Source organism: Lytechinus variegatus, chromosome 8 (genome assembly GCF_018143015.1).
Source record: "Lytechinus variegatus isolate NC3 chromosome 8, Lvar_3.0, whole genome shotgun sequence".
NCBI lineage: Eukaryota > Metazoa > Echinodermata > Echinoidea > Temnopleuroida > Toxopneustidae > Lytechinus > Lytechinus variegatus.
Window position 1 is genome coordinate 13763476 of NC_054747.1, and position 64011 is coordinate 13827486.

Below are 64011 nucleotides of genomic sequence, written 5' to 3' on the forward strand. Positions count from 1 at the left end.
TTCAACAGATATCCCCAATTCGGCCAAAGTTCATTGACCCTAAATGACCTTTGACCTTGGTCATGTGACGTGAAACTCATGCAGGATGTTCAGTGATACTTGATTAACCTTATGTCCAAGTTTCATGAACTAGGTCCATATATTTTCTAAGTTATGATGACATTTCAAAAACTTAACCTCAGGTTAAGATTTCGATGTTGATTCCTCCAACATGGTCTAAGTTCATTGACCCTAAATGACCTTTGACCTTGGTCATGTGACATGAAATTCTAATAGGATGTTCAGTAATACTTGATTAACCTTATGGCCAAGTTTTATTAACTAGGTCTATATATTTTCTAAGTTATGACGTCATTTCAAAAACTTAACCTCAGGTTAAGATTTGATGTTGACGCCGCCGCCGCCGTCGGAAAAGCGGCGCCTATAGTCTCACTTTGCTTCGTAGGTGAGACAAAAACTACATATGGTCAGTTCCCCCATGTCTGCGCGGTCTCCCAAGTCTGCGCACCCGCGTATCTGCGCGATTCTAGTAAAAGAAGATACGCAACGGGCACGAACTTTACACATGCAATACATAGGCAGGTATTCATTAAAAAATCCGACTCAAAATGGTGGAAAAATAATGAATTCAGGGCATTTCATGTGACGGCCTCAAAATGCAGCCTTTGTCATCAAAATCCCCAAATCGTGTGCAAAGTGAATGAGTGCGCAGACATGGGGTACCATTTTTTTTCAATCTGAAAATGACTGCCCGAGGTTTTTTCAAGAAAATCTTATATTTTCTTTCATTTTTTAATGAGAAATTTGGTACACTTACTCTTAATAATGTAAGGAACACTATTAACCAAAAGATTTTGTGAAGTAAGAAGAAATTCATGTTAAATCTTAACTCAAATTGTTAGGTGCGCAGACTTGGGGCCCACCATCATACTTTTCAGTTATATGAGAAATCTTCTCCAACAAAATTTGAATAAACATATTTTAAAAATCAAACAAGCATAATTTTAAAAAAGCCGAAATTTTATTGAAATTTGATGTACAAACGTTATGACATAGGTTTTTATAGGTGGAGAAAACGATGGCATCACTCACTATTTTTTCTTTTTGTATTTTATTCTATATTCGTTTAAATACTAAAGGGGTCTATGCTTATTTTTTCATTGTCAGAAACAAGGTTTAATTCACCCCTGCACATTGCTGCATCTACCGTGATTTGGCAATTTCATTATTGTCAAAAAAAGTGTGCAAAAACAAAATAGTTTATGATGCTAATAATAAAAGAAAATATAGAAAAATAATAGTCATGTTTTCCCTATAAGTACACAAATATTTCTGTCTCCTTTTTCCCCCTTTTCTAATTTATTTATTACCAAATATAGTCCCTAGGCCCTATTCCTTCTTTTACTTGTTTCTATACACCACCTTTTCCCCCTTTATTCTGTTCCCTTTTTAGCTCTCTCCTTTATTCTCTTCCTTCCTCCTAGTATTAAACCGATTTGATGATATTTATACGAAATGAAAGCCACATTTAGCAAGATATGATGAGACTTAATGGACCTCTTATCACCATTATCTTTCTCCACTGGAAAGTCCGCTAATTGAGCGCTATAATATATGAGACTTTTTCAGAATACCAAGTCTCGTAATTACTCAATTAAGTCTTCGCGCGGTCATAACGCGTACTATTGCAAGTGCGCGCAACGCAACCCTGCCAAATATGGAAGGGGCACTTAAGTGACTTTTCAGAATACCAAAATGCTAATTGAGCGCTAATTGACCGCTAATTGAGCTTTCAGAATACCGCCCCTGGTGTAGTAGTATGCAGCGCTTAGAGACAAATGTCATTGGTATTAAGCGCTATATAAATGCCGCATTAAATGCACTATTTCTATAACAAAATGTCCCATCAGCCAATCGGAATGAAGGATTTCAGCAGTTTTTGTCTCACCTGCGAAGCAGAGTGAGACTATAGGCGCCGCTTTTCCGACGGCGGCGGCGTCAACATCAAATCTTAACCTGAGGTTAAGTTTTTGAAATGACGTCATAACTTAGAAAGTATATGGACCTAGTTAATTAAACTTGGCCATAAGGTTAATCAAGTATTACTGAACATCCTATTAGAGTTTCATGTCACATGACCAAGGTCAAAGGTCATTTAGGGTCAATGAACTTAGACCATGTTGGAGGAATCAACATCGAAATCTTAACCAGAGGTTAAGTTTTTGAAATGTCATCATAACTTAGAAAATATATGGACCAACGAACGTAGAGGGCAGCAACACACAAGCGTGTTGCTCTAAGGAAGGTCAACTCGATACGCGCATGCATCTGAGCTGCGCGCATATTTTATTGTTCATGACAACGAAATCAAATGCCGAACAAATACAACAACAAATAAGTAGTGATCAAGAAACGAATATGAAAGAATATGACTACAACGATATCAAAGATAACATTAAAAAATAAGTTGAAGGATATATATAAATATGAAAACATACTTTGATATTTAAAACTTTACAAATGCAAGTTTCAGGAAACTAAAATCATTACCAAATCGGTGATTGTTGTTATCAGCGATTTCACCAGACGGCTGAATTAGGTGATTTGCGCCGAGACGATTTTGTGACCACTCGCAAAGCATTTCGGGATTGAATATGTCCCCTTATTTTCTCTGGGCTCTTCGCTGAACCCATCATCATTCTATGCATAAGCTACATTATGCTCCGTCGTCTGCTTAGATTTCAACCCCCTAGTCTAGCACTGGAACTTGTTCTGCTAGGCGTCGATCAGCATTTATCTGCAGTCCATATAGGCCGTGACTCATTTATTTATTTATTAGAGCAGCCGGGCAGCAATGCCAATGGGTATTAAAAAAATAATTCACGTATCTATCAGTAGTATGTTATCATTTCTTTTCACCATTTTCCCCAAAACTTATAAATTTAGAAATACATTCCAATCAGTAATAAGTGAAGTCTACATCTAACCTAGATCTTGATCATGTTGATCGATAAACCAAAAGCTTCAGTCTCTGTATTTTGGTTGCCCTGCTACTCCTGCTGAACTGCGCTGGCTCACTCACCGATGGAGATTATAGTAAAATGTCAGAAATTGTTGAATAAATCCCCAGAAACGACGGTTATTCCTGTCTAGTTGATCGATAGACCCAAGTCTAAAGATCTAACTTTATTTGTCTATAACTAGACAAATGCTCTGACCAGTCTCGATCTGTTTGTTGAAGATGTTGTTCCACACTGGATATCTAAGTAGATCTAGAATATATATAGATCTAGCACGACTTGTTGGTATGAGATAGTCTATGCAACAATAAAAAATACTAAAATAATAATAAACTCAAAACAGATGAATTCCACATTGTCTTTATAGTATAGGACGCCTAAATCTAGACCATTTGAGGGTTGGTCCATGCAAGCTAAGTTTGGTTCAATTAAGGCCAGTCTGCATGGGCTAGCCCGTAGCCGCTAGTTATGATTTTTTTTAGTCCGTTAAATGCCTACAGGTTAAAGTCTAGATCTAGAACATTTAATGGTTGAAAAGTTACCGTTAGGCGTTACCTTAGGCATGAAATCTTTAAAATTCAGTTAGAAAATGCATAAAAATAAAATCACGACGAGCTCAGTCACTTTGCTCTTTCACTTTCGAAATTTCTCCAAAAAAGTACGTGTTCTGCCAGCCAAGCCCAGGCCATGCAGGCCCAGGAAAATTTACCAATTCTTGCAATATGGCAAACAAATTATGTAAAAGTCTTTGATTGCACAGAATCAATGGTCAAATTAAGATATGGATGCTGTCAATCAAATCTACTTTCTGCCCAAAATCATAAATTAAGATGGTGTAAAATCTATCTAGCTCCCATTTCTTCTAGTCTAGGCCTAGATCTAAGTATAACTAAGGTCTAACGCAAAACGATGATGGCACTCTGCAAACGATGTAACATTGCAATCAATTTCCCAGAATTGGCTGATTTTTCTTAGAAATTATTGAAGAAAACCAGGGAAAATGTGAATAGGTGGCCGTTTATTCAAGCTTTAATTTGGCTTTGGAAGTTTGGTTGCTCAATGAGTATCGACCTTCGAGTTCGACGCGACGCCAGCGCCTGTCTGTGCTGCTCAGCTGCAGCGCAGCGCGCAGCCAATGCAATGCATCCGATGCATGAGGTTTTTTTTTCGCCGTCCATAGTCTCGGACTCGAAGTTGAAATTTAGACCCGGATTTCGGGGATTCGGCGCCTTGTATGAAGATTTATAGACTTAAAAGTAAAGTGCAATTTAAAATTTGAAATCTGACCTTGAACAATCATCGTTGATAAACATTAGCCCTGAAGCAATTGCACTTCAAATCAGACCAGGCAAATTAGACGTCATTGTGTATTGGTTGGAAGATCTAAGACGAGTCGACTGAAGCCCCAGCGCATCATCAACGTTACTAGTAGCTACGCGACCGGCCCAGACTCGGCGCACCCAGGCCAGAAAATTGACCTCGATTATTACGGTAGTTGTCTATGCATTTATTAGTGGTGCAGCGAAATTCAGCAGAGGAAAATAAGAGATAAGAGGTATCCTCGTCATAGACTTAATATTCCAAAATGAGAAAAAATGTCAAAATCATGATTATTTAAGCTAAATAATTTCTTTAAAAATAAAAGTAATATTTGTAATATTTCTACCTAGAATAACCGACCTAATAATTGTTCATTAAAAATATTAAAAATTAACAAATGAAAAAAAATCAACTCGACAAATTTCCGAAAAGTCCCCCTTATTTTTTAGAGTGGTCACAAAATTCGAGCGGAGTTGACCCACCTTCCTTAGAGCAACACGCTTGTGTGTTGCTGCCCTCTACGTTCGTTGATATGGACCTAGTTCATGAAACTTGGACATAAGGTTAATCAAGTATCACTGAACATCCTGCATGAGTTTCACGTCACATGACGAAGGTCAAATGTCAGGGTGACCAGATTCACAAAATGAAATACGGGACAATCGACAAAAAGATCAACAAAGAAGGCTACACAATGTTACGCCTGTGAAAAATTATAAAGAATTGGAATGAAGGAGGAGAAAAAAAACGAAAGAAAAGAGATGAATTGAGAAGAAAAAAAGAAAAAAATAAGTGGAAAATGAAGGAAAAAATAAAAAAAGAATAAAAGAAAGTTAGAATAAAAGGATGAAAGAAAGAATAAAAGAGAGAAAAATGTTTACGTCATTATTTGAGTTGAATACAGAAAGAAAGAAAGAAAGAAAGAAAGAAAGGAATGGAAAAAGAATACAATGTGTCAACGAAAACATAAAGGAGAGAAAGAAAAAAAAAGTAAGAAAAAGGAGGAGGAAAGAAAGAATGAAGGAAAGAAAAATGTTTCCTTCATTCTTTGAAAGAAAGAAGGAAAGCAGTAAGGGAGGAGGGAAGGAATTAAGGGAGGGAGAGAAAGAATAAGGGAAAGAATTAGAAGGAAAGTAAAATGAAGAATGAAAGAAAGGAGGAAAGAGAGGGAGGAAAAATTGAAGTGAGGATGGAATGAAAGCATAATGGAAGAAGAGAAAGAATTAAAAGAAAAAGGAGAGGAAGGGAGGGGGGAGAAAAAAGTTTTAAGAGAGAAAGAATATAAAAAAAGGGAAATTTGATAGAGAAGACGGGTAAGAAAAAGGAGGAAAGGAAAATGAACAGAGAGAGAAAGGATCAGGAAAGACAATAAAGATAGATGGAACAAAAACAGGCAAGCAGGAAGGATAGAAGGATGAAGAAACAAGGATAGAAAGAAAGAGGAAAAAAGTTCTAAATAAAAGTTCTGAAATAAATAAAATTTCAAAGTGATTTTTTTAACTTAAAAATTAGATGAAACATCGCGGCATCATACACAACAAGACTCAAAACGAAAGCTGAAACAAATAGATCTAGTTACGAAAACTCAATAACTTGTTCCTCCGAGATTACATCTCCAAATCAGTAATCTGAGAACCCATAATATAGTCATACAATTTTGCCGCCGATTTTGTGATTATTTTGGCATGTTTGGTTGAGAGAATCTGCTCAGATCCTACATGCCTAGCTAGTAGACTGCCACACAATGGCAGGAGGCCAGTTCGTTTGCGATGTATTGGGTTAATCACCGCAGAACTTGCAAAAGTTTATTTATCGATTTTATTGTTGTCTCTGCTTCGTCATCTGTTGGTTATTTTAATGAAAATTCGACACTTTTAAATGCATTTTGTTCAATATTCTGAAATACGGGACAAATAGGCGTCCCGGGAAGGGTTTGTCGGGACGCCGGGACAAAGAAGCAAAATACGGGACAATCCCGGGAAATACGGGACGTCTGGTCACCCTGCATTTAGGGTCAATTAACTTTGGCCGAATCGGGGGTATCTGTTGAATTACCATCATAACTTTGAAAGTTTATTGGTCTAGTTCATTAAACTTGGACATTAGAGTAATCAAGTATCACTGAACTTCCTGTGCGCGTTTCAGGTCACATGACCAAGGTCAAAGGTCAATGAACTTTGGCCGAATTGGGTGTATCTGTTGAATTACCATCATAACTTTGAAAGTTTATGGATCTGATTCATGAAACTTGTACATAAGAGTAATCAAGTATCACTGAACATCCTGTTCGAGTTTCAGGTCACATTATCAAGGTCAAAGGTCATGTAAGGTCAATGAACTTTGGCCATGTTGGGTTTTTTTGTTGAATAACCATCATATCTCTGTAAGTTTATTGGTCTAGTTCATAAAACGTGGACATAAGAGTAATCAAGTATCACTGAACATCCTGTGCGCGTTTCAGGTCACATGACCAAGGTCAAAGGTCAATGAACTTTGGCCGAATTGGGTGTATCTGTTGAATTACCATCATAACTTTGAAAGTTTATGGATCTGATTCATGAAACTTGTACTTAAGAGTAATCAAGTATCACTGAACATCCTGTTCGAGTTTCAGGTCACATGATCAAGGTCAAAGGTCATGTAAGATCAATGAACTTTGGCCATGTTGGGTTTTTTGTTGAATAACCATCATATCTCTGTAAGTTTATGGGTCTAGTTCATAAAAAGTGGACATAAGAGTAACCATGTATCACTGAACATCTTGTGCGAGTTAGAGTAGTATTCAAAGTCAGCACTGCTGCTATATTGAACCGCGTGATGCAGGTGAGACGGCCAGAGGCATTCCACTTGTTAACTGGTATAGGTAACTTGTAATGTTTTTATAACTAGTTTCATGAAACGAACCCCAGGTCCCTAACATCTTCACTGCTTAAGAAACGCATGTACTTCTCACTTTTCCAAATATATTTCTATATAGACTCAACAATTGTACCAATTTTCATCAGAACCCCTGGATGTTATCTATCTGGCAAATTGATCTGTATTCCTGACATGTGCGAGGTTATAATTTAGAATACATTATCAGTTCTATTTTAAGGTGAATTGTTGTATCAATCTCGGTCATGCAGTCAAATGTATTGCTGTACACACGGGTGGCCAAATTATTACCAAACACCCCCTAAAACGAATTTTTTTCTCTGTGTGCAAAGTAACCCCCTAAACAAGTTTTTTTGCGGACTTTATTAACACATTTTGGCCCCTAACAAGTTGTCGCCAGAATATGACCCCAAGGAAAATGCTTGAGTGAGGGGAGATGAATCGTGAGGCAGTCATAAGCCTCACTATTCACTAAGGTGACGTCACTCGCTGCTTACAAGTTGCGTAATCAGATAGAGTGATGAACGCGCTAGTGTTAACGTGTCGATTGCATGAAGAACGCGCTTGATGTATTTTCAAAATATTTTCTATTATAACGTAGATGGATCAGCGCTGCAGCAAGAATTTCGAGTTGGAGCCAGATGATGAATGCAATCTCTTATGGCGAATCCACATATACTATATAATATAACAGATATTGCCTGGTCTATCTTTTTAATAAATAACATTTCAACTCCCCTCCGAAGCCATATTTTTCCCTCGCGCTTCGGGCAAAATATAATCCCTTGGGAAAAATATAACTCCGTCGGGGAGAGGAAATGTTATATTCAAACTCTAGGTAGGCAATATCTGTATAATTTTAGAGAGCCCTTTACCACAGCTCTAGAAAAGGTTTAACCCTAAAAAGACTGGGGGGGCTGATTCAGCCCCCCCCCCCCCACTCAACATTTTTCGCGATAAATCTGCCGCGCGATATTTAGAAAACAATATAATACATAAGAAAATAAATGTGATTTAGAAATTTATTTTAAGTCAATTTGATCAGATGCCTATCTAGAGTATGTGAAAGAATAATTAGCATTTCAGGGGCATTATTTTATTAATTAGAGCAAACTTATGATTTTACGTATAAATTAGTATAATTAATGAGACATGAGATTTTTTGCAGAATTTGATGTTATAGTTTTGTAGATAATGCCATGGGTAAGGCGTGTGCCAATTTTCGTTGCGATCGCACGATCGACGGCCGAGATCATTAGGGGGGCTGAATCAGCCCCCCCCCCCAGTCTTCTTAGGCGTCGAAATAGCCCAGTCTATCTAGGGTTAAGGTATGCAATGCAACAACTGAATATCGCAACCATTTTTTTTTTATTCAAGACAACTTCAAAATAATACTACAGAATTTGTGGTTCAGCATATGTTTATTATTTCCCAACAAAAGTTCATATCTGTTATGAAAAGTAAAAAATCAAATCTCGAATGTATTGGTATAAGCATTACATTTACTGTGAAAGACTGTATTATATTATGAAGTGGAAGACATTCTGAGTATTGCTCTTCATATTTGTTCAAACACCAATGCAATACTGGTTGTAAATGATTTCATAGAGTATACGCAAAGTTCTTTGGAAAACTTGCCATTTGTGGTCTTGAGAAGATGTAATAAAACTGGAAAGAAATATAAGGAATATCAAACTGGAAATAATGAAACGTCTGCATTCCATATATCATTTTACATGAATCATAACACTATTTTTCAGGTTAAAAAAAGTGGAATACCGAATTAGTACTGAACAGGTTATCTTGCAGTAATAAATTCCCTTAACAATTTAGATCTAACATTTTGCATGGTAATTCTAATCTTCCGGTGGTGTCAAGAAAAGAATTGCAATCAATTACTGAATTATGATTCAAATTTACAACTGATTACAATTGCTGTCTAGAAATTTCTGCTGGTTGCAATAAGAGAACCATTTAGTACAAATTTGTGAGTAATTGCGAAGCCTATCATTTAGACAAAGTGAACTTGAGTTAAAGCATCAGTATAATAGGGGGTTCTTTGCTCTACAATGCACGACAGATTAATGTGTGTCCCCAGCTTTTCAAGAAAACAAATTCCCTGATTTTTCCCTGATGAAGTTTAAAAACTCCCTGATTATTCAAACCCACTCCCAGTTTTGTATGTTTTCTAAGTTGTAGGAGTTAATAACATGCCATATTTTCAGTATAAAAACAATAATATAAAACTAATTAGTACCACCATTACCCGTCATTCACTGGATGTTGTTTTGATATGCAACAAAATATAACATCGTCTGACTGACTGCCGTGCTTTCAACTTTTGGGCTGATCAAAATTCCCTGATTTTCCCCTCATTTGAGGCAAATTCTGATTTTTCCCTCATTTGAGGTGTTTTTTTTTTCAATTCCCTGATTTTTCCCTGACTGGAAAAAAGTAAAATAATTTTCCCTGATTTCCCTAATGGGCTGGGAACCCTGGTAAGGGTTTTGTGGAATGCTCTTCGTGACAATGAACCACCAAGGAGTCTTTTTCGATCACTATTGAATCAAAACAGCAGTTTCGTCCTGGACTCTGGACAATTGACATACTTCCAACTTATTTGTCGACTTCGAAACTTAAAACGACACGGCCTTTCCGGCTCACCAATTTTATCGACAAAGGCCTCCCAGCTGTTCTTTCTCATTTGACGGGCTTTTCCAATACATTTACTGTGTTTTTAATCCTTTGTGCATCGCAGTACAAAACCTCCCTATTATCTATAAGTTATAACCAAGATGATAGATCCAATTACTCGGTTATGATTGGTTGAAGAGTGAGTTGAAATTGATCGCAACTCTTACAAGTATAATATTCATGTGTATTATCAGAAATATACATATCCAATAAAATTACCAGTTTTTACCTGTCAGTAGGTTTGAAAAAAATCAACTGATTTCAAAGAACACTCAAGAAGTTTTTGTTTTTTCCTTAGGAAAGTTGAAAGACATATTGAATATATACAAAATATTAAATTTGTACAATGGATCAGCTACATGTATAAACCTGCTGAAAAATATGCAGTGGGTAAGTACACATAGCTTTTAAATAATGTAACCCATAAAAATTCTTTAACATAATACATATAAATCAGTTTCAGATAATATACATACAGCATCTTGTTGTATATCAGATATAAGCCTACTGCAGAATATGCAGTGGGTAAGTAGCTTTTAAATAATAAAATAACCCATAAAAGTTCTTTAACATAAGACATATAAATCAGTTTCAGATAATATACATGTACATACAGCATCTTTTTGTAAAGCTTTTGAATAGTACTTTGGTCATGAAAACATACCCTGTACTAAAATGTTGTTTTAGAATCAGCCTGAAAAAAGTACAATACACATGTTTTAAATACATCTAATACTAGACAATAAAATAAGACACCTTGATCCACCATCTTTAACTGACAAACTGGAGTTTTTCATTATCCCCGAGTGCAAGTAATTAAAAGTGCAAGTGCAAGATTGAAAGACTAAATATATACAAATATATTTTAGCACAACCCTTAAATTTGTACTATGGATCAGATATAAACCTACTGCAGAATATGCAGTGGATAAGTAGCTTTTAAATATTGTAACCCATAAAAAGTTCTTTAACAAATTACATATAAATCAGTTTCAGATAATATACATACATCTTTTTGTAAAGCTTTTGAATGGTACTTTGGTCAGGAATACTTAAAAACATACCCTGTAAATGTTGTTTTAGAATCAGCCCGAAAATAATACAATACACATGTTGTAAATACCTTAGTACTGGACAATAAAATAAGACCCTTCGGTCCACGATCTTTAACTGACATACTGGAGTTTTGCATTACGCAGAGTGCTAATAATTACATAAAATAAAGATAAAAATTCATTGTTTCTATTGAAATATGGAGTATAATTAGAAATAGAAATTGACTGATATTTAAATGACATAATTTTCTGTATGATACATTAAACTATCAATGAATACAAGCTGTAAAGGTGAAGGTTTTCATTGCATTCTCTATCTTTTGAAAGAAATCCTGTAAATTTTGTGCAATATCACTTGTGTTACATCTCTGTATCCATATTTAATGGTTTGGTTTAATTTTCTTTCTTTTTCATTTTTTCTGCTGTAATTATGACAGCTTAATGTCAAGGTGAACTTTCCCTTTCATATATCCCAGCTGCTTTTTAGACTTTATTTCTAATAATTTGAAGAAAAAAAACTTTGCATGACACTTACATAAAAAGGTATCTTTACCTTTATTTCAATTTAGCTCCTGCATATGAACATGATCGGCAATCCCATATGGCTCACCACAATCCATTCATATTACATTCCCTTGTACCAAACAAAAGGGTACTGTGTTATTAGTGCTAACATTGTTTTTGTGTGGCTGGTACTGCTTGTAAACCAAGAGGATACAAACTGCAGGGCTCGATATTAGCAGTGGCCCGGGACAACCAAGAGTGAGAGTAGGGCCGCCAAAAATTCTGTAAAAGCCCACATTTGGTGGTCCGGTCGGGCTAACAAAATTTTGATAAATTGTGAGGTTTTCTATTGTTTTAGAGCCACCAAATTTGCTTTGCAGACCACCAAGAATGTCACCCCCCCCCCTCCCCCCAAATAAAATAAAAAAAAACGATCCCCAGAGCTGCCAACCTGAACAAGAACATTTCAGTATTTTTAAGGCTGAAAATCAGTATTTTGGTGAGGAGATAGTAAGCATTTTCACAGGAATACAACAGGACAACACATAAACTGAAACTTAAGAAATCAGTATTTTGCATGAAACCATCAGCATTCTTCTCTATTTTAAGTACTAAACATGGAAAATCAGTACTACTTGGCAGCTGTGGATCCCCCATCCATCATAAAATAATAGACCATTTTCACCTCTATCCCTGTACACCATATGGCGGAGGTGGGGATGAGCTACGTTTGACAAATGCCACCGCAATCAATGTAGCGATGATAGCTCCCAGTAGGAACATTCCGATCCCAATACCAGCTGCTGCTCCTGATAGATGAAAGAAAAAAAAGGAAGAAGATATTAAACAGAAATGAAAGGAGAAGTAATTTAATGAGGAAATAGGTCTGTACAAGCTTTTCATGGAAGGTAGTCAATTTTTATATCAAAATTTGATGATTTGTTATATTTGAAGGGAACCAAAACCCAAGAAGAGAATCAATCTTATAGTAAAGAGTAAAATGAGAGGAACAATTAAAACAAGTTTCATCAAAATCGGTTATGATATAAGCAAGTTATGGGAGTTTGAAAACTCTTCATGTACTTTCTATGGGGATCCTCAAATTGGCAAACGTGCTTCAAATTGGCTGATTTTGTGGACAACTCTCCATTTGTTTTGTACACAATTTTTCAGATTTTCCTCATTGTCTTTAAAATTGCATCGTGCCTCCTTCTGAGCACGACATACATGTATGTCATGGGAAAATATAATTCACACCACATATGTCAAGGTCAGGAAGAGATAATGTGAAATATGTATACTAAAGGGGAAAATCTGAAAATTCGTGTACTTGCAGAGTTGTGCACAAAATCAGCCATTTTGAAGCACGTCTGCCAATTTGAGGATCCCCATAGAAAGTACAAGAGTTTTTAAATGTCTATAACTTGCTTATTTCATAACCAATTTTGATGAAACTTTTTTTTATTTGTTCCTCTCATTTCACTCTTTGCAATAAGATTGCTTCTCTTCTTGGGATTTGGTTTCCTTTAATAGTATTGTATATAAAAGAGTTCTTATTTTACAGGGGCTACATTTAGGTGCCACAGTTTAATTTACCTTTAAATCTTATTATTTCCATTGAAGCCCTTGATATATCATTGGGTAACTTATTTCTTTAAATGCAGTTTACTTGTATAAATGTGTTCATTAAATCATGAATTTAATGAGTATTGTAATGACCTAATTTTTAAATGAATATGGATAAAAATGCACACCTCCCAATCCTAAGAGCAAAGAAATAGGAAAAAATTACTAAGAAATTGCAACAAATAGGAACACTTAAAAATTCCCTATTCATTTTTTTTTACAAAATATGAATAAACATATTAAAATGGCAATTCTCTTTTCCCCCAAATGGAAATATTGCTATTTAATAGGAACACTCGGCAGGGTTGCATATGACCAAACAGATTGAGAATAACTAGGAGGTATGATAGTCCAACAATAACCAGGGCTCCACACTAACCCTTTTGTTCTACTGGTCCCACCTGATCATGTCGGACCAGTACATCCCCATTTTTTCCATTTTCAACTGGACCGAACCTAAAATTTACTGGTCCCCAAAAATAAAGAAAAATATAAAAAAGACTTAAGTTTATTTTGCTGTCTTTTATTGCTTATTTTTACCCTCCCCCCTCCCTCAAAACAGTACACACACTCAACACAATTCATGAAAGCCATTTTCTTTAGATGCTAGAGTTATTTTTATAATTTACAAAAGAGAAGAAAATATTTTGTATCAGTTAGATATAACCTTACGGGTCATGTCGGACCAGTAAATCTGGCTTTTTCTGAAAAGTTACTGGCCCGACAGCAATTTTTACTGGTCTGGGACCGTCGGACCAGAGCCAGTGTCAAGTGCTGCAATAGCCTACCTTTTCCTACACCTTCATCGTCAGCTGATGGTGGGTGGAAGTCAAACCGAAGCGATCCTCTCGCAACAATCAGCGTCACATCCTGTAAAATGAATAAGACATATAAATCGATAAAACCATGATGGAAACCTCGACTCTGGTTTGATGGCTGCCGAGTACCAGTGCCTTGGTAGTTGCATACATGGAAAAGTTACCCTAATTCGGTGGATACAAAATACGGTAAGCCATCTATCGTTTGCAGCAGACAGAACAAAAAAGTTGACGCCGATTGCGCGTGCACTTTAGTGCATGCATATGCCGCACTGGCTGACGTAGTTTGGCCGGCGTGCGTAAAATTATGCCGTTTACCAGGGCTAGAAAGTGGGAGAGAAATTTGGCGCATACTTATTTGCAAAATTTAATCCGTTTTCAGTGAATTCTTCCTCCGCTTTTGCCATATGGTTTTCATTTTTGCAATCCAGAGTCACATTACAGCACAGTAGCACTGTGTGCTGCCTGCGCACGATGTTGACCCCAAAGTTAGAAATTGGCCTGTACGCTGAAACCGATCCGATAGATGGCTTACTGTATTGTGAAGCCACCCTATTGTTCATCATGAAATGGGCCCCCAGTAAAGGAGAATTCCTCAATGTACCACAATATCCAAATGTAAGAGTTTAATTTTGCCTTATTTGATGTAATTGTTTATTTCACACTTTGCTTTCCATACTTCACTACCATTTCTATACCATTGTCACACACCTGTTTCTCTCATTCCTTAGTTTCTTCATCACATCATTCCATTGCCATTCCAACTCCATACAGCTTCACATGTTTCTATTGTCATTTTCTCATTTACATTCAGAACATTCTTCTTCATTCATATCATCCTATCTCATCCTCATTGGTTCACCTTTCACCCTTGGTTCTTCCACTTTTCTGGGTTCTTCCATTCTCTGTTTCTCTATTGGTTGAATTTATCATGTGACTTTATTTTTGAATATATTTGAATGTATAATTTGTGAAGGCAATGCCTAGTGAGGTCTGCATTGCAGACCAATAAATCAGAACCCTACTACACTACATTTGGTCAACATCTTTATTTTTGGGTTGGCTTGCTTATGACTGCGAGGAAGACCTGTTAGAACCCCCGGCCACACTACAAACTGGTAGCAGCGGTGTCTCCCTAACTTCAGGCAGAGTTTGCAGCCAGTGATAGCCCTACCAAGCTAATTTCACCCTGCTTCAACTGACATGTTAGCTCTTCCTCCTTCAGTAAAAGCTATTTGCCTCCAATCCTGATTTGTACTCAGCCAAATCTCACCCTACTTCAGGTGCATAGACTTCAACATACTCATCGCGGATTTTAGTACTTCAAGCATTTTGCATCCTGCTTCAAGTCTTGATTTCTCCCTTCATCTTGAATTTTAGCGGAGTAAATTTGTCTACATGTTTGAGTAAGTCTACCACCATTTTGTCAGATATCTTATATATTTGATGTCATCCTTCATCATTTATTTCTCCAGTTATTTATTAGTATGCAACTTTAATATGAGATAGTATTTTCATCCTTTGCATGATTAGTAAGCTCCCTCCTTCATTAAGACACCTTTATGCTGTTTATGAAAGTTGATCACCCTTCTTCATTTACATAAATTTGTACAGCATTGTTCTGGTAGTCTTAATTCATCATGGCAATGTTTCGCCTTGAATTGCCAGAGACTTTCACTGGAGAAGGTCAAGATTTTCACCAATGGGTGAAAAGATTTGAAGTTGCAGTTGACTCAGTAGGCAGTAGTAATGCTCAGAAACATAGCTTACTTCCTTCCAGACTTTCAGGTTCAGCGTTTACTGTCTGGGAAAATATTCCTGATTCTGATAAGAAAGACTTTGAGAAAGTAAAGACAATTCTTTCAGAAATATTTGGCAGAACAACATACTTAACAAACTTTCGTTCTTGTGTTACTGCACGTACTAGACAGCCCCTAGAACCTATTGAAGTATTTGCAGCAGCTATTTCAACGTTAGTTGGTGAAGCTTTTCCCAAGTACGATGAGGAAGCTCAAGATGGAGAGAAGTTTCGTCGCTTCATGACAGGCTTAGACTTACAGCTGAGGAGAAAGCTATATGAACACGGTGTCGAATCTTTCAAGCAAGCCGTTAATACTGCAGTTCGCATAGAACAAGCAACACTTTTGGGTCAGCCTGATAGTACTCAGATTCAAGTAGCTGCTACATCCAAGTCTGAGAACTCAAACGATGCACTCATGCAGCGTATTGCCTCCCTAGAGGAAAAGATTGAAACACTCACAATGTCAGGTCGCTCAAGATCTCCTTCCTCCTTCGAGAAAAGACCACATGACAGAAATTATCATCGGTCACCTTACTCGAGTCCAAATAGGTACTCACGTGGTGATGATAGATCATACCATCGTCGGTCAGCATACTCAAGTCCGACTAGATACTCCCGTCTTGATGAAAGGCCATATCATGGACATCGTTCACCCTCATCTAGTCCGACAAGATATGGGTACTACCACGATAAGAATACTTACCAGCAAGAGAGATCACGTCACAGATCATATCCTCATTCTTATCGTGATTCCTCCCTTCATCGATCAGACTCACCTAGAAGGAATTTCTCGTCGCCCTCACCTAGTCCGACAAGATACTCGTCGCACTCACAGTCATCCTCCTTCAGACCAGATATGCCGAGAAGACGTTCCCCTACTCCGCCCAGAAGGCAACGGAATGTTCGCTTCAACGACCAAGCTGATAGAACTTACCAGGGAAACTACCATTAGTTGGTGATACGGGCCACTCATCAACTCCCACAACTACGGCCCAAGTAAACAAAGAAAATGGATCTGAGTGTTCACCACAACAACCACCCTTCATCCCTGTAATCCTAGACAACACTTATGTCTTGGCATACTTAGACTGCGGATCATACACCTCCCTAGTCAGCAGTGACTTCTACGACTCAATACCAAAGTCTCAGAGAAGCCCTCTAGTGAAATCCACTATTGCAGCAACGTCTGTCACCAAACAACTTCTAGACATCATCGGTACCATTGACACCATCCTACATCTTGGTAATACTACACGACGACATACGTTCATGGTCGCCAGAGGAATAAGCCACCCTGTCATCTTAGGTTGGGATTTCTTTTGGAGAAACGACACAGTACTCTCCACCACTACATTCACCATGCCAGGTGTAACGATACCTCTAGTCGACAAGCACCGTTACCAAGCCCCTTTCAAGTGTAATGTTACACTGGTAGGACAAGTCTCTATACCAGCAATGAGTGAGATACATGTCCAAGGATGACTAGAACCTGAACAACCAGACCTTATCCCGCAAGGATATGATGGTATCTTTGAGCCAACATTACAAGAATATCATCCTGTAGCTGGTGCCAGATCAGTGAACACAGCCCAAGATGGTCTCATCCTTGTTAGACTGGTCAATACATCTCAAGAAAAGGTTGATCTTACAGGTAAAACCACCCTTGGTCATTTCCACTCACTGACCAGTGATCCAGAAAAAGAATACAAGATCTTCGATAAGGTGATTGCAGCTACCCAAGAGGCAAAACCAATCTTACCAGTAGATGACATGCTTTCCAAATCAGACCTTACCAAGGAACAGTATGACAAGACCAAGCAAGTCCTAAATTCCTATGCTGATGTGTTTAGCACATCTGAAGATGATATAGGACAGGCTGATGTCTACCACAAGATAACCACAACAACTGACACACCCATCCGTCAAAGAGCTTATCGCACATCACCTACCATGCGATGTGAAATCCAGAGACAGGTAGATGATCTTCTTGAACGTGGAATTATCGAAGAAAGCCACAGTCCTTGGTCAAGTCCTATAGTGATGGTAAAGAAAAAGGACAACACATACAGATTCTGTGTCGATTACAGAGCTCTCAATGCCGTCACCATCAGAGACTCTCACCCAATACCTCGTCAAGATGATTCTGTTGATGCCCTTTCTTCGTCATCCTACTTCAGTGTCATGGATCTTTCAAGTGGGTATTGGCAGATTAGACTTGACCCAGAAAGTAAAGAGAAGACAGCCTTCACCACCGGTACTGGCTTATATCATTTTAATGTCATGCCATTCGGCTTAGTAAATGCACCAATGACATTTCAGCGTCTTATGGAATCTGTCTTACACGGTCTGCATTGGTCGACTTGTCTCATATACCTCGACGACTGTATTGTGATGGGTAAAAGCAAAGTGTGAAATAAACACTTACATCAAATAAGGCAAAATTCAACTCTTACACAAATAAAAATACAATATAATAATAATAATAACGTTTTATTTACCCAGGGTAGCCACTTCAGTTAGGAAACTGCTCTACCAGCGGGCCCTGCATAACACAACATGTTATCATTACCCTTCTCCAATCTAAATGCTGAGCGCCTAGCAAGAAGGCAGAAGGTCCCATTTTTATAAGTCTTTGGTATGACTCGGCCGAGGATCGAACCCACGACCTCCCGTTCATGAGGCGAACGCTCTACCACTGAGCCACCATGTCCGGTCAATAATGATACAGTGCTGTCACCAGCTTTTTTTTTTCCAAGGCGGGGGGTACATTTAGGGGGAAAAGGGAGACAAAAATTACCAATTCTGATGTCAGGCAGTGCTGCTGCCGGCATAGCTTTTTGACTTAAACAAAAATTGTGGTCGGGGGGGGGGGTGTATTCACACCCTCTGCACTCCCACTGATATACATTATATAAGTAGGCGGGAGCAATTAGTGGATGAGGGTGGGAGGGTTGGGTTAATGGGGAAGGGCGCACAGGAGATGGTCAAGTGGAAGGAGTGGGTGAGGGTGATCTTTGTTAGTAAAGGTGAAACCAGCCACCCCCACATTGGGTGATTTCAAGTCCAGTGTTGGCCTTGGAGTTGGTGTTGGAATTTGGATTGCTTTCCCTAGCTCCAACACTTATTCAGAGTTTGTAAAACTGCTCCAGATCACATCATACATCTGAACAACTAGTGAGCGACTTTTCAGGACCATCTTCATTTTGCGTTTGGTGTTATAATCGTGTAAAAATTGACATAACACTTATACCAAAAGGTCAACGTTGAACTGGAATCACCTAATCAGGGACTAAACCAAATTTAACACCTGGACCCCATCTTACAAAGAGTTATGATTGATCCAATCAATCATAACTCTTTGGAAATCCATCATCGTCATAATTTTTTCCACAGGAAATTTGCACTATATCTTTTGTAAACAAAGAGAAGTACAGCGAATTTTCAAGAAAACATTTAATGCATGAATATACATCATAGTTAGAAAATATTTTGAACATGGATTTTAGATGTTGGCATCGCTTGCTTTCCATAGTTTCAATTGATCTGATCAATAGCAACGCTTTGTTAGAGGGGGCCCTGGATGACTGATTGATATCCTTCTTACCTTGCCATCCTTGGTGAAGTTGATACGGATCGGATCTTTCCCAAGCACTCGTTCTTCGAGGGTAATGAGGGCCTCAGCCAGGTCGGGACCGTGCTTAGGATTGAGGGCGTTCCCTTCAACAGGCGGTAGGCCTAGCATGTCAAAGTAGACGATCAGAATCTCTTCAACACCCTCAGCAGCCTGTAATAAATCAGAAGGTGGAATTCAGAAAGTTAAAGAGAAATTCCAGTAGTTGCAGTAAACACCGATTTCATGAGAAAGTCTGTAAAACCAGGCTTAATTGTCAGCATATCATTGAGGATCTAGATCTGGTACAGTTACATTAACTGAACTTTGTGAAATGTTGAAATCTACACTGAAAAATGTTTAAGCGTGAGTCATATTGATTATTTTGAAAACCGGTGTTCGACAGCTTTAATTCGATCGAACATCGATGCATCGAATATTGAAGGCGGGAAAAAAATTTGCTCCGGCCATCGCGTCGATGCGCTATGCATATGCACTACGCATGCGCACTGACGGTATGCGCTGGCGTTAGCCGGGTGCAGCGTTGCACAAGCAGATGACAGAGCAAAGTTCGTTTGTATTTTCCATGACCACAAAACACACAAAAAAAGGCCGGGGACCAATGCAGAATTCTTCCCAAAATATCTTCAACAATGATATTTGCAGATGACAACATATAAGTTTAAAGTGAAACAATAATAAAGACATGAATCACGCAGAGTCGATCCGAATGATTTTCGGTCAACTAGCATGTGACTAGCATTCGCAGTCCAGACTCGCATTCACCAGCCCCGTCCGCAGCCCCGTACACTCACTCTCCCAAAACGACAGGCATGCTTGTCAGTGCCAGCAAACAATTGCAACCAATGGAGAGCGCTATAACTTGCCTGAGATTGTGTAGTTGGCTCCAAAATGAGTTCCAAATAAATTCATGGGAATAAATACGTAATTTTCTCTGGATGGTCATTTGAATTGCTATTCAATGCTGATATAACGATTGTGAGGAAAGATTGTGGAATATGAGTTATGACGATGTTCGAGAATTAATCCTGATGATGACAATCCATTTTTTTGTTGACACAATAATATTGAGCATGCGATCGAAATAAATACGAATGTTTCGAATCGAGCCCTAAATTCATATAAATTATTACGATTTAACAAGATTTTATGGTCATACTAAGAATATTGACGATGTCAGCAAAGTATGTTATGTTCATATGGAAGAATTAATACTGGCATTATTTCTTTTGTTATTCCATCTCTGGACGTCTTCTCCGAGCTCCGAGAAAAGAAGCACAATGCGCATGCGTGTTCGATGACGTATGACATATTTTCCATTCATGAAATCAGAGCCCAAAGTTGGGCACAAACTAGCTTCAAATTGATGGGAAAAAAATATCAAACGCAATTTTCTCTGTTTTGTCATGTAAAATGTTATATGGTTATATTACGATCTTGAAAAGAGTTTTTGAATGTAGGCAATGTTCGAGAATCAATCCTGATGTGATAATTATTTTTTTTTAGACAAGTGCACTCTCTCGACTCAAGCTGATCGTCATGAGATGTCCGCCATTGAAAATTGAAACGAAATACAAACGTTTCACATCAAGCTCTAAATTCATATCAATGATTATCATATGCAAATTATTGTTAAATATTACGATTAAATAATGTTCTGTGGTCATGATATTAATATTGTTCATGAAAGCAAGATTTATTTTACGTTGATCGCGTCAATCTCCGGCCATTTTCTGGTTTGATTAAAGAACAGTACTGCGCATGCACGATCGATGGCCATGACTTCCATTCATGAATTCATCGTGCATAAATTATCTCAGCACGAACAGACGAGTAAGACTCGAAGTATGATCGGAATAAACTTCAAATTAATGGTGAATAGGCATCCTAATTACACAATCGGTTTCATTTGGGGGGCAATAGAAATCAAGTAAGTAGTAGTCAAGTTGGACATTACTGATATTTTGATGATTGATTGTGTGATCCAAACGAATCGGCCGGCCGACGTATTTTTTTTTTTTCGACGCACCGATTTTGCAAAATCTGCACCGGTATTCGATGACATCGATCGAGCACCGATTTTAAAATCGATTCGACTCAGGCTTAAAAATGTTTATACCGAAGATCCCCAACACAGATAAGCGCACGTGGGACAATGTATAATTATTGCTTAGAGCGTCGAGCCCGACGTTCTACCCGAATCCTGTGCTTATTTGCTGATTTCTCAGCAATTACACAATTTCTTCCAGGATCCTTTGGCACATGCGTTTTATTTATACAGACACTTTGGTGGTCATTTCATTGGATTCTGTACGAACTCATTTTGATATTGTTACCAAAACTAGCATTTACCTTTAAACCCCCCAAAAAAGACTGCCTGAGGGACTGGTTGGAACTTCGGTTCCTGAAATGACGCAAAAGTAACTATTTTCTTGTGGGGCGCAACCCTGAAGCTTCACTACAGGATGACTGTCATTTACTCTATAATGTACAATGTACAGCTAATCTCATTTTAGCTTTCACTACGTATAAGTATAATTTTGCACTTTGTCAAATGAAAATTGGGTTAGATATAACGCATTTTCCATCTTGATTGGATGTCATAAACTCCGTAATGTAAATGTGTAATTAACAGATGATTTCATTTCAACTTTGGCTACTTAAAGTATCATTTTGCACTTTGTCAAATGAAACTTTGGTTAAATCATGGAGCTATTACAGCTCTATGGTTAAATATAATGCACTTTCCATTTTGATTAGATGTCACTTACTCTATAATGTACAATGTGTAATGTACAGATAATCTCATTTTAACTATAAATACTTAAAATATTATTTTGCACTTTTTCAAATGAAAATTTGGTTAAATATAGCACACTTTCCATCTTGATTGGATGTCATTTACTCTATAATGTACAATGTATAATCTACAGATAATCCCATTTCAACTCTGGCTACATAAAATATTATTTTGCACTTTTTACAGTTTTTCAGTGTGAAGAAGAATTGCTCTTTCAGATAAGCAGTTTTTTTATTTTTGGTTTTTGAGACTAAATGACTATTTTGGCTATTTACAGAGAACCTTACCTGGCGACTTATTGGTGGGTTAAGGGTGGTACATGTAGGTCACATATGGAAAGTTTCCAATAAAATACTCACATAAACATTGCCAATACGGCTGGCCGGAAGACCGGAGGCATTAGCCATGGCGTGCTGAACTGCAGCGTAGAAATTGTGGGTGTTGTTCACAATGTAGTTTTTACGGATGTCTAGGTACATGTAAGAGAGAAAGAGAAACCTACTTAAAGTTTGTTATTCATGACTATTTAGCAAAATAAATGAAAGAAGCAGATGAACAACCCCCCCCCCCAAAAAAAAATAGTTTTTTATAAAAAGTAACCAAAATCCTATAATTTTATTACAAGTCTTGCCAAGTTATAATCATTGTATGTGATATTTCATGAAATAATATACAGACAGATTGGGGTATGGTAGTCAACACAAACCTGTATTCATTTAGGCTTATATCGATCGACGGTAATAATAAATGTTTAATTTTGCTGTAGCGGAGGTTAATGTCATCTAACATCCATTTGGTTCAATTTGATCAAATAACCATTTGGTCAAATAATCACTTTGTCTAATCACCAGTTCACGTATGACCAATTTGTCTCGTAACAAGTTGGTCTAATACCCATTTTCTTTTTATTTTTTTTCATTTCGCCTAATTAACACTCAGTCCAATTAGACCGAATGCTATATGGACTAAATGGCTATTGGACCAACTGATTATTAGACGGAATGGTGATTGGATAAAATGGCAATTAGACCATGTGAATAGTGAACGAACTGATGGTAGACCAAATGATAGTAGACGAGTTGGTAATTGGACGAATTAGCATTAGACCATTCGGAAATAAACCTTTCAAATGGTATATGGACTAAATGGCTATTGGACCAACTGGTTATTAGACGAAATGGCAATTAGACCATGTGAATAGTGAACGAACTGATGGTAGACCAAATAATAGTAGACGAGTTGGTAATTGGACGAATTAACATTAGACCATTTGGAAATAAACCTTTGAAATGGTCTATGAACTAAATAGCTATTGGACCAACTGGTTATTAGACGAAATGGCAATTAGACCATGTGAATAGTGAACGAACTGATGGTAGATCAAATAATAGTAGAGGAGTTGGTAATTGGACGAAAGACCAAATAATAAGAGACGAGTTGGTAATTGGACGAATTGGCATTAGACCAATTGAAAATAAACCATCCACCGGCACCTCTCCGACCACTACGTACCCATTCCCAAGATCTCTACTGCCATGGAGCGGCTGTCCTCTTCATTATAGCACAGATGAACATCAAAGACATAAGATGGGATATGATACGTGTAGTGAAACATGTTTTGTATGTGAGTGACGCTGACTGGAAAGCCCCCAACCTGAAAAGAAAACGATAGTAATAATAATTGGCTTTTACATGTAGCGCATTGGAACTTCCCCCAGTTACAATAGGTCGTTCATGCATAATTACCAACCCTCAAGATATTTACGATCCTCATCAATCCTCATCATCTAATCTCCTACAAATTCCAGTTGCTATTAAGAAATCATGCAGGGAGCAGGCCTTTGATAATGCAGGGCCTAGCATGTGCAATTCTCTCCCACAGAGTTTGAAAACCCAGACTTGAGTGACCACCTTCAAGGGCAACCTGAAAACATACCTGTATAAGAGTGCTTTTTGATGGATATTGACTTATTGTTCAGACATGCATTGTATGTAAATAGTTTTTGTTGTTCTGCTCTGAAGCGCTTTGAGCATCTAATCAAGATGGAAAGTGCGCTATACAAATCTCATGTATTATTATCATCAATCTATGATTGTTCAAAGTGCTTCATCATTATCATTACCCGGTCACTGGATTCATAGCTTATTAGCAGCCTGTTTGGCGCAAACTTGCTAAACCAACCACAATGACGGTTGTTTCCTACCGGTACCCAATTAGTACCTGGGTGGAGAGTGGCAAAGCGTAGATGGACATCTTGTCAAGGGACGCTCGGCTATGGTGGGATTTGAACAAACTGCCCTCTGATTCCAAGATGAGAGGCAGAACCGCTACACAATGGTGCTTCCACTACTTATCACAATATGGTTGTTGTTTTTTTGCCTGAAATGTTAATTAAAACCAGCCACAAATTCGGAAGAAGGAAGTGACTTTGTGAACCCGTGAATACGTTTTGAAGCCGCCCAGCGCGAGATAACAGCGTTTACAGTATACTGGAAGGGAAAAGGTTCACAATGTGAAAGTCGCATAATACTCACATCGGCAGTTAATGTAGATTTTAATTGTAAAGGCATCTGATGAACCAATCCTGTTTGATCCGTGCCACTGGTCCAGTTACCCTGTACAAAAATTCATTCACAAAGAATAGGGGGGTTATTCACTAACAGATGAGATCAATTAAAACGAACTGTATAGCTGTGAAATGTCGTTAGAGTGATTTTATAATGAATATTTTTCCAGGGCCCCATCTTACAAAGAGTAACTATGGAAATCCATCAGTGTCATAATTTTTTCTACAAGAAATTTGCAACATGTCCTTTGTAAACAAAGGAGAACACACCAAATTGTCAAGAAATCAATGAACTTATGGATATACATTCATATCTAGAGATTTTTTGAACAAACATGCATTTCATATGTTGACTTTGCTGGCTTTCCATAGTTGTGATTGATCGGATCAATCGTAACTTTTTGTAAGAAGGGCAGAGATCATTACACAACTGTGCTGATTGTATGAATATAAAGATATTTAATAATTACAGAAAAGCTTAATATGCTACTGCAAGCATGTAAACACAATGCTGTATTGTAATATGAATGGAAGTCATAAGCATCAGAATCAACTACAGAAAACAGAAATTTGATGATCATCTTGGACATTCACCATTAAAATATTTATTTTCATTCTATTCAATTAAATTCATTTCATTTTCATTTAATTCCATTCAATTTTATTCATTTCAATTTAATCCAATCCAATTAAATCCAAATTCCAATCCACTTCAATGCAATCTAATTCAATTTAATCCTATGCAATTAAATACAATCCAATCCAATCTAACAGTCCAATGCAATCCAAATCAAATAATTTCTAGAGTGGTCTTACAAGGAGTTCCAACAGAATCAATAATAATAATAATCCGCTTTTATATAGGGCTTAATACATCGGAACGATGTGTCTAAGCACTTTACAGATATATTATTACCCCGGTCATCGGATTCAATCAGTCATTCCCGCACACAACGTGTGCACATCCTCCACTCCCTGGGGAGTATTCCAGTCAGTCGCCTGTGAGGCGCACACAGTACTGGACACGCTACAATGATATTCACATCCTACCGGGTACCCATTTAGCACCTGGGTCGAGAGTGGCAAAGTGTGGATTAACGCCTTGCCAAAGGACGCCAGACCGTGGTGGGATTCGAACACACGAACCTCTGTTTACAAGGCGAAAGTCAGAACCACTACACCACGGCTCCTCAATCTTATTCAATTTCATCCAATTCAATATAATCTAATTCAAGTTAATCATGTTCTATTCAATCCAACCCAATCCAATTTAACAATTCAATCCAATTCAAATCAATCAATTCAATCCAACAGACTGGGTGATTTCAAGTTCAGCGCTGACCTCTTTGTGTTGGTGTTAGATCAATTTTTAACACCAGACATAAAATGGAGATGGTACTGAAAAGTCATTCACAATGTGTTGAGCTGTCCATATTGTGATCATACTTACCCTAGCAAAGAAGTATTCCATGGTGCCGTTCCAGACGAGAGGGCCGATAGTAATACTGGTGGGTGTGATCCAACCTTCCACGTCAATGCCACGTAACGTCGTCTGCAGAAATAATGTCATGAAAAGAATAATGTGTATATATTCATTGTACAGAAACAATAATAACAACAGTATATTGATCCAGAGTAGCCACTTCAGTTCCGATAACTGTTCTTCAGCGGGATGGCTATTATTATTACCCAGGCTTTAGCTGGGCTACGTATATAGGTGCTCAAGCATTCAAGGAATTTCTTCCTACCTGGTACCCATTCACCTCACCTGGGTTGAGTGCAGCACAATGTGGTAAACTTCTTGCTTAAGGAAAACATGCCATGACTAGGAATTGAGCCCATGTCCCTCTGATCGAAAGACAAGATTCATAACCAAAAGACCACAATGCCCACACAAATCATGAATTCTCCAATTTCTCTGGTCGATCATTAACAGGAAAACACACGAATTCCTAGCTTGCGGTCTGACATGTATGAATTCTTGATAATCATAAGGAGGCAGCATAGCTCAATCAGTTTAAAGATAAATTCCAGTTTTGGTAACGATCTCAAAATGACTTTTGATGGAATCTGATATAATGACCACCCAAGTGTCCGTTTGTATGAATAAAAAATATGTGCCAAAGGATTCTGGAAGAAATTGTGTAATTACTGAGAAATAAGCGCGGATTCGGTCACTTCCGTCGGGTCTTTATTCAAGCAATATTAATACACTGTCCCACAGGTGCCTATCTGTGTTGGTGATTTTCAGTGTGAACATTTTTCAGCGTAGATTTCAAGATTTCACAAAAGTACAGCTTATGTAACTGTACCAGATCTAGATCCTCGATTATATTCTGACAATTAAGCCTGGTTTTACAGACTTTCTCATGAAATCAGTGTTTACTGCAACTACTGGCAATTCTCTTTAATAGAGCGCCTGTTTCGGATAATATCATGAATATCAAAGTTAGGGGTTGAGTCCCACTCATGCCGAAACATGTCTAACAAAAAATCTATTGCAATAATAGGCACACATGCATTTTAGGAACTGATCCTGCCCGGTACCCATTCACGTCACCTGGGTTGAGCGCAGCACATTGTGGATAAATTTCTTGCGGAAGGAAAACACTGCTACAGAGTTGCTCTAGGTGTGAATTCAGTTTGGAAAACACTCCATCCATCGGAAAGGATGAAAAAGTTGGTCTCATGTATAGGCAAGCAACAACCTATGCTTGTTAATGTCAATTCAGTATTCGTAAAAGAGCAGGCTGTTCAACCTGTGCATTGAACCAGCAGGTACCAAGAGGTACCCCTGAGGCATTTACGCCCAGTAGGACCCTGCATTGTATCCACACAGTGCCTGTTTGGTTCGTACTTGGAGGCCCTTGGGCAGTATACCAAGAGAACATATGCATATTAAATCAGAAAAAATATTCTACAAGCTACAGCCCCCTAGTAAAGTACCCAAGATTACTATCAATAAAAACAAACAGCAGTTTGAGGTCAGGCATGTATAAAATATGTATTTTGGTGAGGAAATTAGTACTTTGAAATACCATATAACACATAAAACTGAATTTCTCGAAATTAGTATTTTGCATGAAACCATGCATTAGTATTCTTCTGAGTTTTCAGTATATACATCGCAAACACTACCATAATTTTGTTTAATGGCCTTTATGAACAGGGAACTACATGGGGCTAGACTTGACTGGCATTCATGCTATTTTCTTGTTCCTTTTGCGTGAAACCACGCAGTAGTATTCATCTCAGTTTCCAGTACTAAAAGCGAATTACAAATACTACCATAATATTGATGTAATAGCCTTCATGAACAAGGAATTACAAGGGGCCAGACTTGAGTAGCATTCAAGCTATTTTCTGGTTCCCATTATCCTTGCTTTTCTACGTATTCGCAACTAATTAGCTTTAAACTTATTATCATTATTGCATTGCATAATACATTTTTTTCATTCATTCAGTCAATTACTGATTTTCTTACATTTCCCTGGTAAATCCACGATGACTGGTTCGGCAGGAGGAAGGTCGTGGGCGATTTCAGAACGACGCGTTTACCGTCCGGCGAATCAGCATCATGCATGAAAGTATCAACTGGTATCGGTCCAACGGTACATTTATCAGTCCCGTACTCGAACCTATAAGAGAGACCTGTTGAGAAGCGAAACCAGTTTGAGAACTTATTTTTATTAATCAGAAAACTGATCAGGGTTGCCAGCCTGAACAAGAACATTTCAGTATTTTAAAAGCTAGATATTTGTATTTTGATGAGGAAATCAGTATTTTCAAATAAATGTGTTAGGACAAAAAACATATAAAACTAAAACTTTAATAAGAGATCAGTATACTGCATGAAGCCTTCAGTATTCTTCTCATTTTTTCAATATTTAATACTGAAAATCAGTACTAGTTGGCAGCTTGGAAACATTCATGATTTTTAGCCGGAATACCAGCTTCAACATGAATGCGCATATATCTGGAAGGCCGGAATACCGGCTTCAGGTCATGTGACTCAAAAGCAAGGGATTTCAATGTCAGGTGACTTTTTAAAGATGACGTCATCTTAAGAATATTCAGACGATAACTTCCTTTTATAATTCATTAATATAAAATGGTTTTCATTTGTAAGGTTTTAGCATTAAAAAATGGCCAAAATTTACAACCCTACCAAGGAGGCTATTGCAATAACACACGGTGAGTCGTATACTGACCATGCATAAGCTTTTGGTGAACTTTTTCTTCCGTCAAAGCAGTGATTTGTAGACAAAATACGAGATTATCGCTAGTACGTAATGCTACAGAACATCAGCTGGGTATCAGCAGGCTGGGCTTGAATCATGAGAATAACAGATTTATTTAAAATGCCTTGCATTTCTTCATTTTTTGCCGATAAGCTTCAGTGATATATGCAAATAATTCAGGGCAAGGGTCACGACCGTCCCAAATAATTCAAGGTTCAAAGGTTTAAGTGGCTACTTTTTTCCACGTTGGGGCAATTAGGTAATTTTGGAGTACATTTCTCTCATTTTATAGGCTACTTTTTAATTTTAGGGGTAGCAGGCAATTATCCAACAGACTTTAAAGAAAATCATTATTCTGCCATAGTTAAAATACTGAGTTTTGAAATAACCTTGAACATTGTTTAAGTTCTTGGGGTGACTTAAAAAGAATGGTCGCCCCAAAGCATAAATTTTAGAGGAATAATCGGGGGTCAATTTGGCTGTCATGGGGGCGAAGTCGGCTGTCGCCTCATGTATTTGCTTTGTTGGTCTTTGATATTACCTGCATTGAAATCATGGACTTCTCGGATCGCCGTGGCATTCTGTGACGAGTTCCCAGTAGGTTCGTGGACCAAGGCAAACATATTAGCAGGAAAGCTGTAGTACTCCTGTAAATGATATGAAATTTGAAAAAATTGAAATTGAAAAAAAATAATAATTTTTGAAGGGTTTACAAGAGAGGACTTTCCAATAGGTTCACGGACTATGGCAAGCATATTAGCAGGAAAGCTGTAGTACTCCAGATAATGATTGTAAATATTTGAAATTGAAAATTGAAAAAGGAAACCCGGAAAAGGAGTCAATATTCAAAGGATATTTGAAATTTCAATAATGGAATTCAGTGAGGACTTCCCAATCAGTTTCATAATAGAAGGAAAGCTGTAGTACTCCCCATACAATCGAAAATAAAAATTGAAATTGAATAAGTAATCAAGAAAATTGCAACAATTTTTCACAAGATATTTGAAATAACAATGATAGAATTCAGTTAGGACTTGCCAATAGATTTTTTAATGATAAGGCCCTGATGATATCATTTAAGATTCTGGCTCCTGTAACACCAAAGCCCATGTTCCACGATGCTGATTTGGCGACGATTTAACAAACCTTCCGATTTGGGCAGGATCAGGGGAAAATGAACCATTATACTGAAAGTCAGTGAAAAAAAATTGCAGTAATGAAAGTTTTCCGAAAGAAAACATGGATGTCCACATGCCACTGTTACTACGCCATGAAAGACCTGATTACGCTTGTCCCACGACTGCGCGCCGTGTTGCTTACGGTTTTCCCGCTTCCCCCATGATTCAAAATTGACGTTTTCTGATCAGCAAAATCGGAATGATATTTTGAATGTTCAAAATTTTCAGCCGATCACGCCAACCTGAACAAAATGCCCACGGTTACCCCGTCTTCACAACGTTGTTCATACGCTCCTCCGGATTCCTATCCGGCTCTCGGCCAATCTAATAATCCAAATGGATCGGGGTTTCAAATCTTGATAGTAGAATGGCCCCTTTAGGTTAATAATAATAATAGGCATTTAAATAGCGCCATCTATTTAGAAACATTCTACTCCAAGTTGCGATGTTATCATTATTACCCTGCCTTTTAGCAGGAGTCTTCAAGCTGCCTTTCAGCGCTCATGCATTCAAGGAAGTAGACATGCTCGGCGGATCGCGCAGCCGAGCACATGTATCCCCCGAACCCACCACATCATTTGTCATTGCGATATATATAGAGCTCACACAAAATTTGACAAAAAATACAATTATCATGGCGACAAAGACCCTAGCATCACCTGCGTTGAGTGCATCACAATGTGGATGATTTTCTTGCTGAAGGAAATTACGCCATGGCTGGGATTTGAACCCACGACCCTCTGTTTAAGAGTCAGAAGACTAATCCACTGGACCACAATACTCCACATTAGTTAGTGATTGACTGTACATTGTAGTCAATGCAATCAACCGCAAAAAAAAGGTTTGCGTCATGGGCCCCTGTACTCACCCTTGAAAAATGTATCCAATTATAACCTGGTGTCATGGCTTCCAAGCTCACTCCAAACACGGAAGGGAAATCCGGGAACTTCTTCGTCCTATCATACCCTTCACAAAGTACACCTAGTGGTGGCTAAAAGAAAATTAAAACAGCATTAATATGGGTATTATGTCCTATAATTTATATGTTGTTATATTCATACAAAATTGCACACTCACAATTACTTTTGTTGAGTATTTTAAGAAAATTGAATTTGAATTGGATTGATGAAAATAAATTAGAATCGTATTTAAAGTAGGGTTAAACTGTAGTTGTAGCAAGCAAAACATTTTTATAGAATTTTTTAAAGTTACAATTTCATCACAGATGTACATGTAGATCAACATACTGTATGTGTGTACTGTGTTTACATGTACATAAACTAAACTTTGTGAATGATGGAATTACATTATTAGGCCAATACACCTTGTCAATACAGAAAACCATGCCTGGGAACAATATCTTGTGGGGAAAAGACACCTGTCCATGTGCAATTTTACATTTTCTGCAAAGGAACATTTGTCACTTGGATCCATAATTACGTTATTGGATTCTCATTTTGACATCATTTCTCATTTTGACATCATTACCACAAATGATGAGTACATAATACATAAGTCGCAGAGCTGGTAGAGTGGAGCCTCTCCCCCTGTTGCCCCCTTTCCCCAAAAAAGTTTTTTAAAAATGACCATCTGAGTGTTGCCCCTGAACTGGAATTTATAACATTCAAATGCTGATCCCCGTATATTTTTGACAATTATAATAATAATAATAACTAGCATTTAGTACGCTCTCCATAGTTTACTATATCACCGAGTTTACAAACGAGTTTAAAACAAGAGTACATAGATAATAATTACAATAAAAATACATTCAAATGAAATTAATCGGAAAAGAGGTATGTTTTTAGAAGTTTCTTGAATTGATCTGAAGAGTTTGATGATTTAATGAAAGAGGGTATGTTGTTCCAATCTTTTGAAGCAGTAACACTAAATGTGCGATCACCTGATTTTGTACGAGTTTTGGGTATGGCAAGCAAATATGGGTCTTTAGATGAACGGAGATAGAAATACATTGTCCATGAACAAGAGCAAAATCAGCATAAATGTTGAAATTGGAAGGTATTGGACAATAAAAGCACAATAGTTTTTCACCAGTAAACAAGAGTGATGCCTGTGCACCATAAAGGAAGTCAAGTGTCATGGTTTGGTGGTTCAGACTCTTGCCTTTCAAATAGGGAAAGGGGTTCAAATCCTAGTCATGAATGGCAGCCTCTCTGTCAATTAAAATTGTTATGCAGTCAACCGGGAATTGTTAAATGGGTAGGTCTACCCAACATTGAATGCTTTATACCACGGTCACATTTGCTCTACTGCGGCCGTACGGTGAGTCGAAAACAGCCCTTTCAACATTTTTTGTACCAACTACATGTAGGGGGTTTGAATTAAAATTAAAAACTGCTGTTTTCAACTCGCCGTACGGCCGCCGTAGAGCAAATGTGACCATGGTATTAAGCACCATGTACACAGCTCAGCTCCAGCCAAAATGTGATGTCATCAATATTCAATTTTTGAAATTCAGAGCTTTTTATACCATATTTTGGTAGAGCATGATGAAAACCCCCACAACCCAAAATTTGGTGAGAATCGGTCCATGGGGCCCCAACATATGACCTCATGAATACATAATTAGCCCCACTGAAGTTTTTGGGTTTGAACTGCTGTGTAACATATGGATATGTACATGTAGGGTGTACTAGTATACATAATACATACATGGCTAAAATGGCTATAACTTCAGGTAATTAAATTATGATCATTATTTCTCAAACATTTTAAAATGTCAATCTTGCATTCAAAGATCTCCCTTGTATACATGTAGTAATGCACAAAGATTACAAAATTACATAAAATGGGCAAGATGCATATAAAGGAGTCAACAGCCTGTCAGGCTTTGCCACAAGGCCAGGATTATTCAAGATTCTTTCTTCTTGGACATTTAATGTAAAGTACTGAGTGGAATAACCTCCCTTTCTCAAAATTTTGTTATATAATAGCCTTTCCTGGATACATTTCTAAACAGCTTTAACAGGTCATTCCACACAAACAAAACTGTCAACATTTTTATATGCATATTTGATTAAACCATCAATACTGCAAGGAAGCAAAGAGACCAAGCCCAAGTGGGAGGGGTCACCCCCACCCCCATTGGTAGGGAGGTTTTATTTTTTTTTTGGACTTAGAATTATGCAATCTGGTGCATACCTTGAGAGAAAAAATAATATTAATCACCGACTTTACATGCACGCACCCAAATCCATACTCTCAAGATCCCCAAATCTGAACATCAGTTTTTTTTTAATGGATTTTTTTTCTACTGGACAATTCAGTTAAAACCTGAACTGTTGGCAACACTGCAGCGACACATTGCACGTTTTTGCAGACTCGGCTATCATTTCTATGGAACAATGGGGCATTAGCAATTATTCTAGAGAAGAAAATCCAGTGGAAGGGTTTTATCTGTACAGTATAAAAAACAAAGCATTGCCCCAATGAATAAGGTTTTGAGAATATTTTGGAGTAATATGGGTTGCAAAAGGGCAAAATTACCCATGAGGCAGGATGGTTTCCAATCATCATGACATTAAAGAGAGAATTTAACAATCCGAGATGCATGCATGTATATTGACAACTTGCCAAATTTGATTATATCACTTTGTCATGTATCATCATCATGCTCATCAGTGAGCGAACACACACAATACTTCTTTAGAAATGCATCCAATGCACAATGCATGTTTGTAGCCTAGCCTTGAGACTAGTCTGCAGGCACAGACCCTGATTGAAACTTTGATCAACAAGTGGGTCTCTTCGCACTGGACTAGCACACATAAAACTGGCGGGAACATTCACTGCTGAATAACACGCACCGCTAAAATAACAATAAATAATATGCTGTAAATGTACGTAGGTCATCTTCACACATGCCATTGTAAACTGCACACTCAGACCGGCTAACTCAAGTGAAGGTCTGCGCAGCAGACTACATAGAGATAGCCCTAGATAGAGTACGATTGCAAAACAAGGAATGAGTGGTGAATCCCACTACAAAGTAATGAAAGCAGTTCTGTGGTAATGAGTTGGTGCTACCTCAAGAAGAGTGGCAGAGTTACACCTTGCATGGTGTTTACAACGAGGAAAGAGAAGGACTGAAGGATGTAGTTCAGCAAGTCCTTGTCCTGATTGACCAAGATGAGATCTCATATAAGAGCTAAATCGTTTAATTTAAAGGGATGCTCCGGGCTGAAAATATTTATATCTTAATACATAGACTTGAATTCACTGAGCAAAATGCCAAAAATTTCACCAAAATCGGATTTAAAACAAATAATAAAGTTATTGAAGTTTAAAGTTTAGCAATATTTTGTGAAAACAGTCGTCATGAATATTCATTAGGTGGGCTGATGATGTCACATCCCCTCTTGTTCTTTTGTATTTTATTACATGAAATAAGGTTTATTCAAATTTTTTCCTCCAAGAACTAGAAAAATTGGATTGACAACTGATTTAGTGCATTAGGTATTCATTGCTGCAACTTATTTCATTATAAGGGAGACATATTATTCACACAAGTATGAAATAATGAAAAAATATGATTTTTGTAATAACTTAACAGAAAGTGGGGATGTGACATCATCAGCTTTTGTGAAAACGGTCGTCATGAATATTCATTAGGTGAGCTGATGATGTCACATCCCCACTTTCTGTTTAAGTTATTACAAAAATCATATTTTTTCATTATTTTATACTTGTGTGAATAACATGTCTCCCTTATAATGAGATAAGTTGCAGCAATGAATACCTACAATGTAATGCACTAAATCAGTTGTCAATCCAATTTTTCTAGTTCTCGGAGGAAAAAATTTGAATAAACCTTATCATAAACAATAATAAAATACAAAAGAACAAGTGGGGATGTGATATCATCAGCCCACCTAATGAATATTCATGACGACTGTTTTCGCAAAATATTGCTAAACTCTAAAATTCAATTACTTTGTTGAATTTGTTATCCGATTTTGATGAAATTTTCGGCATTTTTCTCAGTGAATTCTACTCTATTTATTAAGCTATAAATACTTTTATCCCAGACCATCACTGTAAGGAGACAAATAAAGAAGAGAAATCTAAGGCTACATGGCAGCAAAATGTATAACATGAAAAGGTTGCCGGGGCAGGTGGGGGAGGGGCAACAGTTTTTTCATGTTTTTTTTTCCATTAAAGTTTTTTGCAATATTCTATTCCCACAAATGTTTAGAACATATTCTGAAGATATGAACTTCATAGCATTTGTTTAGAGATAGATCCAATTTAACATGCAACTTTGTACAGAGGGATTATTTTGAGAAAATCTAGATTGAAATTTGTTATTTTGCTGTCTACATGTATGTTAACAGTGACCACTATTAGTATATTTTTATTACTAAACACTGTGGATTTTTGCCCAATTTGACCCAGCATCCCAAATTAAATGTACGTCACAGAGCTGCCAACCTGAACAAGAACATTTCAGTATTTTTAAAGCTGAAAATCAGTATTTTCAAAGAAATACCATATAGGACAACACATAAAAATGAAACTTGAGAAATCAGTATTTTGTAACCATCAGTATTCTTCTCATTTTTCAGTACTAAATACGGATAATCCATACTACTTGGCAGCTCTGACATCACCTATATACAGGCGAGCATAACAGGCTTTCTCCCCCCCCCCCTACATGGCATAATACGTGTAACCTCATTCCTGATTCTAATACATTGTATGCAGCTAAAGCTGTTCAGTGCTGCATGAAGGATTTACAGTAATCCTGCCACCCCCCCCCCCCCCCCCCTCCATTCATCATGCCTGGGTTGACTGCCGTACTTAATTTACTGTGGAAGACGAGTCAAATCCACTAGACCATGCCAATGGTCCATATTACACGTAGGTAACTTTACTGTTCCAGACACTAAGGATATACAGGCCTATTGTACGCATGATAGAAGAAGATCTGCTTTTTTGTTGTTGTTAGAATATGCCCTTTCTTTCTTAACAACATCCTCGTATGGTGGCAAGTTTGATACCCTTCCCATTACAGTATGTTTTGCCATTCCTAAATAAAAGCCAATAACCTTGAAGGAAATTACTACACACTCTAAATTGGCAATGCAATGAAAACAACAATACAAATTCATCAATTAAAAAGGCAAACTATTGGTAACTCTATTAATTCATCATGAATTGTTTATAGACATAATAATAATAATAATAATACCCAATTTTTATAAAGCGCTTTTCCCAGAATGGCCCAAAGCGCGTTACAGCATATTATTACCCCGGTCATTGGATTCATTTCAATGTATACATACAATGTATGTTCCATCCATACTTTATTTTTTTATGAAAACGAAAAAAAAAAGTTTGATTTTTGCAAACTTGAGGAGCAAAGAAAGGACTCATTTTGAACTTGTTCCTTTAAGGCTTCAACTGAGACTCAACCCATCACAGGATGGGGGACAGAAAAAAATGTCACTCCATATTTATTTATTCATTTATTTATTTATTTACCACTTGTGGGATGGAACACCCTATTAGAAAATGTTGTTTTTCGTAGAGAGCTCTACAGCATTAGGTGGGCATTTCATAAAGCTGTTTGTAATTTACCAGTGACTTTACGAAAGACTGGTTATCCTTTCTTTTGGTAAATTATACGCACCAGATTCCCATTGATTGGCATTGATTTAGTTCCTAAGAAAGGGTCAACAATCATTTTTAAAGTCACTTTCTGCAACACCTAACTCAATAATAATAATAATGGGCATTTATATAGCTCCATCTATCTAGAAATATTCTATTCCGAGACGCGCTGTTATTATTATCATTACCCCGGCTTTAGCTCGAGCTGCATTCGGCACTCATGTATTCAAGGAATTAATCCTGCTGGGTACCTATTCACCCCACCTGGGTTGAGTTCAGCAGAATGTGGATAATTTTCTTGCTGAAAGGAATCACCCCATGGCTGGGATTCAAACCCACGACCCTCTGTTTCAAAGTCAGAAGATTAATCCACTGGGCTACAATAAAAAGTCCTCACAAGTAAATGCAAAAAATTAAGTGTCTCACCTCAAAAGCTCTCTCCAAGGTTATAGGGCCTGGTTCAACTTCTAGATATTCATAATTGTGATAGAAATTGTACATTTCCTTCGTTGTTCTGTTTACAGCTGTCATAAAGAAAACATAATAAATATAAAAGATCAGGAACGCAACTGTCGCATATCATTATTCAATACAACCATAACTGCTTAAGCCAAAAAAGCTATCAACATACAATTTATGAAATCACATGATATTTCACTGGGAAGTTGAAATATTGTCTCTCAAAACAATAAGGAGACTGCTTTCAGACAATATGAAGTTGCAAACATTGCCATTTCTAAAACACATTTTGTATTTAGCAGCCCATATTTTTTTAGATATGATGTTCAACAACAAAGCGACAAATAACAACTTTATTCAGTCGAAGTCATTTCAATTTTTTGTTTTGAAAAATTAAATGCCTTTTCGGGTGACTTGAGTTAATGAGTTAACGGGGAGGGGGGGGGAGCGAACAGCCTTCCCAAAAGTTTTATACTGAAATTTCAATGTTCATGTTTCACGTTTCACATGAACTCAAGTCAAATATTGAAATGGATGATTGCTTTACAATATTGTTTGCTAGGGCGTACATATACAACATGAATAAACGACTGCCTCTTTCAACCCATGTGTAGGCCTAGTGCTTTAGATCTATCTTTGATGTACAGACATCCAATACCTGTTCCATTAATTGTTGCTCTCAGAGGAATGGCATTAGCCCCAGATTGCAGATGGAAGCTGGCATTGGAGAAGTAGAAGTCAAGTCGGAACGTAACGTTGGCCCCGGGGGCATAAACGCAACGCTGCCAGTGGTTAGCCCGAATGCCCCGCACTGTCGTCATGCCCATGTAGGTTTCGTTGTATTCCTCGCCAAACCTGAAGACAGCGTTGGTGCCGTTGATGTGGCCACTCCCGTTCTCAACGTGGAAGCCAAACAAGCTGAAGCGAGAAAAGCCACTGACCCTGCAGCTGGAAGCACCTGCCAGAGACAAGGAGAGAGATGGAACTTTAATATGCAGTGCTTAGAAAACATTTAAGGCGTTGTATAAATGTTGCATATTATTATTATCATTGTTATCAATACATAAAGCTGATATCTTCAGCTATTTTCAGTACCACAATCTACATCCTACACCTTTCATTCTACTGAACAGAATCTTATTACTTTATATAATGTTTCACAAAACTTTTAGCCTGACGAAATATTGGTGACACATTTGCTCCCGCGACAATTGCTCCAGGCTTAACCTCATCTATTAAAGATTGAATAGGATTTTATATTAGGTTTAGTATTAAACCCAGGGCTGAAGTTGCTCATTCCATTAGTGTGTGGAATCAAGAGCAGAGCAATTGTCACCAGATTAAATGTCATGGAACCTAAAATATCATCCATAAATTACCAGATATACACTGTATAAGTCATCTCATATTGGCATTATCTCACAAATTTAATGATTGGATATCTGAAAGCTTACAGACAAAGATATTATCCTGAAATTTTAAGCCAATTCCTTGCTTGGGAAGAGGTTAAAGTGAAATGAAACCTTTGGAACAAGTGGGCTTGTGTGGAAACAGAAAAATCAATTTACATTGCCTGGTTCAATGGTCAAGGGAGATGTATTCAAGGGGAATCTAAAAAGGAGGACATCATCTCCTAGACACAAGTAAATTGAACATCTGGGCTCTTGGAGGTATAGCCTTTAAATTCCTGAAACTCATCCCCTTTTCACTCTACATCGCCCTACACTAACCTGTGGCGTCATCTGTTGTGACTAGAAGAGTCTGGTTGCGAGCATAGTCGTAGGTGGTGTAACTTGTCTGTCCCCTGTATTTGGAGATGGACGCGCCACGATTGTTGATTTCATCGTAGAACTCCTCGAGGATGAAGGAGTATTGACGGTTCGTGATGGTTGCTTCCACCTTGAGCCGATACTGAGAGGGGAGGGTGGGCAGCGGAGGGCCGTCGTAAGGGTAGGTCTGGTCCGAAGGATCGCAGACGCTCAGATCGGGGGCCGCATCTACAACAGCGACGATCACCGTGATCAAGGTCACGAGGTGGAAGGTGAAGGAAGCCATCATTTCTTGATTGGTGCCTGTCCGCACTTCAAATGGCTGTATAAAGAACAATTAAAAAGTAATCAGTCACTTTATTTCTATGTCCTTTTGTGCGGGACGTCATGGCGTCCATAATGTACAGCATACAACCATTCTGTATGTGTATTTAAGTCTCATATGTTAAAGGTCAAGTCCACCTCAGAAAAATGTTGATTTGAATCAATAGAGAAAAATCTGACAAGCACAATGCTGAAAATTTCATCACAATCGGATGTAAAATAAGAAAGTTATGACATTTCAAAGTTTCGCTTATTTTCAACAAAAAGTTATAAGAACGAGCCAGTTACATCCAAATGAAAGAGTCGATGATGTCACTCACTCACTATTTCTTTTGTTTTTTATTGTTTGAATTATACAATATTTCAATTTTTTACAAAGTTTAAGAGTAGGACCTCCTTGCCTGAAGCACAAAATGTTAAAATAATGGAATTCCGGGAGGAATGAAACTTCATTTCACATGACAATGATGAGAAATGAAAATATTTTATATTTCATATAATGAAATACAAAAGAAATAGTGAGTGATGTCATCAACTCTCTCATTTGGATGTAACTGGCTCGTTCATATATAACTATTTTGTTGAAAATAAGCGAAACTTTGAAATGCCATAACTTTCTTATTTTACATCCGATTTTGATGAAATTTTCAGTGTTATGCTTGTTGAATTTTCTCTTTTTATTTAAATCAAGTTTTTGTTGGGGTGGACTTGTCCTTTAAGATAAATCGGAAATACAAAGCTGACAGAAAGACCCCCCCTTTAAATCTGACAGCACCAAGTATTAGAAAAGAGTACCTACTTTAATACAAAAGACACGTATGTAAAAGTGTAACCGTGGAATCGCCCACATACATCATATCTAGAAAATATATCTTGAACAACAAAGTCCATGCAGAGATGTTACTGGCTTTTCATAATTTTGTTTGATCGGATCAATCACAACTCTTTTAGATGGAACCCTGATTAAATAAATAATTTACATAAAGTAAGGTGCCCAAATATCCGACACTCAAGCATAATTGGACCCCCCAAAAAATACAATCATTGAATCAAATAAAAAACATATTTTTCAGCAACTTTTCTAGCTCTAAGTGTCTGCATTCATCTCTACCGATACTAGCGATCTCCGACCTTAAAGGTCAAGTCAACTTCAGAAAAATGTTGATTTGAATCAATAGAGAAAAATCAGACAAGCACAATGCTGAAAATTTCATCAAAATCAGATATAAAATAAGAAAGTTACATGTACCCACTAGATCTATGCATTATATACTGAGTGCCCCCCCCCCCCCCCCCCCGGATCGAGTCAAGAGCTGGAGCAGTCACGATGTGCATGATGTGTGGATTGTCCTAGACTCCTACTTTGTACTGAAGTGAGATCGTATTTTGTGATGTTTTGTAGCCCTTTAGATCTATGTTAGTATTTTGTTGAGATTTTGGACTTGTAAGTTGGAGTAATTTCTGTTGCTGTTCTGTGACGTATGTTGGAGGAAAAATATGTTTGCGCTTGCACTGCAGTTGCACCGTGGATACAATTAGGTGTCGCTTGACAGCTTCCAAAAAAAAATTCCTGAAAAATCACCATGAAAATATCCCTCGCTCCTCATCATAACGTGCATCCTAGTCTCTTAATTCATCTCCGAGATAGGCTGCAGTGCAGAGCCCTGAATTAGCAGATGATGATGAACAGGACGCCACCATCTAGCTTCGGGCTAGAGCCGGGCGGACACGCCGCTGTCTCTCGCTGGTTGGGCCGAGCCTGAGACGTGAGAGGGGAGCGTGATCAGAGGACAGAGAATGAAAGTGACTGATGTTCGAATTACATTTTTTCAGCTTTAAACATCAATGTATCGTTTCTAATAGACATAAAACGCATGTTTTTCGTAAAAAGTGGTACGCTTACCCGCTTACCTTAACAACAGACACAGGAATGTTTACGAAAATAAAGGAAAATGGGAAGGCTTACTCACCTAGGACGTCGCGACTTTCTTTTTACTTGGACCGGTTGTGTAATTTTTGATGAAATTTCTAAAACGCCATCTATCGTCAGGATCTACACAGCTTCTGATTGGCTGAAAGTTTCACGACGCGATCGACGACGCCGTACGTGCATGCCATAGGTATACGGTACGTCGATCTTCTTCATATGAGGCCGATGTCGAAGACAGAAACTTGATTGAAAATTCAACTAATATTCAAAATTGTGCACTTTCACTTCGAGACTCGGGTTCAGGCACCATCTAGAGCTGTAAAGAAAAGGGTTTGTCATGTCTATACTTACTTAACCATTAGCAGATGGTCCTTTTTAATTTTATTTGAATCTCCTTATTTGACTTGAGTTTCAGTTTGACTTTGTCTTTGACTCATTTTGAGTTTGACAAGGACCTCGTTAACCCAGCCTAGCCTAGGGGAGCTCGTTTGTTTGAATTGCATTTGCAGCGTTTCTCATCAAAATCCCTGAATCGTGTGTAAAGTGAATGGGTGCGCAGAAAACAGTCACCCCCACAGCACAGGGACACATTTTTTGTTCAATCTGAAAAAGACTGGCCGAGGTTTTTTTTAAGAAAATCATCCTCCCTTTATGATCCTCAAAATTGGTGATTTTGGGCCAGTATCTTGTTCCTGACACATGATATTATTCACGGCCAATTTCAAAACATCGCATGCGATCGGTCGCAGGTCAAACAGATCACATCATCATGTGATGTTTTGAAATCGGCCGTGAATAATCTTAGATCAGGGGCACGTTTCATTAGAGAATTACATCTTTGCCATAATGGCAACTACCATGCCCATGGTAACCTTGATTCTGATTGGCTGCTGAGTCTTGGCCATGGTTGCTGCCATAATAGCAAAGTTACAACAGTTGTAGGCCTAGTCTTTTATGAAACGAGGCCCCTAGTCTAAGTAAAATTAAGATTATTGAATTTACCAAATTGTAGACATTGATCTTATAGGCATATGTTGAATCTAGATATAGACTACATTTCTAGGTCTAGTCTAGATTCTAGATCTATGTGATTATTCTTGGCACAGTCCAATTGAAAGAAAACTCTCTTGTCCAGATCTTTGTTGTAATGGAGGACGAAGACTGTGAGACAGAATACCCAAAGGATTTCACCACTAGCCAGAAACTTCATCGGGCAGCCAGAAAAGGAAACGTTCGAAAGTTGAGAAAACTCTGCAAGTCAGGTCAGTTCCAAGACACTCTTGTAATTGTGATCAGTCTGAATAATAGTAATTGATTCAATAGTTCAGTTAAACTTTATTCAATTCCAATATTAAAAAACATTTAACAACACATTCATTCCTCGTAAATTTTCTTCCTCCGGTCTTCAGCATAATCTATTTCAAATAAATCAATTTATTTTCCTTTTCACAATGCATGATCATGTAGAACATTATGTAGGTTTGCATTTTGAAAATCAGACCTGAACGAATGTAGTCTTGTTGCATCTGATGGGGAAATAATTATAATATTCAATATCAATAGTATTTTCTTAGGAGCGAAAAGATTTTTTAAAGGTGGATAAAAGAAAACCTTCCTGCTTCTATTTTTCTGCTAATAATCAATGATAGAAACTTTTCAACAGTTTTCTTTATAATAATGATAATAATTGACAATTATATAGCGCTTTATTAATCTACGACTGCTCAAAGTGCTTCACAGTTATAAAATTTACTTGACTGTATATTGGTTTCATTCAAAATGATTTAGGTTGATAAGCTGCATAACCATGTAATCCAAATTGTGTTTAACAGGTGTAAACCCAGATGCTGTCAATGAACAATGCCAGAGTCCCTTGTTTGTAGCTGCCTTACACAACAGAGAAAAGGCTGTTCAATTCCTGATTTCCACTGGTGCTGATCCTAATCAGTAAGTCTGTCTTCGTGGTGCAGTTGTTTTTTTGTTTTGTTTTTTCTTTTTTTTTACCCCTTTGTTCTGTTTGCTCTATGTCATCTTTTTTTAAATCTCTTTGGTGAGCTTTTGTTTTGAATCTGTATATTTCACCAGACCTTAAGAGAAAATGTCTTTACTCCACAAAACGGTACACTTTGGTGAATCATGATTCTTGTACAATTATTCATAATTTAATTGAAGTTCAAGTTTTATTTCCATTTCCATTTAATATCAACATTATAAGCAAATACAAATCAAACATACATTTTGAATATAAACAAATACAAATGAAATATTTGATTACAAATCAATTGCAAGTTTCAAAACATTTTTAAAATAGTTTTAGCATAATCTGATATGGAAATGAGGAAATGTACCTGTAGATATTTCTTTTTAATGTCGCCCCTTGTCATTGATTATATCACAAAATATTATATTTTGCATTTTTTTACTCCTATGTTAATGAAAGTTATTTTCAAGGGCTATTTTTTTCCACATGGAGCAATGGCAGAATTTATGACCTACTAGTATTTCTTCAATTATTATTTTAAGAGATTTACAGGTGAAACAAGCAACTATACAGTCAATGCCTTCTGCCATAGTTAGAATATTGTGCCATAGTTAGAATATTGATTTTCTGGATTTTTAATATTGTTTGTGACGGATCTTGGGGTCGCCCCCAAATCTTGAATTTTAGGGAGATTTTAGGGGCAACATTGGCTGTCAGGGCAAAATTGCCCTTCACCGTCATGTATACTAGTATTCCTAAATTCCTTTGTTGTTAAATGGAGAGGAAAATGAAAAGAATAACAAAATTTTCTCCCCTATATAGTGCTTGCTATGATGGTAGTACCCCAATGCATGCGGCCTGTCTCTCCTGCTCTCCGAGTATTCTCTGCATCTTGGCCGATGCCGGTGGAAACATCAATCACCATGACAACCGAGGTCTCCACCCTCGAGATTGGATATCCTATCAAGAAGAGATTGACAAAAGGTTTGCTTTGGTTTGAAATAAATAATTTAAGTCGATATGATAAGATTTGGTTTGATATGAGGTGATTTGACTTGATTTGATATTAATTTATTTGATTTGGCTGGGTGAAATTTAATATTTCTTCAAAATGTCTTCTGTATTTGATATTTTGAATGTTATATTATTCTAATTTGTTGTGAAATAGAAAAATTTGACCTTCTAAGTTACACTTAATTTATTTGATTTTAATTGAAGTGATTTGATTTACTTTGACATGAATGTACATGCTGATTAGAATTGTTCCTGTTTGGAAAATTGTATTTGATTTTCCGTATATTTTACGTATTTCTATATGAATTTATAAATGCATGTTTTATTTATATATAAATTTATATTTTACACATTTTGTTTTTATTTCTCGGATCTTTTTAATGTTTATGATAATTTGCTTATACATGTAATACTTTGTTTTAGTTATTTTGGAAATATATCATATATTGTACCAATAATTATTTTATATTGTATAAATTTCATAATTTGCAAACGTCATTGCAATCATATACGACCGCTTGACTTTGTTCTTTTGGAATTCAACCAAATTCATATGAATTTGAAAACAAAACAATTAGAATTTGAATTCTGGAATATTTCTCATTTAGATTCAAGATGAGGAAGTTCCTTGAGGCAATGAAGCTGTATGCTGTTGGTACCGCCGGGGATGAAAAACTGAGGAGAACGGCTCGTTCCAGGTGGGATGCTCTTACGAACAATATTCGACAGTAAGTACTTTCCCATTTGACACTAAAATTGATAGACAAAAGGAACTCTTTCTTTTAAATTGTTATTCCAAGAAGTTTATACCTTTGTAAATTCTTTCTTTCTCCATCTCTATCTCTTTCTCTATCTCTATCTCTCTCTGTCTCACTCTCTGTTTGCTGTATATTTTTTATATATATTAGTATCTTACTCTAAGGATTTTTATTTTCTGAAGGTCAATTCGATTTCACCTTTTTCTTAGGCCTCATTTCGCATCAATTTTTGAATGGAACAAACCCTTTCCCATATCGATTAATCATTTAAGCCATTTATACATTTTTTAGTTCAGGGAGAGTGAAAATACTCTCATTTTTATTTCTTTTAACAATATATACAAGTAAAAACATTAAAAAATCATACATTTATGACATAAATATACAAATATAATCATGAAACATGAGGATAATGAGATTGAAACCCAGGAAATTCAAACAAAAGTTGGCACTTGCCAAACATTGTACAATTTACTATATCTTAAGAAATATAAATACTACCATGAAACATTTGGTATCAAATGAAAGACCATATTAAGTTCTTTCACATGATTGGGATGCTGTTGGGATTAAAGAAAAATTTAGTTGAAATTTTCTCTGAAGTAAAAAAATTGATATTCATGTCAAATGTATTCTATTGTTATTGTCTTTGCAAACATTGTTTCATAGAAATATATAAATTCAAATCTATGATTCATATTACATTTTCTATTATGATACGTCACCACTGAACAAAAATTGTAATCTGAAATGTTTGTGTTGAGAAGTAACTAGCACAAATATGAAAAGTTTTTATCAAGTTTTTATTTTCGATTTGTCTTAGATATGAAGATTCTTGGGGGGATGAAACCTAAATATTTTTCAGCTCCTGATGACAAAGCAATGTGATGAAGGGGCATGACATAGTCATTTGCTTGATATCAAATTTGTCATGATAGCGCAAATATTTCATAAGATACAGTAAATTAAACGATGTTTGGCAAGTGACAACTTTTGTTTGAATTTCCTGGGTTTCCTAGGTGTATGTAAACTGCTGGCCTCAGCTGCATATGCTTCTCCTTGTTCTCTCTATCTCTCTCTCCCCCTCTGTCTTTCTCTTTCCATCTGTTTTTGCCCATCTCCTCATCACTGCAATCACCATATCCTCAATCTTTCCCTCCCCAGGTTTCCAGAGCGCAGAGGAAGGCAGTGGAGAAGGAGAAGATGGTTCACCGACTCTCCTCAGCATCGCTTCCGACCAAGGGTTCCTGAAAGCGTAACAACCTTCTTCCAAAGGCTGCGGAATATTGACTGGACCGTGGTAGCTACGTGCTTCCGATTTGTTCAGAATGAGGTAATTTCAATAATGATGATAACTTCCACTTTTTTCTTCCTGAGGAAAGCACTCTGCCTCCTGAGAATTGAAGAATGACCCTTCCAAAGTTGAGCTTCATCCACTTGGGCACCGGAGAAATGATGCACCTCTCTGTACCTTCTATTGTCAATTCTTCCTGAAACCATCCCTTGAGTTTTCTGGAATTCTTCCCTCTTGGCCCAAAATGTCCGTTTGACAAGCTGTATTGCAGCTGTCCACCCCCTACAGGGTCACTGTCCCTTCATCAATCTTCATATATTCCAAGGACAGCTCGGCTGTGGAATTCACTTCCCACCAACACATTCCCTTTAGCTCCCAACATAGACAGATTTAAGGAAAGTGTTCATTCATATTGAACAAGCTGGATGTAAAACTTTCTACTATCAATGTAATTGTGGTTTATTATGTGGTAGCTATGGGCCACTTTTCATCACTATATTATGCCAACATCAGGCCCAATGAACAAAAAAATAAATAAAATCAATAAATAAAAACAATTAAAATAAAATAATAAATGGTAGTCATCAAGCTGTTTTTGTTTTTGTTTTGCATCAACGGTGTGAGAATACCAAGACAGATACATTTTATACATTGAATAAAGCAAAACAAACAAGACCCCAAGCCATGGCCACATTACTGATGACAGACAAACAGATAAACTTTATATAGAGTCGCATAATGCTACCAAAAAGTAAAACATATTAATAAACTACTAGAGTATTAACTCATAAAATATTCAACTGTTAATGTTTGTTATCAATGTGTAATTCATGTCACTTTATATAGAAATTGATATAATTCTAGCATACTGTACATATACTCCAGCTTGAGCATGGCTACACGGATCAGGTACTTTTTAAGGAATACCTTCCTACCAGGTGCCCATTTACTTTCATAAAGCTGTTCGTAAGTTAAGAGTTAAGAGCGACTTTAAGAACGACTGGTGATCCTTTCTTGTGGAAAATGATACATTCGTTGGCGATGGTTAATCGCGTAAGAAAGGTTCACCAGTCGTTCTTTAAGTCGCTCTTAACTTACGAACAGCTTTATGAAACGGCCCCCAGCAGGGTCAAAAGTGGCAAATGTAGATAAAGGCCTCACCAAAGGACAGAGTGCTGTGATAGGATTTTAGTTTGATTAGATTTATTAATTGGCAATTGTTTACCATTGTTATCTAATATATACAGTTCAATTTTTCAGTTTACTTGTATTTCGGTTCTTGAAGACCGTCTGATTTTTTTTTAATCTGCATGCTAGCTGCGAGCCCTCTCCCCCCCCCCCCACTCCCTCCCACCTTCTATATTTATTTGTAAACCTTGGTTCCACATTTCATAAATCTACTGCAAATCTGTCATTATTGCAACTTCCATGAATACCTTGATTTTGATTGGCTGCTGTGCCCTGATACCATGGTAGTTGCCACAATGGCAGTTACAATAGTTGTAAATCTTTTTGAAACAGGCCCATGGCTATTTATTTCCTACAGGAGGTGGACATCACACAGAGGGATACATTGAGAAGCAAAGATGTCATGAAAGTTCAGATGGAACAAGCGAAAAGTAAGCATTACTTTTATAGTAGCAATTTACCAAGGAGTGTTTCCCCGGGGGGGGGGGGGGGCACTCGACCAAAAAAGTGGTAGGCGTGTGCCGCGGGCGAGGCAAAAAACGGGGGGCTTGGAGCGGGCTTACTGTAAAAAGGAGGGTCCTCGGAACGGGCTTCGGAACTACAAATGTTTGTGAAAACGGGGGTCCTTGGAACGGATCTCCAGCGTGTGAGTGCGTATATGCATCCCTATGGAACGGGCAACAGTGCATGACGCAGCTGGCGCTGCCTCCGCCGGCTGCGCTCGCGCTAAGGCGATGGTCGAAAAGCGCTCTACGGCCGCTTTTCACCAAAATTGCAGTTCATGATATAGCAGCTCAATGCGATCGGAACGGCGTAACGAAAAATGCGAAGCTTTGGAGCGGATTTCTTTCTTGTTTTTTTCTCGATAAGAAGAAAATGCCATGCCTTGGAGCGGCTTTCTTTGTTCTTTTTCTCAATAAGACAAAAATGCTATGCCTTGGAACGGAAATTTGAGTGTGAAAATGGGGGTCCCCTCCGCGGCACATACCCACTATGCATTATATACTGAGTGCCCCCCCCCCCCCCCCCCGGGAGTGTTTCCATGTGAAACACACACCAAGAAAGTTTACACCAATTAAGTGACAATTTACATATTTTCATGTGAAGTAAACATACTGTATATACCTTCCAAAATCTTTGACCAAGAAGCGTCTAGGCATGTTAATGCACAAAAAACAATCCAAGTTGCAATTCATGTTCCTATCTCGAAAAGACGTTATAAAAACAAATGCATGATTTCTCTAACTACTATCAACCAATTAGAGGGAATGATTTCAGTAGCTTTTAACTGTTATTGCAAATTTGATACATTCAAACAAGCCCCAATCCGATCAACCACAACTATGGATGGCCAGCAACGTCAACATCTAAAATGCGAACCATGTTGTATATTCATACAGTTCTTTTATTTTTTGTACCGTAATTCAGTGTTTACAAATGACGTACTTAAAATCTCCCGACCTGTAGAAAATATGACAATGATGGATTTCCATAGAATTGAGGTCGATCGGATGAATCATAACTCTTTGTAAGACGGGACCGAGATGTGGTTTTTGTGATGTATGCCTATACATGTATCATTGCCGAACTACAACTGTAAGATATTTATGCCTAACTATATGACACCACTATGACTCAACCAACCATTGTCATGATTGTCAGAAACCTTTGTAACTTGTAAATAAAAATCACTCCTCATCTGTACGTCAACCAAGTCAGACGTGTATTAGAGCCTCCTTGATTCCTCTTAGTAGAAACATCACAGTTTTTATACAAACGCATAAACCTTTGCCATTGCTATCTTATGGAGATGTGAACATGGTAATTAAACAATTTAGAGAATGCAATAACTTTACTTGTAATTGCTGTAAAGCAGAAGCATCTAAATGATCTATTGTCTGGAGCTAATATCAAGTGAGAAATAGAATTTTCAATGGTGCCATGGGCTCCTTTACCATGCTTAAGTTCAATTTGGATCATGGAAACAATGTCAAGATATTAAAATTACTTGAACAATTTTCAAGCAGTGATTATTGAAGATGTGGTATGCACATTAGTGTAGGCATTAATTTAATCCAGTGTGTAGTGATAATAATATAATAATAATACGACGTTGCTTGTTCAGCACATACATGTATCACTACCCATGGGCGTCTCTATGCACTTAACAGAAAAACAGACAAAGAAGAGAGAGGATAAAAAGCTATTATGTAGACTGTCTCAATCATAGAACCGCTTATACAAATAAGTTTTAAGACGACCTTTGAATGCAGAGCATGTAGATGCCTCCTTAATGGAAGAAGGGATCGTATTCCAAAGTTTAGGGGCCGCATGACAAAATGATCTCTCCCCATAGAACTTGGTCTGAACAACTGGACACTTAAGCAGGTATCTCTATGAAGATCTCAGATTACGTGAAGGGACATATCTTATTAATTTCTCACTGAGATATTCTGGGGCCAAGGAATTAAGACATTGATAGGTACGTAAAGGTAGCTTAAAGTTTATACGTCATTTGAATGGAAGCCAGTGTAACTGTTTCAGGACAGGGGTTATGTGAGTATACTTCTTAGTTCGGGCTATAAATCTTGCAGCAACATCTGCGCAAGACAAACTTTTGGATATGGCAAAATGGTAGTGACATATGAATCAACAACAACCAACAATGATACACCAAGAGAATGTGAAGAGAACAAAAAGTAGAGATTCTTCAGTGCTGGTAAACAAGTAAAGGTAAGGTATCCATACCTGAAGTAACATTGAAATATTTATGTCTTGCATAGATATTTATACTTAAACAAAAAACATGCATACAAACCTACACGTAATAGCCTCTAATGCCGTTCATCCCCTTTTAATCTTGAGGTAAAACAGAGGCTGAAGCCGAAGGCTGCAAGGTCCAACTTTCCGACTCCACCTACCCCGTCTTGACACTCTACGTGGACGAGAAACATGGGAAGCTAACGTCTACCAAGAAGAAGGAAGAACAACGACACCACGACCTGATGGAGATCACTGAGGAGTTTAGTTCACCAGGACAGGGCAATGATCACCTGAAGGACGACAAGAGTGATGGCAATCTTGCAGAGAAGGGCAAGATGTCATCTGGAATTGATTTTGAGGATAGTCTCCAAGGTCTCGAGAATGACTATGGTGGGAGAGGGGTGATTGACGATCCACGACGTTTTGATATAAAGAAGTCTCCCGCCATTTCTGCGTGTAAGGAGCTGTCTGCGGAAAAGCATGGTAGGAAGAATTGGAGAGGTTTAAGAACGTATTATAAGAAAGTAATTCATGTTTGTTCATTAATGTCAGTTGCCTACAGTTCTTTCTGTATCAGTCACTTAAAAAAAAGATAAGTTCTACTAAAATATTCCATCGATAAATATTCTAGACAAGTAATCAAATATATGGTTGATTGTTTATCATTTAGATCCTTGCCATGAGAGTGAAGGGGATACAATAGATGACGACAAGGTTGATAGGTCTTCGACATCCTCAGATGACAGTTGCAAGAACAGGATGATGGAGATCTTAGAGGATGCATTCAAGCTAGAGCTAGCACCCAAGGTCTCAGCTCTCATGGCGGACTACTGTGACAGCACCCAAGGAAGCACCGCCGCTCAGGAGTCTTTTGACATCGACTTCCAGTCCTACCAGGATGACGACCCAGATGAGGTGGACGTCGATGCCGTCAAGTGGGTTGGCAATGGCGAGGTAGGTGGAAACTTAAATCAGCAGGATGGCCCTTGCCCTGCAGATCCGCAGGAGGGCAGCAACTATCGGGATGACTTCGAAGCAAGTGAAATCAAAATCGATGGTCTCATGCTCAAGGATGGGATCAGCAGTTCATCTGACGACGACGAGGACGATCGCAATTTCATCAAGGAAGGAAGGTATGTGGATGTCCAGAAGATGCTTACGGCCAATCTTGAGATGGTGTTCCCAGAGACAGTGGGCCATTCCCCAACCCCTCCTTGTGACCTGAACAACAACACGGAGGCAAGGAAACACCGAGAAGACGGGAAAGAAGGTGACGTCACTGCAGGAAGCTCGCTCTATCAAGGTGAATTTGAGCTGTTAATCTGTTGACTACTAAATTCTGTAGTTCCCATAAACTTCAGGGACCACATGTTTTCCCCACCTGTATTCCCCAACCACTTATATCGGGAGGAGAGAACTTCTGGTCACAGAACTTCTAGGCGTCCCAGATTGGCTGGCTCCTCCAAAAATGCGCCTTTGAATGTCTTTGACAGAAATATATAAAAATGCTGTGCATCATCATCAAGTTCCACTTTGCCAAATGAAAATTTGATTCACAAACTGGCAGTTCATTTAATCTTATATACCGAGTAGCATTTTAACAAGTGGATATTAGATAAAATGGGTGTAGCTTAAAACGAAAATCAGATAAAAGATTAAATGTATTATACAGCAATAAGACAAAATATTAGTACATAGACAGTTGAAGAGACCAAATGGAAAGTAGATGAAAGGAGTGTTGACCAAGTGGCATTTTATATAAATTGAATCCTAGAAATAATAATCTCATTTCTTTCTCTCAGTTTCAGCCCTCAACGACGCTGCATTCATCAGTGATCTCTCCCTAGAGGTCAACGTCAACGAAAGCGTCAAGTCGTCCCTAGAAAGCGTTCCCCAGCCGCAACAGGGAAACGAGGGCAGGACCGAAGAAGGGGATTTAGAGGAGGAAGAGGATGATCCGTTGGGAGATAAGTCACTTCATTCAGCACTAGCCAAGTGAGTGGAGCAAGGAAATGATAGCGGGTGTTCCACGAAGAGTTTAGTCTGTCTAAAAGCCATACTGAACAGCACCGGTTGTTAGAAGTCCCAGTCACTTCTTTTCCGCAGGAATCTGGGCAAATAACTTTTCATACTCAATCCTCACAGAGTGCTACATAAGCACTTGCCCGATTGCCTGGGCAAGTAAAAGTTGAGAGTCGGGCAATAGTTTTGAAGTAAAGACCAAAACTACTTGCCCGAATTGGGAAAGCAAAATTCTCACAGTAGAACAACCAAAATTAGGGTCGATATGATATATTGACCCTAAATTTGGTCATGGCAGGCAAGATAAAATCGCTTTGGAAAATGAAATGCAATAATCAGTTCATGTCAAAGAGAGAAAAAGGTCAATGGATTATAAAACTGCAAAGCTTTCTTTTAAAGAAGTAAAACCTTTTTTTTTTCAATTATTTTGGGGGCAAGTGAAATAGATTTTTTGGCAGTTATATTCCAACTATTTCAAAATTTACTTGCTCAACAGGGCAATTGCTTCTAAAAAGTTGCGTAGCACCCTGCATCACATTTCATCATAGATATAATGGGGAATGCAGCACAATCGCAATCCATATTGCCTTGTGATATTCCTGATAATTAAAGGACGTGCCATGACGAAAATTTTGCGTTTAAGAGCAGTATACCCCAAGTTTCCCTTATCATCAAATCTCTTCTCAAAACAAGCATGAAATTTAAGTATAGAAACACCTGAAACACACGATGGATTGCATTCTGTTGAGTGCATGGAGTTCCATGTATACACGCATTGATAGAAACTTTTCTTCCTTCCTTTCTTTCTTTTTCTTTCTTTCTTTCTTTCTCTCTTCCTTCCTTTCTTTCGTTTAGACTGTATCGTTGCGCGAGTGAACGGCATGCATCCCATATTTTCTTGCTGTACGGACAGAAACTAGATGGGATGCATCGCGGTCCTTGCATGCTAAGCATACCGTAATTTTTATTCCGCATACTTTCCTTATTTCGAGGTTGATTTTCTTCGTTGAAATTGAAAATGGACTAGTATTGGATGTCTGAATGTAATATGCCTTTGAAAACGTGATTAATATCGAATACAATAATTTCATTCCGAAGATCCTTCTACAGGCAGACAAGTCTTACGTAATAGCACAGCTGTTGTTTATCATTTCGTCCTTGGCTCAATGCTCGTTTAGCTGGCCCGTGGTGGTGAAATCGAGACAAGGGGATTACCTGGCCAAGATGGGTTTATCGGGGTTGGAAAAGTTGTTTGAGATTTGCAAACGCAAAACGGGGTATGCGATTGCAGTTTGCAGTCCGAAGTGAGGTCGAGAATCAAACGGGAAATTTTCGTAATGCCATAGATTTTTGACAAGTGCAATATTGTTGATGATTGAACATCAAAAACCAGTGCAAATATGTGTTATATGCCACTGGAATATGGTATTCGCAAGTTTAATCAAGCTTAAATCTTTGTGGAAAACCACCCAGAAATGCTAGCTCATTTCCAAACCGATCGGTCATATCTACAGAAGATATGAATTTGTTTCATGGGGTCTAGTTTCACAAAACATTTTGTCAATTACAACTTTCACTAAAATAAGCGACTACAATCATATATTTTAATTGTGTGTGAGCAAATTTAAAAAAGAACTAATTGCATTTAACTTAAGTTGCAGTTATGAAGCTTCTTTAAAAGAGAGTGGTTGGAGATGCATGTATATATCTTAAAGACTTTAAAATATGTGTTTCTTTTACAAATTTTAACCATTTCGGAGGCCATGATCCATATTTCATTTTGCTTCTCTAAAGTTTAATGATTCAAAATCTCTTCAAATTTGCATCCTTGGTTGGCAAATTGAAGCACCCCATCCCCCCTCCCCCCTCCAAAAAAAATACTTGTACAGGTTTATTTTGTGAATATGGGTCTGTCTGTCTTAATTGCTAGGCTCGATCTAACAGAGGCAGAAAAAGAAGAGGTCCAAGAGTGGTTTGGAGGTCACGGCAGCGTGCGCAACCTCATACACAACTATGAATCCAAGATACAGGAGATACAGTGCGAGACACTCCGATCGAACGTGACTAACCTTGGCGCCCTCTTGAGGCGAGAGTATGGCATGTTGGATCAAGGAAATGCCCACGATGCAAGGCGGTGTGTGAGCGATACAGCAGCACTGCATCGGCATCAGCAGACCGAGCCACATGCTACAACTTCAGGTATGCTCTTTACAGGCCAAATATTTAATCTGTGGTCTGCTATGAAGGAAGGCCATCTGCTGTACAAGAATACTAGAGTATTGGTTAGTTTCATGTATCCTCAGCTGAGAATAAGCAATGTAAATTTTGTTGAATAAATGGGTAGATGATGAAAATATGGTATTATACCTCCAATAAAATTTATATTCATCTTTCATATATATATTTTGTTTTTTTGGGGGGGGCAATGGATTTTTTTTAATGAATGCTGATTCTAGTCGAGTTTCAAGGGCAAGCTTGAACTGCAATCGCAAGCAATTAAAAACAAATTATTTAGTGAATAGAATCAGGGAAATTTAAAACTACTCTGACCAGGGGAAAAGGATTATTTTCAAACATTTTTTGAGGCCTGAGATTATTTAGTGTCAGTTGGCTACTAATAATGAGATGATTCAACTCTTTATTCAAGATTCCAAAACTCCAGATCACATTCGCATTTGCCACTGTATTAGTCATTGATAATACAGTATAATTAGAGATGCTTTACAGAGAAAATTATACAATAGCATTGAAATGAATATGCCTTCAATCGACAAATTAATGCTATTAAACAGAAAATTGCATCTTCTGGATACATGTGAGCTTTCAACTGATTCTTAATGCTTTCTTCATATTTGTAAAATGGTTTCAGACTCAAGAATAAAGAGGACTGTATTCATTTGGCTAAAAGCTTTTTTATGAATTGACCCATGATAAATACAGAATTCAGTAGTCCACAAATAAATTACTTCTGGGGCCCGCTTCATAAAGCTGTTCGTAAGTTATAAAGCGACTTTAAGAATGACTGGCGAACCTTTCTTACGCGCTTATACATCGCCAGTGGTTATACAATATACCAAGAAAAGGATCACCAGTCGCTCTTAACTTACGAAAAGCTTTGTGAAACACCCACCTGTTCTCGAACAGAATGCCCAAGAGTGATACCATCCCAGGACACCAGGAAAGCCCCACCCTTCAGTGTTAGCATGGAGATGGACGCGGATGACTCCTGGCTCTGGCCTGCCAGCGGGGAGGAGGAGGCAACATTTGAGGAGCAGCTACGTTGGAGCATGGAGGTCATCGGCCTCGAAGACGATGAGGGAGAGACGGGTGCAGAGAGTGGCAGAGGGGATGCAGATGAGCAACTTGCAGGTGGGTAGAGTTGACTTGGGTTGTAATGTTAGTGGTGTAAATGGTGATGCCACTGCTGATGATGATGATGTTGATGTTGATGATATTGATGATGATGATGATGGTGGTGGTGGTGGTAGTGGTGATGGTGGTGGTGGTGATGATGATGATGGTGATGGTGATGATGATGATGGTGATGATGATGATACGGATGCTGTCGCCTCAAAGACGAAGAGTTAGAGAAAGGTGCAGAGAGTGGCAGAGGGGAGTAGGACAAGCAACTTGCAGGTGGGTAGAGTTGACTTGGGTCATAATGTTAGTGGTGCTAATGGTGATGCTGCTGCTGATGATGATGGTGGTGTTGGTGATGCTGCTGCTGATGATGATGGTGGTGTTGGTGATGCTGCTGCTGATGATGATGGTGGTGTTGGTGATGCTGCTGCTGATGATGATGGTGGTGTTGGTGATGCTGCTGCTGATGATGATGGTGGTGTTGGTGATGCTGCTGCTGATGATGATGGTGGTGTTGGTGATGCTGATGATGATGGTGGTGTTGGTGATGCTGCTGCTGATGATGATGGTGGTGTTGGTGATGATGATGATGATGATGTTGATGATGATGATAATGCAGCTGCTAGCAGATGATGATGATGATAAAGAAGATAACAGTAGGTGTGATAATAATAATGATTGGGTTTTATAAAGCGTGATGTCAACCTACGACCGCTCAAAGCGCTTCACAATTATTATTACCCAGTCACTGGATTCATAGCTTTTTTAGCAGCCTGATAGGTGCACACTTGCAAAACCAACCACAATGATGGTTTTCTCCTACGGGTACTCAGCACCTGGATGAGAGAGGCAAAGTGTGGATTGGCACCTTGTCAAAGGACGCTAGGCCATGTTGGGATTGAACACACGACCCTCTGATTACAAGGCAAGAGTCAGAACTGCTACACCACGACACTTCCACAAATGATGATTGTTATGATGATGATGATGATTACATGAGTGTTACTCTTTGCTCTCTGATTGTATTGATCACAGTGGCAACAGCGTATCCTATAAGAAGCAAAGTGATAACAGAAGCAGAATTTTTTTTCTTGAAATTGTGATGATGATGATGATGATGTTGATAGTATTAAAGATGATGATATCATAATTGAGAGGATGATGATGGTGATGAATGATTATGAACATGTTGACTATGAGGATGATGATGTTGATAATAGAGTTTACAAGAGAATTAATTAAAGATTCAATTACAAAGTTAGGAAAATTGTTTACATTTATAGGGATCTTAGCTTTAAAAAAAGCAATTTGATACAGTAATACACTTATAATGGTGCTTCATCGAATTTTTCATGCTTTGATCCCCTCCCTATCATTCCCTCCAGTAGATCAGAAGAGGCTTGTATCCCCGCCCCCTCCTACCTGCACCCCAGAGGAGCACTCGCCACGCCCCATCCCAGACATCCAAACAGATAACAGTGCCGCAAGTCATGTCAACAACTCAGGTGACTGTGAAATAACAGGTAAGAAAAAAAAGTAAATACACAATCATTATCCATCTTTATGATCTGAAATGAGCCTTATTATATATATCCCATTTTCGCACTTTATTTCTTTACCCTAATCTTATTAGGCCTTCCTTAGCTCCTTTACAGATTATTTTTTTCATTTTCATGCATGTAGTAAGGATATTCTGAAAAGATGTGTGTAGGTCACAAGAATCATAAAACATAGGTCACAATTTCATCATTTTGGGGATTTTAGAAGTTAGGCATGTACTGTAATACACTCATCAGGGGTGTGAGAGTTCAGATTTTTTTTTCAGCCTAATTTCAGCTTATTTTGGGCTTTCCTCTGTGAAAAAAGTATATGGAGCTCTTTCTATTTTAAACTTTCAACACTCTTCAGCTTTTTTCTGGGCCTCGACTTACAAAGAGTTATGATTGATCCAATCAATCGTAACTCTATGGAAATCTATCAGTGTCATTTATCTACAAGAAATTTGCAAAGTGTTTTTTGTAAACAAAGGAGAACACACAAAATTTTCAAGAAATCATTGATTTATGGATATTTTTTCATTTCATTCGTTTATTTCCATTTTCAACAATTACAGTTTCTTCCGTACATGTTGACATATATAAATAACAAAACATATTTCAAATATTCCTGTACAGAAAATTATATTCAAGATTATTACAAATCAGGTTGGAAATGGAGGAGGCTGCTAAAAAGCGGAGCTTGTAGAATGCAGCCTCCTATACATTCATACCTAGAAAAAAAATTTGAGCAAAGATACATTTTATATGTTGACTTTGCTGGCTTTCCATGGTTGCTATTGATTGGATCAATCGCAACTCTTTGTAAGACGGACCCTAGATCTTTTTACTCACACCCCTGAACCATGGTCTGGCAATGGAAGAGGCATACAATTTTACCTTGTTCAGTCGACAATATGTCTTCTTTTTTTTCTAAATTGTTCTACAAACCACAGAAGAAGCAACGGGGGTAGAGCTCCGCAAAGCCCTGACGCCACCCTTTCCATCCCCGGCCACTTCCCCTAGAGCGGAGGCAGAGCTCACACCCAAATTCAGTCCCCCAAGCATGGTTGGTAAGAAACTGATAAAGATCGACGTGATGAGATCGCCCACTGTAGAAGCAATTCAGAACACTTCTGACTAGCTTGAAGAAAAGTGCTGACCTATGGTGACAAAAGGGTGCAAGTGACAAAAGGACATTCTTTGTGAATTATGTAACACCTATCAGTGATATACATGCACACTGATAAAGAGGAAACTGTATGAGGATGGGGGTAATAATTGCCCCATCCAATTATTTTAAAGAAGAGAAAAGAAAACACGAAAAACCATGACAAAGAAAATGGAACAAGAACACAGGGTCTATTTTATCATTTTAAGTTTGATTGCATGAAAAAGAGTTTGTTAAACATCACTTCTGTGGTTTACCAGTATGTGTTATATCATCATTATTGTTTATTTGGACCTTGGTTGAAATAATATTTTTCTGACAATCAAAACAAAGTCAGAAATGCAATTCTGACGTTTTTTCTCTCATTTTTGCTCTTTCTACAATAATTTATAGTGAATGATCAATTTTTCTATTCAGATTTTGATATTATTCAATGTATAATACAAGCGCAACTGTACCAGTGCATGTTTAATCTTTATGTTGCCATAATTGTTTTCTTGCCAGTATATTTTTTTTACAATTTAATGTTTGTCATTGTTGCAATATTACATCAAACACAATTTTGCCATGTTTTGCCATTCTTCCTAAAATTGAACGATTAAATTGTGATTGTCTTGCCAAATCTTGTTGACATCTTCAACTGTTACTCGTTTCGTGTTTAATATACAGCATCTTCCAAGTGTCCATGTTCTTCAATTACTTATTGCATCTTAAATTAAATTGTATATATTGTATTCAAGATAGTTTGAGTTTCTAATATGTAGATAGTCAAAAATTGCTTTTCTAAAAAAGAATAGAAATCAAATAAAATTTTGTGTCTTATTTGTGCATTCTTTCATTCATAAACATATGCAATCAAATGATCTTGCCAAAACTTCTGTTGTGAAATATTTTCAACTGTTAGTGTGTTCTTTTTATTACCGGCTACACAGCATCTTTTATGAGATTGTACATATTGCATATCAAAGTAGTAGTTATTTTCTATTTGTAAATGTCATCTCAAACTTCGCTTCTCTGACGAAAGAGAATTATTAAAAAAAAAGTGTTTTATGTTACTTGTTCATTCATTCCTTCCACCACAAAAGTATTGCATTTGTGCCTTTCATCGTTCAAACTTGTTACTTTGTGGAATTACTGCTGATTTTTCTCAATTCTTTGCATATTTTTTCATCTCATCTGCTTTTATTACATATTTTACTATGCAATGTAGTTGGTATTAGGGTACTTTGATACAAACTATGAAATAAATATAAAAAGTATTATAATAGTCTTTTCTAGTACAATGGTAGCTAAATATTAAATTTTCAACAAGGAGGTGTTAATAACAATTAAGGCATGAAGATTTTCAACATTCATCATTTATTCACATATATCTGTTTGTGATTGTTTTGTATTTGATGTTCCCATCTTGTTTTTTGTCTTGTATTTTTTCTCCACTGATATTTGTTTCTTTATTTCATTTTTATTATTCTAGAATTTATTATTCATTTTATTTGTTTTTTTAACTGATTATTAATTTTGATTCTGATTTTTTATTTTTTTTTTTGTGGGGATATCATTCTTTTGTGCTTTGCAACTAAAAAAAATACCAGTAGGTCTTTTACCTCAGGGTTTCCAGCCCATCAGGGAAATCAGGAAAAATATTTTACTTTTTTCGAGTTTGGGAAAATTCAATTAATTTGATTTTTAAAAATACCTCAAATCAGGGGGAAATGCCTCAAATGAGGGGAAAAATCAGGGAATTTTGATCAGCCCAAAAGTCGAATCACAGTAGTCAGTCAGACGATGTTATATTTTGTTGCATATGAAAACATTATCCATTGAATGACTGGTTATGGTGGTATTAATTAGTATTATATTATTGTTTTTCTACTGAAAATACATCATGCAATTCACTGCAAAAACTTAGAAAACATGGGAAATGTGGAATGAGTTTGAATAATTATCAGGGAATTGTTAAACTTCATCAGGGAAAAATCAGGGAGTTTTGTTTTCTTGAAAAGCTGGGAACCCTTTTTTGTATTCATGTGCTTATGTTGTTCAAACGTGATGCTTATTCATGAAACGGTACAAAAACTCAGAAACTTGGACCTCAAATAATTCCATGAGTTGTATGCAATAATGGATACTTTTGAGGGGGTGTTTTTTTTTTTACATTATTGTGCATTCAGTTTTCAAAACTCGGTCTTCGAGGTGCATTATAACTTGCCTAATTGTTTAGACTTAGGCCTACTGTAAAATCGATGTTTTTTGCTAGCCAAGAACTTTGCTGCAATTAGTGCTTCCTTTCACTATGTGAATAATTTGTATATGATATTATATATATATATGAAGCATAGGCATATGGTTTATTTATAATCTATAATATTTGAGTCACTTCTGAATTAAACTTCACTGTGCAATTGATGATACCTATGTTACATAAACAACATTTCTTTCTTTTTACCCAACTCGGTGGATTTACCATATAAAGCTTACTCAGGGTGCCATTTGATTACATTGTCATGTATGAAAATGACAGTAAAACACTTGATTTTGAACGAATGAGAAAATCTGTTTATATGGTAACTCTTGTGTCATAGTTTGTTGGTGTATATATCATCTCTGAACCTGAGCCATATATGAGCTACTCTGTTGGTATTATGTACATGTATTTTTCATTTTAATTGTTGAAAATTTAGTAAACTGCCAATTCGTCTATTGCCAACTCATCCACTCATCACATGGTCTACCTTCATTTAGTCTAATGCCATTCCCTCGATCGACATTTTGTCTTACAGCCATCTTGTCCAATCATCACTTTGTCTAATCACCAGTTCGTCTATGACCACTTCGTCTCATAAACCAGTTGGTCTAATATCAATTTTATTTTCATTTCCATCAAGAAATACCTCGTCCAAATAGACCAATATGGACCAAATGGCTATTGGACCAACTGATTATTAGACGAAATGGTGAGTGGACAAATGGCAATTAGACCATGTGAATAGTGGAGGAACTGATATGGTAGACCAAATGACACTGGACGAATCGGCATTAAACCAATCGGAAATAGACTGAAGATTCAACAAGAATGGTGAATTTGTTAATATCAAACATAACTCTGTTAGTATGGCAAATGTATTTGAGTCACAATTTTGTCAATGGTAATGGACCTTATAAGAAAATGGGCTCTAGTGAAATGAACTACTCTGTTATGTATTTATGAATTTGGTGTTTGTTGATGATTTAACGTTCTGGCCATTAAATGGTCATTGTCTTTCTTTTAGATGGAATAAAAGTTTTGAGTCTTTCATGGCTCAGCAATGTTAAACCCGTCTGTCATTCTCATGATTCACTTTTTATTGTTTATCTAAATTCCATAATTTCACTTTTCAGATAGTGATTGGAATTCATTGCTTTTTATGTTGGTTACATTTTGATGGAGATGTTATCATGTTTAAAGTATCATTAATGCAAGGAGGCCTATAATAGGCCTTTATGTATGATCAATCTGATGGCATAATCAAATGCTCTTACAAATTATTCTTGGTGGCCCCCAAAATACTAATTAAGTCTCCAAGTAGTTCATTTACATACATATTCAATAAATGAATACTAGGACTTGCTTTACAGAATCCTTACAATCCAAAGACAAAATGTTTTAATTCTAAAACCTACAATATTTAAAGGGAAGCGACTGGCTGAAACAGTAGAGAAAAATCAGACAAAACAAAACACTGAATATTTTATCAAAAACGGACAAGGAATGGCCTTTTAAAGATTTGCATTATTCCGGCAAAACAGTTCTAGGCATGTCTTGAATATTCAATGAGCAAGTTTATGATGCCATATCCCCATTTGTTCTGTATGTTATTAAATAAAGTTACGTTTATTCAAGTTTTTTCTACCAAGAACTTAAAAAAATGAATTGACAGCTGATTTAGTGTATTAGATATTTATTACTGCTACTTATTTTATTATAAAGGACACATTTTTCACACACGTATGAAAAACTTAAACAATTTTGATTTTATGTAATAACATAATAAAAAAGAAAGTGGGGATGTGACATCATCAGCCCAACTAATGAATATACGTGACGGCATACATATACTAATTTTATTTTCCCAAAATATTGCTAAACTTCAAAATTCAATAACTTCGCTATTTGATGAAATTTTCATCATTTTTCTCTGTGAATTTTACTTTGTTTATTTACATATAAATATTTTTAGCCCGGAGTACCCCTTTTTAGTTATGACGGACTGTGGTATAGATTATATACTTCTCGAATGCCAATCTATTTTAGCATTGAGAGGACACCGTTGTGGTTTCACCGTATTAAGTGCATGCTGCCATCTTGCGATGAAAATGTATTTACGAGGTGATCTCACTTTTTGTCTCGCCTGCATTTATTTACATAGGCGATGCTTTTCCGACGACGGCGTCAACATTGAAGGTTACTAATACATTTTTTGACATGACTTCATTACTTAGTATGTATATGGACCTAATTCATGAAACTTTTCCTTTCTATCTCCCCTCTTTTTTTTTGCCTCCCTCTCTCCCCTTTCTTCAATACTGTAATAACTCTAAACTATCTGAAAGATCATCAACGAAATGGATGAAACCATCAATCGAGATTAAACAACACTAATAAATAAAAAAGATAACGGTTTAAAAGACAATCTTGACCTAATTTCTCTGTCACATTACCTCCTCATCATACCTAACACATCTCGGGAGTATCTGAGGCGAAAAGAAAGTGCGCCTTAACACCGGGCTTCCCGATCGAAAAATATGTTGCCATGGATACCATATAATCACACATCTCCTGTATCCTCACGTCAACGTAAGCCGGATTAGCGCATGGACGCGTACATCCCTAATACTCGGCGCGATATTCCCCCCCCCCCCCTTTCCTTCTTCTCTTCGGTCCTTAATCACTTGATCAGTGTTGAAACAAGCTGTAAACAAACCAAAAACATCCCTTGAATAATAGTTGATGCACGATGGCAATAATAACTCAATTGAATCTTCAAACAATTCAAAAATCGTTTGCTCCACGTTTGAAATTCAAAACCATGCATGACCCTTCCAAACATGCAATAACTCCACTAACAATCTAATTATCAAAGATTTAGAATAGATCCATACTGCCTGCGATTAGGTACCAGCCGAATATTGGATTAATTTATAATCTTAAGGATTAACTCTTGAAATTTCAAAAGATTTGAATTGAAAAAATTGAGCTTTATATTTAAATCTACACGGTTCAAATCTAAATCTTATATTCGTGTGGTTCACTTTTCAAAGTCGATCTTGATTTATTTCGAATCCTTGGAATATAGAGTGTACAACTCACACCGTGGAACCATCCCCTAAAAATATTAATAAAATTAAAAATAAAAAGGGAGCTCCAAAAGATCTCTAATGACGAGGTCCTTTTTTGTGTTGATTTAAACCATTACAATTATTAAGCTAACAAAATTAATGTAGGAAACGTATTATGACAATATTATTAAATGTGATGATGGCCGTGTGTAGACATTTTGTTCGGGAGTTTAATAGTAGGTCTATAATAAAATGATAAAGATTTCATAAGCGAGAAAGCAAAGTGAGCAGCAAGCTTATACATACTTTATAACAAAACAGTTTTTATTGTTTGGGGGGAGGGGGCTACTTGTCACCATCTG

General features: G+C 37.3%; 2 protein-coding genes across 2 annotated transcripts; one reads left to right on the plus strand and one right to left on the minus strand.

Annotated features, from left to right (window-relative positions):
* Positions 1 to 12005: 12005 nt before the first annotated feature.
* On the minus strand, positions 12006 to 41308 carry LOC121420013. Its single transcript, XM_041614534.1, has 14 exons — positions 41229 to 41308; positions 38955 to 39315; positions 37883 to 38182; positions 37192 to 37289; positions 31001 to 31123; positions 29496 to 29601; positions 28198 to 28364; positions 26164 to 26265; positions 24682 to 24762; positions 23659 to 23800; positions 22506 to 22615; positions 19320 to 19499; positions 13885 to 13966; positions 12006 to 12279 (listed from the first exon to the last, which is right to left on the minus strand). The coding sequence occupies exons 2-14, from the start codon at positions 39280 to 39282 to the stop codon at positions 12158 to 12160; spliced, it is 1941 nt and encodes a 646-aa protein (XP_041470468.1). The 5' UTR covers positions 39283 to 39315; positions 41229 to 41308; the 3' UTR covers positions 12006 to 12157.
* A 179-nt stretch (positions 41309 to 41487) lies between these two features.
* LOC121420672 lies at positions 41488 to 58306 on the plus strand. The gene is made up of 14 exons (XM_041615333.1): positions 41488 to 41577; positions 42383 to 42509; positions 43080 to 43194; positions 44051 to 44212; positions 44851 to 44970; positions 46165 to 46333; positions 47841 to 47913; positions 50357 to 50728; positions 50916 to 51548; positions 52048 to 52240; positions 54198 to 54466; positions 55412 to 55636; positions 57013 to 57150; positions 58119 to 58306. The coding sequence occupies exons 2-14, from the start codon at positions 42395 to 42397 to the stop codon at positions 58304 to 58306; spliced, it is 2772 nt and encodes a 923-aa protein (XP_041471267.1). The 5' UTR covers positions 41488 to 41577; positions 42383 to 42394.
* Positions 58307 to 64011: the final 5705 nt, after the last annotated feature.

What these genes read in the sequence shown, in the direction of transcription:
- LOC121420013 (XM_041614534.1), bottom strand. Translation starts at nt 39,282, where the DNA reads ATGATGGCTTCCTTCACCTTCCACCTCGTGACCTTGATCACGGTGATC. An exon ending in ATTGGATACATTTTTCAAGG is followed by an intron (nt 29,602 to 31,000) that starts GTGAGTACAGGG and finishes TATCATTTACAG; the next exon opens with GAGTACTACAGCTTTCCTGC. An exon ending in ACTTCACCAAGGATGGCAAG is followed by an intron (nt 13,967 to 19,319) that starts GTAAGAAGGATA and finishes TTCATTTTACAG; the next exon opens with GATGTGACGCTGATTGTTGC.
- LOC121420672 (XM_041615333.1), top strand. Translation starts at nt 42,395, where the DNA reads ATGGAGGACGAAGACTGTGAGACAGAATACCCAAAGGATTTCACCACT. An exon ending in CAAGAAGAGATTGACAAAAG is followed by an intron (nt 44,213 to 44,850) that starts GTTTGCTTTGGT and finishes TTTCTCATTTAG; the next exon opens with ATTCAAGATGAGGAAGTTCC. An exon ending in TGCAGATGAGCAACTTGCAG is followed by an intron (nt 55,637 to 57,012) that starts GTGGGTAGAGTT and finishes CATTCCCTCCAG; the next exon opens with TAGATCAGAAGAGGCTTGTA.